General features: G+C 42.4%; 2 protein-coding genes and 2 long non-coding RNA genes across 4 annotated transcripts; 2 read left to right on the top strand and 2 right to left on the bottom strand.

Moving 5' to 3' along the window:
• Positions 1-11,655: 11,655 nt before the first annotated feature.
• On the bottom strand, positions 11,656-14,407 carry LOC133733397 (uncharacterized). The gene is made up of 5 exons (XM_062161027.1): positions 14,257-14,407; positions 13,337-13,860; positions 13,190-13,268; positions 12,563-12,874; positions 11,656-12,050 (listed from the first exon to the last, which is right to left on the bottom strand). Exons 2-4 carry the CDS (start codon positions 13,796-13,798, stop codon positions 12,708-12,710), a joined length of 708 nt encoding a protein of 235 aa, XP_062017011.1. The 5' UTR covers positions 13,799-13,860; positions 14,257-14,407; the 3' UTR covers positions 11,656-12,050; positions 12,563-12,707.
• Positions 14,408-20,624: 6,217 nt separating this feature from the next.
• LOC133730138 (uncharacterized) lies at positions 20,625-22,744 on the top strand. Its single transcript, XR_009856631.1, has 4 exons — positions 20,625-20,823; positions 20,911-20,963; positions 21,445-21,503; positions 22,542-22,744. It is a non-coding gene; the product is annotated as an uncharacterized LOC133730138 (long non-coding RNA).
• Positions 22,745-47,438: 24,694 nt separating this feature from the next.
• LOC133732920 (cytochrome P450 CYP736A12-like) lies at positions 47,439-49,514 on the bottom strand. Its single transcript, XM_062160533.1, has 2 exons — positions 48,711-49,514; positions 47,439-48,381 (listed from the first exon to the last, which is right to left on the bottom strand). The coding sequence occupies exons 1-2, from the start codon at positions 49,389-49,391 to the stop codon at positions 47,554-47,556; spliced, it is 1,509 nt and encodes a 502-aa protein (XP_062016517.1). The 5' UTR covers positions 49,392-49,514; the 3' UTR covers positions 47,439-47,553.
• Positions 49,515-54,325: 4,811 nt separating this feature from the next.
• On the top strand, positions 54,326-56,565 carry LOC133732112 (uncharacterized). Its single transcript, XR_009856944.1, has 3 exons — positions 54,326-54,733; positions 54,809-55,632; positions 56,124-56,565. It is a non-coding gene; the product is annotated as an uncharacterized LOC133732112 (long non-coding RNA).
• The last annotated feature ends 15,524 nt before the right edge of the window (positions 56,566-72,089 follow it).

The following is a 72,089-nucleotide window of genomic DNA, read 5'->3' as shown; positions in this document are numbered from 1 at the left end:
TATAAAGAAATAGTTTGGTCAAAAGTTGTCACATGTATATTATAAAAAGTCCAACTTCAAGACTGGCATGAAAAAGTGTATATGGGCAACATACAGAATAGAGGAATTTGAAGAGCAATGGAAGAAGTTGATTGAGGAGCATGAATTAGAACAAAATGAATGGCTACAACAACTTTATGAAATTTGTGAATCTCGGATTTCTGTGTATGATCGCAGCACATTTTTTGCTGGAATGAATACAACCAAGCGCAGTGAAGGCACTAATTCATTTTTTGATGACTATGTTACATCAACGACCAATCTGAGAAAATTTGTTGTCAAGTATGAATAAGCCTTGCAGAAGATTATTACAAGGGAAAGTAGCGAAGATTTATATCAAAGCATAAATATCGTATTGTGAATGATGATGACTTTCTTTTGAAACATGCAGCACATGTGTACACTAGAAATATATCTAAAAATTCAAGGGTGAATGGTCTATAGTCCAACGGCTCAAAGTTGAAGAAAGGGGTTCCGACGATCAGTTTCATAGATTCTCAGTGATGAAGAAAACTGACAACTCACAAGAGTTTTTGGTGGAGCTGAATTTACAAACACATGAGGGTAAATGTGAATGTCAAAATTTTAAATTTGTGGGGATAATTTGTCGGCATATTATGAAAGTATTTGTTCCTTAAGACATTGATACAATACCCTCCCACTTTATTCTTCCAAGGTGGAGATAAGGGGCAAATAAGTTTAGAGTTATGGATTCTAAAGTCTTGGTAAAGAATGATGGTAAAGAACAATCAGATGCATTGAGATTTAGTCTTGTGTGTCAGAGAGCTACTCAACTAGCTTGTTATGCAGCACCTTCAGATGAGGCCTACAAAATGTTCATGGATGGTTTAGATTAATCGTAAAAAAAAAATTTCAGAAGTTAATAAGGTATCAAAAGAAGAATGTACATACCTCCAACAATATGGAGGATTTGCTACATCACCAAGCATAAGTAACACCCTCTTAGGGGGGCCCACAAGCCGTGGTGGGACCCGACCACAATATACATCTCATACCTCGACACTCAAGCTACCCCGTGGTAGTCGGAAGTCGCCAAGAGCTTGTCGGGAAGCCACCTTCCCGACCTATTGCCAAGATGCCTCCATGATAAGCTTTCTACACTAGAATAGAGACTTCTTGTCCCACTGTTTGGCTCCAATTTTGCTGCAGCTGGTCAACAGTCTCTTTTCTGCGCGGGCGTGCCTGCACCGTTCCGGTGCGGTCGTTGGGGGTGTCCCTTGACCTGACTTCTTTTGAGCGACTGTAGACGAGGAGAGCACCAACCTCGTCGCAGGATTCTTTGTGCCTCGTGCTGGAGGACTTTGTCTTGTGTCACTAAGTCGATACTCAACGTTGTAGGTTAAGCAGAGCGAAATCACCGGGAAGTAGAGAGAACTTGCTAAAGCGTGACTTTAGCTTGGCTGGTTTGCGAGGGCGTTACCCTTGCTTGGCTGGTTCCGTAACCGTTGTGGTCGCGGTACTACAATCAGCTCCCGAGGAGACTAGGACCGAAGTACGTTGACAGAGGGTTTGGTGGCACTGAAAGTCGGCTTCTGAGAAGACTAGGACTAGGAGTGTGATCACCGGTAAGAGAAAGAGAAGGAGAGGAGCTGCTCTTAGAGAGGTTTGCTCTAGAGAGACTATGATAATCTTAGAGATTGTTGTTGTGAATTGTGTTGTGTTTTGTGTTTCATTGTAACCTCTATTTATAGGCTACCATGCCAAAGTGGTCTGCCGCCCCTCCTTCCTTGTTTAGCTCGGTTTCTCCTAGCCGAAGTAGGAAAACGTGCTAAAGTTGACTTTTCATGTTTCCATACTTCTATGCTTCCATGCTTCCATAGTAGGCTTTATTTAGCCTCTAAATATATATTTCGAACTTGTCGACAATATATAGCTTGAGCCACTGACATTGGCTCAATTTCTCGAAGATGTGCCTTGTCATGCCAAAATGCTTATTTTGGGTCCAAACACCCACATTTGAAAACATGTAAAGGAAGGAGCCCCCTTTCCCTATAAAAGGAGACTCCTTCCCACTTACTCAATATCCCATTACATCTCTTGTAATCCCTTTGGGCCGCAAGGTCCAAACACACTAGTTAAGCTTTCAAGTGGACGTAGTCTCCCACTAAGGCGGGAGACCAACCACTATACTTCTTGTGTCTCTCTCTCTCTCTCCCTCTCTCTTTCTTTAACGTTAATTAGACCCCTCGGTCACTTACATTAACATTGGCGCCGTCTGTGGGAAGCCAACACAAAGGCTTCGTCACGTACCATAAACAGACTAATCAACGCCGATCAAGGCTCGTGAACGGCCGGTCAACGCAGATCAAGGCTGGTTAACGCCGACCAACTCTGGTCAATGCAACTCAAAATTGATCAACGCTACACCACTCAAAAAAAAAAAAAAACTATTGGCTTCCTATTTACTCTGGACACTCAGAAGTATACCGCTGGGCACCCATGAATCTCTTGTCGACATCAAGGGAGGCATCAAGTGATCAAACTTCTCTGAGTCGTCATGCTCTACTAAGCCAAGTAACCAACTATGATCATTGATCAAACTCCGTCATCGACCACTGCTCCGCTAAGCGTGAAGTAATCACAACAAGAGCAACGCCAATCGATCAGCCTGCTGCTCACGCGCCAGCCATCAACCGCTGGACATCCTCCGCTAGCCATCCACAACTGGACATCCACCGCTATGCCAAGTAACCAAGTATGATCATCGATCAAACTCCGTCATCGACCACTGCTCCGCTAAGCGTGAAGTAATCACAACAAGAGCAACGCCAATCGATCAGCCTGCTGCTCACACGCCAGCCATCAACCGCTGGACATCATCCGCTAGCCATCCACAGCTGGACATCCTCCGCTAGCCATCCACAGCTAGACATGCACGGCTAGACAACCTTCGCTAGCCATCCACCTCTGGACATCCTTCGCTAGCCATCCACCGCTGGACATCCTCCACCAGCATCCACGGCTAGACAACCTTCGCTAGCCATCCACCGCTGAACGTCCTCCGCTAGCCATCCACAGCTGGCCATCCACCGCTGGACATCCTCCGCCGGGCACCCTCCGCTAGGCAGCACGGCTAGCTGTCAACAGGCTCCTCTAGGCATCTTCCGCTGGAAGGCCTCCGCTAGCAAGCCCAACGCACCAGCGTCCTCTGCTAGATAGCTCTGCTAAGGCACCACTCCGCTGGACATCCTCCGCTGGCCAACCACCGCTAGCAGACACTAACGATGGCATGCCAGCCGGCCAGTGCAACATTCGCCAAGCTCCAGCGTCAACTGCTAAGCACCAACCTTCAACCTTGGCTTCTGGCTTACCGCAAAGCAATGGAGCGTCATGTTTGGACAACTCCAACATGATTTGGAACCTATGCCAATTTCAACTCCAACCTACTCCAAATCGGCATAAGATAAGTAAAATGCTATATCTCAATACACACCCATGCTTTTACTACTTATAAGCATTCCTACAATATATCTCACTTGATATGCATTTACATGCTTCTATGAATTTAAGCATGTGTACACCATGTATCGATGTTACTAGTACGTCTACCATGCTAGATATGCCATGCTTTATGTCTCCATGACCTCTAAGCATGTTTACAACAATATCAAAAATGTTATTAGCAACTTTACTACAAGTACATGATATACACATGCCATGCTTAAATCAATCTAATGTGACACTCCCTTAAACAAACTATGTCATGTCTAGAAGCTTGTGACACCTATGACTTAAGTAAACATGCTCGGATAAATGACTTGCTTGGGTTATGACTCGCTTGGATATCGAGCATGGCCACAACTTGCTTGGGCCACGCCCTGCATGCTCGCAGAGCGCCTACCCGCTCAACTACACCTGACTTGCTCGAACACAACCTAACTCGCTCAAACACATCCAGCATGCTTTAATTAAGTTCCAAGTTCATAATGCTTCATACTATTCACTGAGAGCTACTCCCATAAATTTTATATGGACACCCATCACACTTGCAACTATCTAATATGCATGTCACATGGCCATAAGATCCATATATTATTTCTTGCTATACTTATTCGCCATTGTTCATACAATTACAAACTTTACATGTACTCTATGTAAACATATGGTCTAGCCTCCGGGCACCATACTTTGTCAAAATCGCCCCACGGGGAAAATGACCTAAACGGGTCTAGACTCCACGAGTCTGTGATCCATGACCAACCACCAAGCGGTAAGGCAAACGCCTCATAATGACGATGACCGCTACGCGGCATTGTAGCAAAGCTTTTCTCCTCCGGGAAAGAGTAAAGGGACCGGTTAACGCAGCCCACGGCAGCCATGGATCCAGCAGCTAACCCCCGACGCTTGGGTATCAAAGATTAGGTTCGCTACTTAACGCCCACTGCTTATATGTAGCTCCCCTCATCAAACAATTTTCCGACCATACGGAGGTCTATAGCCAGGAGTGGGGACTCCTCGGAGGGCCTAGCAGGGGGGCCACTCGAAAGGGCATAAGCGTTCGCTCCAACCAATTCTAGATGGACGACGCACTTGCACTAATTATGCTCACAATAAGGCACAAAGCCACGCTTTGGTATCAACCCCGCAAGAAAACCTTCTTGACTGGAGACTTCGGGGACTTGTACATACAGCCTAGCATAATTAGCAACGGTTACGCTCATGCTGTTTGAACCCAAAATGAGCATTTTGGCCTGACAAGGCGTGTCTTGGAGAAATTGAGCCAATATCAGTGGCTCAAGCTATATATTGTCGACAAATTCGAGATATATTATTTAGAGGCTAAATAAAGCCTACCTGCAGAATTATGGAAGATTATGCGAGCTGCAACAAAAGGAAATGATGGAAGCATGGAAATGAAAAGTCAACTTTAGCACATTTTCCTACTTCGACTAGGAGAAACCGAGCCAAACAAGGAAGGAGGGGCGGCAGACTAACCAAATTAAATCCAAATGAGTTAAAACTTTCCAGATTCATTCTAGACATCCCAAGGATCATTTGTTATGCAGAGTGCCAGAGTTAAATTTGAGTGGAAATCCTTCAAACAGTCAGTCCAATTTTCTACAGAAACAAAACTGGAAAACTGGACCTGTAAGGAGTCCAGCAGTGTTTCCGGCCCAACCACATGGAATTAAGCTCTGAAATTTGACCATGATGATCTACACTCATAGAGGAACATTTGATATGCAGAAATCGGAGGCCCATTCTAAAGTCTTGGTGGAGAAATAATTGAAGGAATAAAGGGGCAGAAACTGACCTAAAACCAGCTTAACATTCATCATGTTCATGTTTCCTACCCACATGAAGAAAGCTAGATGCTTTTCTCTTTTTCCTTGGATATATTTTTCTACTCCAATCTCTTTAATAGATCATCATCACTTCCATATTTCTGCACCTTCATGCTTTGCTTTCATTTCATCTTTACTCCATCTTTTCCATATTTTGCAAACCACTTCCATACTCCACTTTCATTATTTTTCTTCCATTCATCATTTCACTCTTCTTTTTCTTCCCTATATAAACACCTTCTCCTCTCACTCTCAAACACACAATTTATCAACAACAATCTCTAAGATTATCCAAGCCTCTCTAGAGTAACCCCTCTCCTTCTCTTACCGGTAGTCACACTCCAGTCCTAATCTTCTCAGGAGCCGACTGTCAGTGCCACCAAACCCTCCAGCCAAGCTAAAGTCACGCTTTAGCAAGTTCTCCTCACTTCCCAGTGGTTCTCGCTCTGCTCGATCTACAACATCGAGTATCGATTGTGATTTTGAAGAAGCTCAGCAAAAGTCCTCGCCGGGAGGCACAAAGAATCCCACGACGAGGTTGGTGCTCTCCTCGTCCACAATTGCTTGAAAGAAGTCAGGTCAAGGGACACCCCCGGCAACCTCACCCGAACAGTGCTGGCACGCCCACGCAAGAAAAGAGACTGTTGACCAGCTCAAGAAAAACTGGAGCCAAACATTTTGGCACGCCTAGTGGGACTTTAGCTTGGTAAGGGATTGTGAATCATAACGGAATAGGTGAAGTCTCTTTTGTTAATATTGGCCTAAACTCCTTATTGGTGCCTAGCTCAGGTCCCTTAAGGTTAAGGGTGGCTTTTATTAACACTTGTTGAACTGTCTTCACACTTATGACCTTTCTCATCTTAGTAAGTATAGCCTATGTGAAATAGTGTCTAGAAAGGGGACAATGTTCATGACAGGTTCTTAAATCCAGAAGTGCGTGCAAATGGGCCTAAACCACTAAGTGGGAGTAGCTCATGCCAAAATGGATTCTGCCTCTCTTGTTCGCCCTCCCCCACCTGGTCATTTCAGTAAGGTTGCCCAAAGGATTTGAAAGAAAATTTGTGTCTAGGCGACTATACTTGGGCCGCATTTCTAAACCTTGATTCACAACGTCTTATTGAATTCAACTACTTACTTCAGACATCCAGAAGCCATTGGGAAGTCAAGCGCAAACCCTTATCAAAAGGTTTACGTTAACTGCCCGAAACACAAGACCTCCAGTTACAGCCCGCACTTTCGTGCAGACTGTCGTGGTCTTTCTAACGAACAGGTAATCCGAAGATTTTCTCTCCACTCACCATCATCTGACATGTCAACCAAACAGGGAGAAAGTCAACAGCCCACCACTGAGGGCAACAATGATCCTATTATCCAGTCCTGGAACTGGTAATGCATCCAACACCACTCAGGTGGTGGGAGGCGAAATCTTCTTGGATGGCTTCGTGCCCATTCCTATCCCACTGAATGCAAGCATAGAGGAGAAGCTTGCCATCTTCCAGCTGAACAATGCATCGTACTATGAAAAGACAAGCAAAGGGCTCGCGGAAGAGTGATAAAAGATTGACGACCTTGTTAATCAGGTACAAACCCTAGGCCAAGGATTGCAGCAGACGTAGGGGCGTTTGGATAGCATGTCTCAGCGAAGCCAAGCGAACCACGATCAGCTCGTGACCTTGATTAATGATCAGGCCGCCCAGAATAAACACATCGCAACAGACATCGCGGCTATGTGCAAAGATGGGTCCAATCTCGCGACCCAACTTGTCGTGCAAAGAGCCGAATTGGAACAGGCCAAGGAGGTTTTGAAGAAAGCATTGGGAGATCCCAATGCCATCCTAGGTTCTCTTGGTCAACCTGCTGGAACAGGTAAGTATGTACCATCGAATGCTCGTGAGAAGGTCAGCAACAGTGCTACTACACCATCTGCTACTGCCACAGCCGCGTCTACCAAAGCCAAAGAAAAAGCATTAGTGATTGGAGACAAAGACAAGGCCATACCACCGGCTAGACAAAAGAGCAAAAGTCTGAAATTCGGCGGTGGTAGCTTGGCTGATCCCGTTGTGTTTGCTCAATATGATAGTGATGGGGCAGAGAATGTTTACTATGGGATTGATCAGACGGGCGTTCCGATCAAGATCACTGCTTTGGCCAAGGATGTGTCCGCACCAAAAATTACTCTTCAACAGCCCAATATTCCTTGGGTCGTTCACCCGGGAGATGGAACAGTGACTACTAGCCACGCGGTGCCTCCTTTGCAAATGGCCCATCAGACGGTGGCTGTACCTCCTCCTCCTGGCCCAGGTTATGTGCGACGTGAAGAGGTGAAGGAGATGATTAGGTTGGCTAACCCTAGGGCCCACCTCTATGGGGTTTATGAAGGGCCTTTCCCACCATACATCATGCTCTCACCTTTCCCCAGAGGCTATAAGAATATCATATTTTCTACCTTTTCAGGGGAAGACACCAAGAACGCGGCAACTCATCTGGCCAAGTTCAAGGTCCAATGCGGCCAATACCAGAATGATGACAGCCTCAAGTGCAAAATCTTTGGCACTTCTCTGTCTGGAGCTGCTTTTACATGGTTCTCTAAACTCCGCCCGAGGTCGGTGGCAAATTGGCCAGCAATGGAGAAACTCTTTAGAGAAACTTTCAGTGCTATAGAGCCTGAAGTTTATTTGGCTTCCCTTACCCAGATGTCCCAACAGCCTACTGAATCTGCGGTTGCTTATCTCAAAAGGTTCCAGATTCAGAAGACTAAACTGAACATGGTTCTGCCAGAAAGAGAATTGGTTAAGTTGGCAATCAAGGGGTTGGAGCCGCGCCAGCGAAAGAAGCTCATTACTGAGGTAAGTAGCTTCGAGCATCTCCTCAGAGAAACGGATGCTAGGAAGAATGCGTCCAAAGGAACTTATTATCAAGGGGAAGAGGTTTTCCAGGATGATGATGAGGAAGAGGAAAATGATGTTTCCGCTTTAGAGCTGACAGGAAGAAAGAACCCCGCCTTGAAACAGTTGAAAATAACCAAGGAACCAGTCAAGCTCAAGTCCGTAGCCTCCACCAAACCTGAGTTCGTTACGTATACCTATGATGCCAATAAAGCGCATGAGATATTAGATGAAATGATAGCCGCGAAGATGGTAAAGACTGACTTTGGACCTTTTCCTCGCCCCGATCAGCTAAAAGGAAAAAAGTATTGCAAATTCCATAATCTGTGGAACCACAACACGGCTGACTGTGTTAAACTGAAGGACCAGATTCAAGTATGGCTCAATAATGGTAGTCTGCAGATGGAGACTCCGGCGACCGCAACAGCACTGGTTGATTTGAATCCCTTCCCTGACACCGGGGTCAATATGGTTGATGTAGCTTGGACCAAGAAGGGCCAGAGGAGGCCAACCCTGGACCTGACGACAAGAGGACAAGAAGAAAAGAATGAAGAGGAGCAGGTCCCAGCAAAGAAAAGTTGCAGGCCTGTCAGCAAAGCATCATCAGTGGTCTTATGTTCACGATGCAAGGAGGAATGTGGCATCCAGGTGTCACATGAAGAGGACGAGCAGACATTTCGTTTTGGCTCTTTTCCGCCAATTAAGTGGGCTTCACCGGTGCAAAACTATCAGCCTTCCAGCCCAAGAGCGAGAGACAAGATAGAGCCGCCATCATCCCCAAAGGATTCCAACTTGTTTAATAAGTTAAGGGCAGCTGCAGTTGAACAGAAACAGGTGGGGAAGCCTAAAAGCGATGTTTGGACCAAACCATACATACCGCCGTCTTCAATGTCTTCTCTCAAAGAAGGTAAGTGGTACACCCGATAAAAGGGGAAGGCGGTAGAAATCAGCCCTTCTAAGAAAAGGAAGTTGCAACGCAGGTTTGGAGAAGCCAAGTGAACATTAGAGGCTCTAGATCAGGGTTTAATCAAGCCTTCGCAATTGGTTAAGTCTCCTCAGCAATATCAGAAGGAGATGGAGGTACTAGCTGCTAAGCCTTTAGTGGCTCCCCGCAGCTTTCAGAAGCAAGTAAGCTCAGCATCAGGGGCGTCTAAGCCCAGTGTCTTCTGTAGGATCACCAAAGAAAAGACACCTCCACCGGTTAAGAAGGAAAGTTCTCCAAATAGGCGTCCAAGCATCCGACGCAGGTTGTTTCGCGACAAGCCTGAAACCAAGTCCTCAGTTTTTTAGAGGCTGGGGGGCAAGGACAACGCCTCAGACACCTTACAGTGGAGACCTAAGAAAGTTCAAAGCTTGGTGGTCGCTCTCCCAAACGAAGTGCCAACGGCGAAACAGATTTCAGAGTCGTTGAACCAGGTTCCCATGGTACAGGAGCACGAACAAGCCAAGGCGGTGATCCCCGCAGAAGAATCATTGGTTGCTTTCATGGCTAAACAGTTCAACGCTGAAATCCCAGCAGATGAACCCAAGCTCAATCTTGATGATGACATGGATGAGATAGAAATGGTGGATACCTCTTGCAATATGGTTTATGTGCTTCCTGCTAAGTATGCCTTACCAGTCGCTGCGCATGAATGCGTAGAAGCTGACGTGATTGGAGAACAGTAGTTGCAGATCACTTCAGCCGCAACAACGTCGGTGAAAGAAGCAGTGTTCCTTGAAACTGAAGATGCTAACAGCAAGGGTTTCTTCATGAGCTTCACAAGACCCACGCCTGCCATAGTGCAACACATGCGACCTTTGTATATCACCGCCAATGTGAACGGCTTCAAGGTTAGCAAGATCATGGCAGACACAGGCGCTGCAGTCAACGTCTTGACCACCAAAACCATGCATCTGCTAGGGATCAAGAAAGAGAAGATCCAATCCACGTCCCTTACGCTAAAGAACTTCGCGGGGACTGTGACCAAAACATTGGGTTTGATTTTCCTACGAGTCAAGGTGGGTCCAGCAGAAGGGGTTTACGCTTTCTTTGTTACAGATTGCTATGCGGCATATAGAGCAACTCTGAGCCGCGACTGGATCCACAGGAGTTATTGTGTCCCATCCACCCTTCATCAAGAGCTGATCATATGGGACAGAGTCGCGGACAAGGCGGAAATTCTCAAAGCAGACCCGCGACCTTTTTCGGTGTCCACCAGCTACGTGGACGCAAGGTATTACCTAGAACCAATCTCTCCTTTACAAGTTGTTGGTATTGATGATAAGGGCCGCCCCACAGGGGTGACGACCTCTGAATTGGGACAATGGGGGCTCGCGGTCGCAAAAAACGACCTCGAAAGGCCTGGATATGCGGTGCCATCTCCAAGTGTTAATTAATGGATCACGACCTCATAGAGGAAGAGGTAGCGGCCTTTCATTCTTTGTATGATAGATTGTCTTCATATTTGATCGAAAAAGAGGCCTATGCACAAGTAGCGACATTGGAATACATCGACGAAGAATTCTCCGATCAGGAGGAGGAAGAAGAGCCTATTCGATTGGCTCCAGCAGCATTGGATGATACACCACCAAAGGTTAGAGATCCTATAGAAAAGGTAAATTTGGGCAGTAAGGAGAAGCCAATAGAAGTGGCAATAAGCTCAAAATTAGAGCCTGGTGAAAAACAGGGGCTCATCAATTTATTGCGGGAATATAAGGATTGTTTCGAGGAGAAATATGAAGATATGCCCGGATTATCTCCTGACTTGGTCTGCCATAAACTGCCGACTATCCCCGATCAAAATCTGGTGAAGCAGGAGTCCAGGCGAATGAACTCAGAAACCCAGGTGTCACTACTACACAAAAAGCTTCACACGACGGTTTAAAACTGTCGTCTCACGTTTTGCATTTCCGTGGTCTATCGAGGCGTCGTCTGATGAAACGCTATCAGACGACGGTTTTCAACCGTCGTATACCGATCATTGGGTCGACGGTGTGCAGCTAAATCCGTCGTCTGATGGGTCGGCAGATCTGCCGACATGCTGTCGACAAGCTGTCGACAAAAGTTTGCCATGGTGTGACTTCCGTTCCTACCACGGTTTTTAGAAAGTTTCCTTGGTGTGACCTCTATTCATACCACAGATTTTAGAAATTTGCCGTAGTGTGACTTCTATTCATACCACGGTTTTTAAGAATAAATATGGTGTGATGACTTAAAAATTCAATGAATGTGTGCTTTCACACGACGTATATAACTCTAACCATTGTATTATGACATCTGAGACAATAGTTTTTGCTAATACTTGTTGTCTTTGTGTGCATCCAACAATGATATCAATAAGAACCGTCGTGTGAATTGTAGAAATTTTGTTTGATTCCAACCTATTATCCTCATCAGGCGACATATTTTTTCATATATTGTTGTTGTAATGGCAAGATTTAGATTCTGGAATGAAAAATGACCAAAAGAACAGTAAATTAATCATAATAGATAGTTGTTATAATCCCATAGCAATCTAAATGGGTCTGATAATGCTAATTGTATCTACAAAATAGGAGAACAGAAAAAAAATCCAAGTCAAGTTCTAATTCACTGATCTCCTGCTCTTCTTAGCTTTTGTCTTCAAAATTAGGCTTCACTTCATAACATTGGCACTCTCCATGGCCTAAAGAACAGTAATGGGGCTTCCTCATTGAAAGAGTTCTAGGATGTTGCAGTGCTCCAAATACAAGAAGTTGTTGTGTTAATTATACAGCAGCCAAATATTCTCATTTGGTGCTCCAAGTACTTACATTTACGGCAGCTACAGCATTCTCAGAATCCATCACTGCCTCACTGCTGCTAACCAAACAAGAAACTTATTACATACATATCAACAAGAAAGTAAACACCTTGTTACATATCAACAAACTCCACCTAAACTCAATTCCCATAAATAAGTCATAATTAACCAGTCTGATAAAGCAGTTTGGGCCAGAATAAAGGAGATAATTGAGACCCCCCACCCCAATCGGATCTAGCAGACTTTCCAAAATTGTGAAGAACTAATCCTTATCTAAACTCCAACTGGCCTCTGATTGAAAGTTTAGTGTCATTTTCTGTGACTTAAAGCCTGAATGAACACACAAGATAGCTTGTGGTACATGTCCAGAAGATGGGACAGAATAACAAACAAGACATCCTTGTACCTTTTATTCAAGTATATTCCTCTTCACCAAAAGAAAATTCAAGGGTATATCCCCATTATTCAAAAGATCAAATTATCATTATAACCATGTATGTCTGCTTCTTTGTTAAACAAATATATCAAGTAACAAAAGCATTCAAGTACAAGGGAGGTAATGACTTACAGAAGGCTTCCATCAGCTAGACATTTCCTGCAAGATACAGGGTATAAAGTATAAACAGTCATTACACGAGCCAGAATACAAACAGTCAGTACAAGCAAGAAATTGCTTCAGAAAAATTAATATCTAAACTCGTAAATGTTAAAGTTCATCTCCATATCATATATACAAAAGGACTCCTAAAATGGTATGTAAAGCTAGCTATCTTTAACACCAATTGAAACAAAGAATCATAATCAGCTACCAAATTCAGAGAAGCAGCTTGAGAACCACCGAGGAGGAAAATAAGGAAGGGGAACAAGTTCTTGTGAAGACCTGCAATAAATAAAGACATAAATGTGACTGGAGTAAGTGTTGCTACCAAACTATCATAAAAGTATAAACTAAAGAGTGCGTATTTTCCCCAACATTCTGCATCAGCCTTCCTCTCCACACACTCAAAATATTATTCTGCCATAAAGGTTTATAAGCATTCCTATTGTTGAAAAAAAAAATGTTTATGAAAAGATGTGCATATATTTTGCTCTTGGGACTTCGTGAACATGTTATGCACTCAGAATCTCATAATTCATGAACCACTGATTAATCTAAACCAGAGTAGAATTAGAAAAGCTAGGTAGATCTAATTACCAGATTCAATGTGTACGAAATTCCTGTACGATTTCAAAAAGGCCAGCAATTTAGGATCAGCTGCAGTTGCATCCCACACCTGGAAACATATTAACAGTTAAACAATCTTGATATCAAAGCTGTACGTACAGATGGAAAAAAAAAAACCACATCAGAACCATTGAGTTTGGCCTCCTGGATTGCTTCCTTTGCAACAACAGCAGGATCTTTCTCATATCCCTTCTCAGAAATAGGGATCTGGAGTCTACGTGCATGAGTACGCAACTGCTCAACAGCCCCTGATCGGAATGTATCACATGCTGCCATCATAACACTGACCTGATGTTGCTGGAGCCAATAGGCAACCTTGGACAAATTAGTAGATTTCCCGACTCCATTGACACCAACAAAAACAACAACATAAGGCTTGCCCTGCTCCTTGTCAGCATGCACATCCCTCAGTATATCAATAGAGCGCCTAGGAGTTAAAATACAAACAAGAGCTTCTTCCATTGCTCCCTGAACTGTAGAAGAAATTCTTGTAAATGAACCCAACTTTTTTCCCTCAAGACTAGCTGCCACTGATTCACAGAGCTTCTCAGCTATCTCCTCAGCCACATTCTTGGTCATGAGCCTATCCTTGAGAGCTTTCAAAGCTGGTTCCAGATCCAACCTCTCAAAGTTTGCCTTGCCTGCAATACTCTAAAACATAGATGAATCAGGCTTGCTTTGCTTTCCAACTTCCTCTTCCTCTTCAGCTTCACTTTCACTACTGTAATCCTCATCCCTATCCATCATACTTTCACCATGATCTGCTGCCACAACCTCAATATTGTATTAAAACCATTTGAATTAGTTACACTACTACATACTACCATTTCATACCAAAAGCCAAACCAAAAATATCAAACACAAGTAAAAAACTTAAACTTCCTTTCTTGAGCAAATGAAACATACGCAAATGATGGTAAAAACAAACTAATAAAATCAAAATTGAATTCAAACTAATAAAATCAAAACTTCTAATTAGTGAATGAAAAAACTGAACTCCTTAAACGGCAACGTATGGAGGAGGAGGGATGACGTACTCAGTGGAGAGCATGGAGGAGGTCGAGGCCGGAGACGATGAAGTAGGCAAGAGTGAGGCGATTGATCTCTTGGATCTGGTATTGGTTTAGAGGAGAAGGAAACATGGCAAGTCTTGCTAAAAGCTGCAGCTAATTCCCCTCTTAATGCTGTAAGCCTCTAAGTCCATAGCCCGCAAAAGTTCGTTCCTGACAGTACAAATTCTTATAGCTTCATGCTGATGCAACTAAAATGGAATCTTAAATGAAAAATGAAAGTTTAAATTAATAATCAACATGAGATTTCAAATAAACATTTGAAAGGACCTACTTTGAAGCATCTGGTGATGCAATCTCGACTTCAGGCTGTTGACAAGCAATTATGCATATTAGTATCCAGAAAATAGTATGATTAATAAACCACATACTCAAACATCAATTTTTAAAGGTGGAAGAGACCTGGCCATATAAAGAAACATGAAACTTCTTGGCTTATTCCAATTGAGATATTTCATCTTTGAGAGCAGAAGCAGTATGTATAACATCTGGTGAACCAGCAATTTGTAAGAATCTGGGAAGAAATAAGATAGTTTTTGTATCAGGAAATATAAGTGCTCGAATGAAAGAAACAAAAGAGGTAAGTACACAAGTGACAATGAAAGAGTATATTAGTACTCAAAGTCTCTCTAAAACCTGCTTAAAGTTGCTTTTGTGAACCATGCTGCACCATGCAGGCTTTCTGGAAGTTGGAGTTTGAAGGTAGCATTTGATCCCCTTGAGTATAATTCATGTACTTCCAGAAAATGTGGCAAAAGTGGTTCTAGGGGTCCAGCTGCTAACTTTTAAATACACCATCACAGGAAACATGCGCCTCATACCAAAATCACCATAAAGCTTATTAGTAAGAAAAGAATCACAAAGGGAAAGAACAGATAATGTACTGAGAAATATGTCATATAAACTAGCAGAAACTTTTGAAATTGTGATATGGGATAAAGTTAAAAGAGTAGTGCTGAGTACTATGCAGAACTAAACCTATCATTTAACAGACTTTAACAGACTTTAGGAATTATGCATATTAGTATCCAGAAAATGGTATGATTAATAAACCACATAGTCAAACATCAATTTTTAAAGGTGGAAGAGACCTGGCCATATAAAGAAACATGAAACTTCTTGGCTTATTCCAATTGAGATATTTCATCTTTGAGAGCAGAAGCAGTATGTATAACATCTGGTGAACCAGCAATTTGTAAGAATCTGGGAAGAAATAAGATAGTTTTTGTATCAGGAAATATAAGTGCTCGAATGAAAGAAACAAAAGAGGTAAGTACACAAGTGACAATGAAAGAGTATATTAGTACTCAAAGTCTCTCTAAAACCTGCTTAAAGTTGCTTTTGTGAACCATGCTGCACCATGCAGGCTTTCTGGAAGTTGGAGTTTGAAGGTAGCATTTGATCCCCTTGAGTATAATTCATGTACTTCCAGAAAATGTGGCAAAAGTGGTTCTAGGGGTCCAGCTGCTAACTTTTAAATACACCATCACAGGAAACATGCGCCTCATACCAAAATCACCATAAAGCTTATTAGTAAGAAAAGAATCACAAAGGGAAAGAACAGATAATGTACTGAGAAATATGTCATATAAACTAGCAGAAACTTTTGAAATTGTGATATGGGATAAAGTTAAAAGAGTAGTGCTGAGTACTATGCAGAACTAAACCTATCATTTAACAGACTTTAACAAACACAACCAAAATATTTTTGCATAGGGACAGGGAGAGTGGAAATGCAACTCCCTGAATCCTTTTGTTCTACACACAAAAACTTGGGTCTATACAAATCACCCTTAAATTCTGTTTAATACATACTCAGTTCAAGTTAAACTATATCTGCATGTTGTAGAAGAGTTCCTCCAGTATGTAACCAGAATGACATCATGGTTTCAATCATAATATCACTTGTCGAGGTAGTAGAATTACTTAAGAAAGAGATATGACCTTGTGGTTTACGTACTTTGAAATAGAAAAAGAAAACAACATGGGAGGGTTTCTCTCTGTAAGTATTCAGATGCTGTCAAACAGAGGTAGAGTTAAAAGCTGTGCCCACAGTTGTCTCAATTTTTTTTTTTTTTTTTTTACCTTTACTACAAAAATTCAGCATTTTGAATTCAGATCTAAGAAGACGAAATCCCTATCTCAGCATCAGAACAACACTCAATTGAAATCAACCACAGCCAAATTAAGTCAATGCTAATTTTAGCATTATGAACAAACCAAAACAAATCTAACTAACTAGTTCTCAATCCAAACCACGAACACATGCAAAATCCAAAATGATTTTCTCAAACTCATTCATCCTCATTTCAATGATCCGAAATCACCAGAAAAGTTCTTTTCTCTCTCGAAAGGCTCGGAATCCATAGTCAGAGATGGAGATCCGAGTCTCTGTTAAACTCCGGTGACTAGAGTGCACAATTTTAAGATCTGCTTACGAATATCAGAACCCTAAATTTTGCATCTCAGTGAATTGAAACAGTAAAAAAGAGCGAAAGCTGACAAATCCAAATCAAAATTGAATCAAAACAGTAAAGGAGATGACGAGAACTTACCAAGTTCGAGACAAATCGAATCAAAGGCGTGAATCGAAGTTCGAGATGACGAAATTGTTTAGGGCTCCGGTGTGAATCCAAGTCTAAGGCTGCTTCGATGTGAATCCACGTCAAAATAAGATCCCAATCTACATAACCACAGATTAAAAGAACTGAATCCATATTACAAGCAACTTCACCTTGACAAACAGAAAGTATAAACCTCTACGCTTCAAAGTTACACAGTCAAGCGATGGCTCAAAGTTTCAATCTTCAAGGAATCAAAAGCCGGAAAAAAAAAAAAAAAAAAAAAAAAAAACCGAAATCAAAAGTGTAATTTCTGAAGAACCCGAAATCCTCCAGTTAATCAAAATCTAACATCAAAATTAAAGAACCCGAAATCAAGAGCGTTATATGTGAAATCAAAATTACGAGAGGATGAGAAACAAGAAACCCCAAATTTTAGGGCTTACCGGATTCTAAGAGAAATCTCCCATTTAGGGCTTCGAAGGCTTCGCTTTGGAGGCGGTGGATTTAAGGTTTAGTATTGTGGAGTGAGTCGGGGTAGCTGTGGAGAGTGAGAGAGTCAGAGAGAGAGTCGGGGTCAGCTGTGGAGTTTTGTGGAGTGAATGCCGTGTCCGGGTATAGCTGAAGTGTTCTGTTTCTGGTGGCTTTCTCCGGGTACCTCACACAGAATGCTATACCGTCTGGGGTACCGATGCACCTCCTAAATCCTGTACCAAGAACACACGCTTAGAGGGGTAAACCGTACCGGACGGTTTACACCTCTCCGATGCCTGAGTGAGAAGCTAATATAGGTGTACAGTAAGTAAATAGTAGACAAAGGAGTTATTACCCGTAAAAGGTGGTTGTGCTAATGTCTTTATACTCGAGCATGTGAAGGAAGTCTCCCCCATCTTCGATGTGGGACACTAGTTGTTCTTCTGATGCCATATCAGTCCTGTGTGTAAATAATTAGGCTGTGCTGACCTTGCCCAGGGTCCTCCTGGGTGCCCGGGGTGGCATCCCCAATGAGCCCCGCCATGGTGGGTCGTGAACCCGGCCCATGGCATAGTACATGGGAGTACCGATGGGCCCAGCAGATAGTGCCAAACTTAGTTGAGACTTCCCTAGTATGTACAAGTCCCCCAAGTTCCCGTTCAAGATGTTTCTTGGGTGGGGACTTATTATTGTCTCGGAAGTTTGGCACTAGTGTGCCTATAGGGAGTCCCCCAAGTTCCCGTTCAAGGGATATCTTGAGCGGGTTACGTAGTAGGTAGCTAATCTACACGCTGCGATAGGGTGAGGGTTGGGCCTCCGGTACCTAATGGGGTAGAGAGGATTTGGCTCTGATACCCGATGGGGTAGAGGAAGTGAGACTCCGATACCCAATGGGGTAGAGGATGTGAGTCTCCGATACCCGATGGGGTACAGAGAGGACTTGGCTCTGATACCCGATGGGATAGAGGAAGTGAGACTCCGGTACCCAATGGGGTAGAGGATGTGAGTCTTCGATACCCGATGGGGTACAGAGAGGACTTGGTTCTGATACCCGATGGGGTAGAGGAAGTGAGACTCCGGTACCCAATAGGGTAGAGGATGTGAGTCTTCGATACCCGATGGGGTACAGAGAGGACTTGGCTCTGATACCCGATGGGGTAGAGGAAGTGAGACTCCGGTACCCAATGGGGTAGAGGATGTGAGTCTTCGATACCCGATGGGGTACAGAGAGGACTTGGCTCTGATACCCGATGGGGTAGAGGAAGTGAGACTCCGGTACCCAATGGGGTAGAGGATGTGAGTCTTCGATACCCGATGGGGTACAGAGAGGACTTGGCTCTGATACCCGATGGGGTAGAGGAAGTGAGACTCCGGTACCCAATGGGGTAGAGGATGTGAGTCTTCGATACCCGATGGGGTACAGAGAGGACTTGGCTCTGATACCCGATGGGGTAGAGGAAGTGAGACTCCAGTACCCAATGGGGTAGAGGATGTGAGTCTTCGATACCCGATGGGGTACAGAGAGGACTTGGCTCTGATACCCGATGGGGTAGAGGAAGTGAGACTCCGATACCCAATGGGGTAGAGGAGGGGCTTGGCTCTGATACCCGATGGGGTGAGGATGTGAGTCTTCGATACCCGATGGGGTACAGAGAGGACTTGGCTCTGATACCCGATGGGGTACAGAGAGGACTTAGCTCTGATACCCGATGGGGTAGAGGAAGTGCTTCGTTGTACCCGATGGGGTAGGCGGTGCATGTCAGCCACGTGGGGCAGACTGAGTGCAATAAATGCCCGTCCCCTCCACTGACGGTTTTCGAGACGTGGGACACGTGTAGTGATCTTGCGGTTGAGGTCCTTTTGTCTTCAACGGCCCTGATGCTTTGGAGATTGAATTTAAGAGGGAAACAGACTGTTTCCCTTCTCACTTTTTCCAAAATTCTGAGAATTTGCGAGTTTGCTTTTTCACCTTCCCTCTGTGTGCTTCTGTTGTTGTGAGGAGTGAAGACGAAAGCTTTGAGGTGCTATCACAGAGAAGGCCTTGGCCGGATTAGCAACTGCAGGAAAAGAGGTAAGAGAATGTGTTTTTCGTTTGGCATGATTTTTTTTGTTTTTCTTGGGTTGTTTTTTTTTTGGTGCTGCGCTTCTGGGTTTTTTCTGGGTTTTAGTTTGTTTGCGTTTCTGGGTTTTTCAGAAAAGCAATATGTGTAAGTGGGTAGGGATTGCTACAGCCGATTGGGTGTTTATGGACTTTGCTTGAATTTCTGGGTTTTTCTGGGTTTTTCGTTTGAAGTGGGGAATTATCCGCGCTTCACCATGGTCTTAGATCTGGCTAGGCTAACCCTTGTGTTTCTGATTCCAGATACATCGAGTTTGAAGTCCCCGGTATCGTAGTTAGGATGGAATCAGAAACCAAGGGTGGGGATGCGGGATCGTCGTACCAGTCCTCCGCCAGGCAAGCTGAAGTGGACATCGATCGGTACTTAGCACAAGTAAGTCAATTAGCAGAGAATACCGGATCCTCGACTGGGGTGTTCTCGGAGAGCAGTGAGGAGTCCGACGAGGGTGAGAGCGAGGGAGGGTCGGCTGAGGCCCCGGTAGTCACAGTGGCAATTCCCGAGGGCATACCGAAGCCTAGGTATACACTTGCGGACGGGACCGTATGCGACGAACCCCGGAGAAGCATGACGATGAAGGAGATCATCGCCATGCGACTGAAGTGGGGAATACCGGATACAGTGGAGCTTAGGCCTCTCAAGGATGGAGAGATGGCCGCAAATCCTGCCCCGGGGTGGGTGGCGCTGCACGAGAACCAGTTCCACCAAGGATTATCGCTACCTCTGCCCCGGTGCCTACAGTATCTGCTGCGGATGCTGAACCTGTCACCGGGGCAGTTGACCCCGAATGCTATTCGTCAAATATTGTTACACCCCATATCTGATATACCCTTGTTATTCAGTTGCATGGAATTCCTTATGGTTACCGTTTGCGGTTATAATTTTAACGTTTAGGGGGTGGTTAAAAATTGACTTTTTATGAGTTAAAAATTTGAGAAAATTTCCTTCATGAAAGTTGTAGAGGACGTTAAACCGAGTGCGTGCATATGTGGTACGTAAAAATCGGAGCTCGTATGCAAAAGTTATGAGTGAAATTCAAAAATTACTGTTCATGGTAATTTTGGATAAAAATAGAAACTTACCAGGGTAGGTTTCCAAAACCGGAAACCCACCCCCCCCTTTTTCTCTCTCTCTCCCCGACTCTTCCTCCCCTCTCGGCCGATTTCCTTCCCCTTCGATTTCTTCCTCTTCCGGCCGACTCCGGACGTAATCCGGCCACCCCCAAGCTCGGTTTCTTCCCCCGGTCACGTCCCTGGAGGTATCTTTGGACGATTTGGCCGGAAAAGCTCGGATCGAAGGAAATTCCTCCCCGGTTGCAGTTTTGGGATTTTGCCGATTTCCGGCCATTCCGGCCACCTCCGGCCGCCATATTCCCATCGAAGGTACGGTTTTTGATGGTTATTATTTTCCCTAAGGTGGTTCGTTCCAATTTGCATTGTAGAATCCGAATTGATAATTTTCCATTCTAGGGTTCTTGGAGCTTCGGGGCTTTCCTTCACCGGCTCGATTCGGCCACTTAGAGGTAAAATTGATCAATGTTGTAGTTGAGAAGTTGTTTGGGTCTGTTGAGATGATGTTGTTGCCGGAATTTGGTGGTCATCGGAGAAGGTCGCCGCCGGCGCGTGGTCCCCACGCGCCGCCACTGTAGGTAGCGCGTGGAGGCGCGTATAGCAGGGTTTTAGATGTCGTTTTAATCCCCTATACCAGTTAATGATTGTAGAATGTAATGTGTGAAGTTTGGTTGACATCGGAGGAATTTCGGATTGAGTTTAAATTGTATAATTAACGGTTTGCGTGAATTCGAATGCCGGAACTATTTCGAATTCACTCGAGAATTAATTTATCGATGATTGAATATTGACGGAGTATTAAGGATGGATGTTGTAGAGTGTTGAGAAGTCGGTTTTAGGAAGGGGGATTATTTTGAATTTCCAATTATAAGTATCGTAAAGTTAAAGTTCAGTCCTGTGAATTATACATATTTATGATTGTTATTCGTACAGGACGAGAGGAGTCTCCATACGAGGAGAACCACGAGCGACGTCAGGATTGACCGCATATTGTGAGTGGACTTTTGTTTTTAAGTAATTGATGCATGCATTATTTCTTAAAGTATGCTCTATTTATTCATCAATTTACATTTTGAGTATGAGATTATAAATTGATTTCGTATTATCTCATATAAATACTTTCATTATTGATTCGTTTCCGAAATTGCTTTTGATTTATAATCTTAATGGTGAATTATCTTATTTCCGAGGTTATTTCCGGAATTATTCTCTAATTATATTTTATTTCGATTTGAGACTTTTAAAGGAGTTTCGAAATGGGATTTCGATGGAATTATTTCTTGTTTATTTATTCGATCTTTGGTTTTGGCATTGGGAATGCCTTAGTAATGATTTCGGTTTGAGAATTGTGATTTTGTTTGATCTCGCCTTTCTGCTATTGATTTGGTGATACTTTTGGCGTGTGGGACACGTCGTTGGAAATTCTTTTACGAGAGATGGGGGAAGCCTTATGTATTTTGGATTTACTGGATTTTCGGTTATGTTTCCCTGTGCCATACTGAGGGGTGATTTTATCATGCTAGCATTGATTTTCCGCCTTTGTGGCGCGGTGATGGGATCACCGTAGCCCTTCCGCCTTTGTGGCACAGGTTACTGTCTCTGTGATAGTAATTCTGTAGCCCAGTATCCTATCGCTACACTTAGTGGCGTAAGGGTATATTACGGGAGTTATGGGAGTTCTTTAGCCTGGGAGGCTATCACCCAACCAAGCCTGTGTGGCTTATTCGTATGGCTATCATCTTCCCCTACTTATACTATTTTTGACTAGCGGGGACTAGTCTGAGTTTTCTTAACCAGCGGGGCTGGACTTATATTTTCGAGTATTGAAATTTCAATCTTTTACTCTGTTGTTGTGACTAGCGGGGCTAGTCGGTTTTTCTTAATTATTGCATGCATCGGGAGTTTTATTGAGATAAATGTGGAAAAGTATAAAACCCTTTTTTTTTCTTTTCTTTCACTTATTTATTTTTGTCCACTCACGCTAACGTTTTATATACTTTTCCCTGGGCCCTTCGGTTTCAAATGCCCAGATTGCAGTACTGTTGCTCGGTGTACGAGGGTGAGCCATAGTGACCGTACCTGCTTCCGCCATCACATTCTGTAGGTTACCTGGTTAACCTACTGTATTCCTTGTCTATTTATATTCCTAGAATGCTCTGATTACTAAGGGATATGTGACCCAACTTATATGTATTATATTTGAGGTCTATGGCCTAACTTTGGTGATTGTAGTAACTTGTACCTTTCGAAGATTATGTATGATGTTTTTAACTTTGAGACGGATTTGGAGGAATTTGGGAGCAGGGTGGCTCCAGGAGTTATGGTTGGATGATTAGAAGTGAATTTTGGTTTTTCGCAGGATTTTGGGTTATCCATTTTTAAGGGAGGTTATGCCGAAATTTTTGGTAAATCTCCTTTAAAGGTGGGTCCCGCAGGGCCACTTCGGATTCCAGGGTGGAATTCGGGGCGGGTCTTGTCAAATATACAGTATGTTGGCCATGTGGGACTTGTGCCAACAAGGGTGGCCTTCCGTAAACGAATTCCGCGCGGTGCACAGGGTCCTGTACTCGAGGAAGCTGTCCTGTGCGGGTACGGTGACATTTGCTGCTAGGGACTACGAACCGCTAGTTACCGATATGCCTTCCTCGATGAGCAAAAGGTGGAGGAACAAAGTGTTTCTAGCCGGGGGCCGGTGGCAAATCAAAAATAAGAAGTGGCAGCTGACCGGTACCTTCCAAGCCATCGGGGACCAGGCCTACAGTTTGTCTGAGGTAGAAAGGAAGAGGATAGCCCGGGTATATGCCGTTTGGAGTGAGAAGGAGAGGAGCTCTTATAGATTCATCCGGCACTCTATACTTTATAGGCTAGGACTAGGATGGCTTCCCGGTGAGGCTGAAAGGTTTTTTTTTGTGTTTTTTTTTTTTTTTTTGACACCCTATCCTTTTCCCTTGACTAACTTCGAACTGATTGCAGTGAGAGCACCGAAGAGGAAACCCCGGAAAGGCAAAGAGGAGGACAAGATGGATGATAATCAGCTGATGGATATGCTGATGGGGCAGGGAGAAGACGCCCTTCACATTGAAGTCGACCTAGGGTCGAAAACTACAGGTCGGTCCGTTGAAGAGACCCTGCTGGAGCTTACTGACGCGGGATACGGGGAACCTGATCCTGAAGCTCCCGCGACCCAAGTCGTACAGCCGTCAGTTGCTGACGTCATTACAATTGCTGATACCAGAAAGGAGAAAGCGCCGGCCTCCGTATCTATTTCCTCCCGCTCCACTGGGAGTGATGAGGCCTTGCTTCCGGGTGAGAAGAAGAGATCTCACAAGCATCGGCACCGAGGTGAGAAGCACGAGGTGACGTACACCGGCCGGGACGTTAAGGGAGCCGGTGCCAAGAGACAGAAGAAGGATTACTCGGTACCCGAGTCGTCACCTTCGCTTGCCCTGTTCGCCCCTGCTCTTCCGGTAATCCCCAAAAAGCCCATCAAGCAGCTGCTCAGTGAGTACGGGGTTGCTGATGAGAAGTTCGTGCGGGCCATGCTTAGTGACCTGAATGATATTGATCTCGACCGGGTGCTGGCCAAAGACAATACTCCCAAAGAGAATCGCCGCATTGCCCGGGAATCCATGATGCGGGTACGAGTTTGCTTTACCCTTGTAGCCTTTTATTACCATATATATATTTTAATCGGTGCACTTGCAGGCACTCTTCAATGTGTACGCGGTGGATGCCAGCGAGGAAGATACTCAACTGAAGGAGGAGGTTAGCAATCTCTCCGGGCAGGTGAAGTTTCTTCATGGCGAGAAGGCCAAGCTGGAGAAGGAGCGGGACTCCTTGAAGAAGAAGGTTGAGTCTTTGACTCCCCTGGTTGCCGAGATGGACGCGGCCAAGCAGCGGATCGCGGAGCTTGAATCTGAAATCTCTGAGGCCCGGGAAGAGGTGAAAAGTGCCCGAGATTCCGAAAAAGAGGCTGCGGAGTCTGCCATATCCTGGAAGGAGAAAGCAGACTACCTGGAGGAGCGTCTTCCCGGTGAGAAGCACGAGGCTGTAGAGGAGTACAAGGCCTCCGAAGAGCTCATTGCCATGCTGGCTGCTGCCCAAGACAAAGCTGTTATCATGAAGTTCAAGGAATGGGTGGCGGCCGGGTACCTGGACGAGGCCAAATTCAGGCGGGGCCTTCTTGAGAAGAAGAAGAAAGACAAGGATGCCGCGGCCAGGTCTGGTGCCGGTGGATCCCAGAGTACCGGTGGGGGGCAGTAATACCTGGATACCCTTTTCTTTGTATATGTTTCCTTTTTTTTTTTTTTTTAGAAGTTACCCTTGCCTTGAACAATGGCATAATTCCTGTGCTTGGTAGTCCAGGCTTTTGTGGATTAAAATTTTTTGAATTTGAATGGGAATTGGAAAGGAATTAAAATTTCTAGGATTTTGTACCTTAAGCACTTACTTGCATCACTTATTACCGGAATAGAGTAACTGACAATAGCTATGTCCGGGCATGGCCGGAGTAGGTAAAAAAAATGCTAGAAATGGTCTGAATAATTCATTTTTCCATTCAAATACCACATGGTGGTTAAATACAGAATGAGTACCCGATGGGTAGCTTGCCATAGCTGTATGGCCAAAAAGCAAAAGCTAGGACAAGATGCTCCCGGAGCTACTTGTAATAGTACCGCAGGCGTTGGGTATTCCATGGATGCCGAGATACGACTCCGTCCATGTCCCGGATGAAAAAGGTTGCGGGGCCTACCTCTTCAATGATCTCGTAAGGGCCTGTCCAGGATGGATCCAGTCCCCGGGGCTCTGGGTAGACCTGCTTCATGACCCAGTCCCCCAACTTCAGTGTGCGGGATTGTACCTTGGCATCGTAGTAGCGAGCTATCCTACGCTTGTTAGCCAAGTTATGCATGTGTGCCACATCCCTTCGTTCCTCTAGTAAATCGGCATCGAGTTGTAGACCTTCCGAGTTGGTACCCGCGTCGAAGTATTCAATCCGGGGGCTCTGGACCTGTGTTTCAATAGGGAGTACCGCTTCTATCCCGAAAGCAATGCAGAATGGGGTCTCTCCGGTGGCCTCTGTTGCCGTGGTCCTGATAGCCCACAACACCTCCGGGAGTTTAGCAGCCCAAAGTCCCTTGGCATCGTCGAGCTTCTTTTTCAGTATCTTTTTGATAATCTTGTTGACAGCCTCGACCTGACCATTGGTCTGGGGGTGGGCCGGAGATGCATATAGAATCCTGGTGCCCAGGTTCTCTGTGTAAGCCCTCAACTCATCATTGTCAAACTGGGTACCATTGTCCGTGATTATGGTGTCCGGGACTCCAAACCTGCAGTAGATGTTCTTCCACAGGAAATTTTTTACCTTTTCCGTGGTGATGGCGACAAGAGGTTCTACTTCAACCCACTTTGTTTGATAGTCCACAGCGACTATGGCGTATTTGAATTGTCCCACCGCAGTGGGAAGTTTACCAATCAAGTCCAAACCCCACTGACAGAACGGCCACGGTGCCAGGAGGATGGAGAGAGCAATGGGCGGTGCCCTTGGGATATTTGCATACATTTGGCACTTGTGGCAAGAACTGGATATTGTTTGGGCTAGGGCCGACATGGTTGGCCAGAAATATCCTGCCCTTAGGGTCTTGTGTGCAAGAGACCGGGCTCCGGCATGGTTACCGCATACACCAGCATGTATGTCCTTCATTATTTTGTGACCTTCCTCCGGTGTTACACACCTCAGACTGGGGAAGCAGTGGCCTCTCCGGTATAACTTGCCATTCATGATCGTGTATCGAGTTGACCTTAACTGCAGTCTTCTGGCCTCGACCTTATCATCCGGTGCCAGGCCGTCGATCATGTATTTCAAAATTGGGTCCATCCACGAAGCTGTGTGATCCACAGCGAATATTTCTGACACCGTTTTAGAGGTGCTAGGTCTCTCGAGTATTTCGACCTTAGTGGCTCCATAGGTAGGACTTGGGGAAGTTGATGCAAGCTTAGCAAGGGCGTCTGCCTTGTCGTTTTCTGCCCTCGGTATCTGGGTAAAGATGTAGGAGGTGAACCTCTGCACTAATGCCCGAGCCAGAGCCTGGTAAGAGGACATGTGGGGCTCTTTTGCCTCGAAGTTACCGCTGACCTGGTTTACGACTAACTGGGAATCACTGAAAATACTAAGGTGCTGCACGCCTAGTTCCCAGGCGATCTGCAGACCTGCTATGAGTGCCTCGTACTCTGCAGTGTTGTTGGATGCCTTGAAGGCAAATTTGAGGGCGTATTCGTACACTTGATCGTCCGGGCTAATGAGCAAGATACCGGCTCCACTTGTTTTCTTGTTGGATGCGCCATCAACATATAATCGCCAAGTGCCCGGTGGAGGCGGATCCGGGGCTGGAGGTTCAGATGATTCCCGGGAAGGGTTATGGGAGGGAATCGCCTCAGAAATAAAATCTGCCGCTGCCTGGCCCTTGATAGCTGTCCGGGGTTGGTACTTGATATCGAACTCTCCCAGCTCGATGGCCCACTTAATTAACCTGCCCGATGTCTCCGGTTTCTGCAAAACCTGCCTCAGCGGGTGATTAGTGAAAACGGTGATTGAATGTGCTTGGAAGTAATGTCTCAACTTCCGGGCCGATACCAGGAGGGCCAGTGCTATTTTTTCAATGTCTGGGTACCCGGATTCTGCACCAGTGTACCCCTTCCCCGCATAGTACACCGGGTACTCGCAATCGGAGTCCTTCCGAATCAAAGCTGAGCTTACAGCCGTCGAAGATGCCGCCAGATATATGTAGAGCATTTCTCCTGGAACAGGTTTGTAAAGTAGAGGTACCGCTGATAAGTACGCCTTCAAGCCAATAAAAGCAGTCTCGTGCTCAGCTGTCCAGGCTATTACCTCGACGTGTTGGGTTTTTAGCAGATTGAAGAAAGGAGTACACTTGTCCGTCAGCCTGGAGATGAACCTTGACAGGGCGGCCACCTTGCCTGTAAGAGATTGGACCTCGTTCCGGTAAGTTGGGGATACCATGTCTAATATAGCCTGCACCTTCTCCGGGTTGGCCTCGATTCCCCTGTGGCTAATGATGTACCCGAGAAACTTTCCTACCTCGACCCCGAAGATGCACTTCTGCAGGTTAAGCCGCATACCATTGCGTAATATGATGGTGAAAACGATTGACAAGTTGGTTACGTGGTCCTCCGGAGTTAAACTTTTTACCAGCATATCGTCCACGTAAACTTCCATGATAGTACCGATAACCTCTTCAAACATAGAGTTGACGAGTCGCTGATAAGTGGCACCTGCGTTCTTTAATCCGAAAGGCATGACCTGGTAACAATAGAGACCCTTGTCTGTGGTGAAGGCAGTGTGCTCCTCGTCTGCCGGGTTCATTCGAATTTGATTGTACCCACTGAACGCGTCCATGAAACTGAGTAACCGGTACCCAGCAGTGGAGTCGATTAATTGGTCAATCCGCGGGAGCGGGAAGCTATCCTTGGGGCATGCCCGGTTGAGGTTTGTGTAGTCCACACACATGCGCCATGATCCCTGAGATTTCTTTGGCACCATGACCACGTTGGCTAACCACCGGGGATACGTGACTTCCCTGACAAAGTTGATGGCCATCAACTTCTTTACTTCAGCCTGGATAGCCCGGTACTTATCGTGTGTGAAGGCCCTCCTCTTTTGTCTTACCGGTGCTGAATAAGGGATAATACTAAGATTGTGCGTGGCTAATTCCATTGGTATACCGGGCATGTCCTCATATGACCAGGCGAATGCAGAAGAGTTTGAGCGGAGGAACGAGATCAACCTTTCCCTGATAACCGGAGACAGCTTAGTACCTATCTTAACAGTCCTGTCCGGGAACTGCTCTGATAGCACCACCTCCTCAATGTCTTCTACGGCACCGGGCCGTTCTTCGTCTGAATCGGTATCGTCCCTGGGATCCTCGTACCGTTCCGACAGAGGGTTAGTAGCCACAGGCAACATCTCAGACTTTCCCTTACCGCGAGATACGGTTAATGAATAGCATTTCCTCGCTGCGGCCTGGTCACCCCGGATCGTAGCAATGCCGACCGGGGTTGGCACTTTCATCATCAGCATGTGACCTGCTATGAAGGTTTTCAGACGCCAAAGTGCCGGACGGCCTAGGATAGCATTATAGGATGATACGCAGTCCACCACGATGAACTCTGTTTGGATGGTTGAACAATTTGGGCTTTCGCCTACCGTGATCGATAGGTAATCTGATCCGAGTGGTTGAACGATATCCCCCGAAAAGCTAATAAGGGGCTCATTATCCTGTGACAGCTTGGCTCTCCCTCTGTTCAAAGCTTTGTACGCATCGCGGAATAATACGCTAACTGAGGCCCCGGTGTCCACGAGAACCCGGGACATTATATAATGGTCCATTTGGAGCGTGATTAAGAAGGGATCATCATGGGGCATTTTCAGATCGGCCTCCTCCTCTTGCAGGAATGTCACCGATGTCCATCTGGTACCCCCGTCCTGCCGCGGGGCCTTGTGGAAGTTGAAAACTTCCGGATGACCGAAACTAGAATTTCGCCTCTTCCTCTGGGGATGTAATTCCTTCGGGCCCCCACCGTGGATCGTGAAGATTTGGCCGTACACGTCCACCGCTCCTATCTCCTTAGCAGGCAGGTACCGCTGAAGCTTGCCCCTTTGGATAAGGGACTCGATAGTATTTTTTAAAGCAACACAGAGATTGGTATTGTGTCCAGCATCCTCGTGATAAGTGCAAAACTTTCCGGTATCTTGCTGGGTAAGTTTACTCTTCGGGAACTTCCTTGGGGGTGGGCCCGGTATCTCATCCTTACTTTCGTTCTAAATAGTCTCGTATGAAGCGTTAAGGATTGTGAACACCTCATACCGGGGGGGTGGTGGTGTTCGCGGGGCCTACTGTACCCCTAGCTCCCGCTGATGGTGAGTGGTCCCATAACTGTTAGTCCTTGACGAGGACTCTTTGCTTCTTTTGCCCGAGGTATGGGGTGACCTGTCATGACTATGGGCCCACTCCCTCTTTCGTGGCTCATCCCTGACAGTTGAAGCCGGGGCTGGCACCCTTAGCTCTGGTCTCGGGGTGTCTCCGTAGGTTTCGAATTCGGCCTGGGCGTGTCTGATGGCAGTGGCCATCAGCTCGTCGTAGTTGGCTGGAGGATTATGGTTAATCCCATAGAGAAATTCTCCGCGCCTTAAGCCTCTCCTGAAAGCCAGCTCGGCCAGTTCCTTATTAAGGTCCCGGCACTTGGCGGTAGCCGCCTGCCACCGGTTTACAAAAGACTTCAAAGTCTCATTCTCTCCCTGCTGGACCTTTAACAGGCCCTTTGGTGTGTGTATCCCATCGGTGCGTAAGATGAATCGAACCACAAACTTGTCAGCTAACTCCTTGAAGTTCCCTACAGAACCGACCGGCAGTTCGTAGAACCAACTCAAAGCCTCCCCTGACAAAGTTTCTTGGAACATATTACAACACACCTCATCCGTATATCCCTTGGCGGTTGTTTGCGAACGGAAGGCCTGTAGGTGCTGATAGGGGTCTCCAACCCCCGTGTAGTCAATCTTCAGTGGCTTCGACATATCCGCTCGAATGGCTCCTCTGACTTGTTGGGTGAAAGGACCCGGGCGGTCCTCGTAGGTGGCCAGGGCCCTCCATGTGTCCCTGTTTTCTGTGGCCTGCACCCTTGCCTGCAGAGCATGCAAAGAGTTGCTCATTTGCACAAGTAATGCCGTGTTTGCGTCGGTTACCGGGGGAATATTCGGTACTGGCTGTGGCAACGGTGGTGGTGGTAGATGCCTCAAGCTTTCCGGAAATAACTCTACCGGTACTTGGATTACCCGCTGGGCAGCGTTCCCGCCCGTTGCTGGTTGGGATGCCCTAGCGAGAGCCTGGGTGAGCGCCTCGTTGTGCTGATGCCTACGGTCCAGTGCTCGGGCCAGCGCTGTGTTTTCATCTTCCAGCTCCTGGATTTTCTGTTGCGTAAGGCGGTTTGTTTCCCTATCGGTACTCTGTTGTTCCCGATCGATCCTGGATTGTTCCCTGAAGGCTGCTATCTCCGCCCGCATGGACTCCAATTCCGATACCGGAGACACTTGGTCCGGGACATGCGGGTCCGAGGATCCGAGACCATGAATTTCTTCAACACCTGGTGCTTCTGCTGATGAAGTACCCGGAGAGAATATCAGTGCCCGGGCGACACTTCTATCCCCTCCTGCCGTTCCTTCCGGCTCAGTCATGATTTCTACCCCTATCTGGCGCGCCAATGTTTCTGGTGGCTTTCTCCGGGTACCTCACACAGAATGCTATACCGTCTGGGGTACCGATGCACCTCCTAAATCCTGTACCAAGAACACACGCTTAGAGGGGTAAACCGTACCGGACGGTTTACACCTCTCCGATGCCTGAGTGAGAAGCTAATATAGGTGTACAGTAAGTAAATAGTAGACAAATGAGTTATTACCCGTAAAAGGTGGTTGTGCTAATGCCTTTATACTCGAGCATGTGAAGGAAGTCTCCCCCATCTTCGATGTGGGACACTAGTTGTTCTTCTGATGCCATATCAGTCCTGTGTGTAAATAATTGGGCTGTGCTGACCTTGCCCAGGGTCCTCCTGGGTGCCCGGGGTGGCATCCCCAATGAGCCCCGCCATGGTGGGTCGTGAACCCGGCCCATGGCATAGTACATGGGAGTACCGATGGGCCCAGCAGATAGTGCCAAACTTAGTTGAGACTTCCCTAGTATGTACATGTTCTAATAGTTTGGTATGAATAGATGCTATTGTGTAGTTGTCTAGCGCTAGGACACATGGCCACATGCATAAGCCATTAATTTTATCATGCAGGCATCAGACCATGGTTTTTCACATATCTGTTGTCTGAATGTCGCTTAAAAATTTTCAGTTTTGCCGCCTCTTGTTGCCTACTGAGAGGGAATCGAATTTTGAGGGAGAGAATGCGGGAAATGTTGGAGGGAATGTCGGTGGACATGTTTGCACTTGCAAATCTATGGATTCATACCACGGTTTTAAACTAACTGTCGTATCGCCACTACATGCTAAGGAAATTTAAGTGGTGCATGCTAAATGGTGGGAAACTTGCTACCCCTAAAACCATTTTAAACTCACACCACGCTTTCATTTATAAACGTCTTCTGAAGTAATACACAATTCCAGCATTAAAAACACCCGTTGGTTGAATTCATATTAGAAGACGGAAATTTTACAACCGTCGTCTCAATAATTAGAAATTATTCACACCACGGAAAACAGTCTACCGTCGTATGAGAGGTGTCGTGTGATTCATTTTCTGTAGTAGTGTGTTGGTTAAGGAGGAAGTCGAAAAGATGCATAAGTTAGGAATCATCAGGGTAGCCAAGTATAATCAGTGGCTATCCAATGTTGTTCCAGTTCGAAAGAAGAATGGCAAAATGAGGGTGTGCGTCGACTACCGAGATCTCAATAAGGCCACTCCCAAAGACGTTTACCCCATGCCGGTAGCAGACATGTTGGTGGACGCAGTAGTTGGTCATGAACTTCTCTCCTTTATGGATGGAACTGCCGGTTACCATCAGATTCCAGTGGCGGAAGAAGATAGACACAAAACTGCTTTTAGATGCCCAGGTTTCGCAGGAGTTTTTGAATACGTGGTCATGCCTTTTGGTCTGAAGAATGCGGGAGCCACGTATCAGCGAGCAATGAACCTAATCTTCCATGACATCTTAGGGAAGATTCTAGAGGTTAAATCCAAGCAGCGGTGTAATCACATTGCGGATTTGCGAAAAGTTTTCGAACGTATGCGGTGTCACAAGCTAAAGATGAACCCTGCGAAATGTGTGTTTGGGGTTCAAGCAGGTGATTTTTTGGGATTCATTGTACATCAGAGAGGCATTGAAGGATCAGAAGATAAAGCTAAAGCAGTTATCAATGGCTCACCACCGCGAACAAAGAAGGAGTTGCAAAGGTTGTTGGGAAAAATCAATTTCCTACGACGGTTTATTTCCAATTCCGCCGGCAAGATTCAGCCTTTTTCTACTCTACTAAAGCTGCAAGGACAAACAGAATTTGTGTGGGAAGTAAAGCATCAAGAGGCCTTTGATATCATAAAGGCCTACCTAACCAATCCACCAGTTCTCGTTCCTCCGAAACCAAACCAACCGCTCAAACTCTACATCTCAGCGGCAGAAGCTTCAATAGGCAGCTTGCTGGCACAAAACGACGAAGCGGGAGTGGAGCATGCCATCTTCTACCTTAGCAGAACGTTAACAGATTGCGAAACTAGGTACACCCAATGGAAAAGCTATGTTTAACGTTATACTTCTCTGCATGTAAGCTGCGCCACTACATGTTGTCATTTACTACATGCATAATCGCTCAGACAGATGGTCAAATATATGTTGTCGCGGCCCATTCTTAGGGGCTGAATTGGCAAATGGATCTTGGCTCTTTCAGAATTTTCTTTACAATATGTGCCTCAAAAGGCCGTGAAGGGTCAAGCCATCGCGGATTTGCTAGCACATCAACCTATGTTGGATGCTCCAGAGCTTCACGAGCTGGAGGTCGCGGCAAATTTATGGGGAATGGCATATCATATACATTGCTGCGAACCTTGCACCATTAGCCAGGCAGCGATCATGTTACAGCCGTGGGTATTGTACTTTGATGGTTCCCGAACAGATACTATGGCCGGCGCCGAAATCGCACTGGAGAACCTTACTGGAGATCACTTCTCATACTCATTCCAGTTGGAGTTTCAATGTACCAACAACCAGGCAGAATATGAGGCCTTATTCATAGGCCTAGAAGTACTGCTGGAAATGGGAATCAGAGATGTACAAATACTTGGCGATTCTCTCTTGGTTATCAATCAGTTGTGCAATGAGTTCAGATGCAATAGCTTCACGTTGGTCCCTTATTGGAACAGGACATTAGAACTGTTGGACTAGTTTGATAACGTACATCTTGAGCACATTCCTCGCGAGCGAAATTTTGCCGCAAACGAGTTGGCCCAGCTGGCAACAGGGGTAACATTGAGATATGACGTGCGGGAGAGAATCCTTAAAGTCGAGCGTCGCACGCTTCCTTCATGGATGGCGAGAAGAGATCCTCCAGACGATACCTTAGTCGCGACCCTAGAATCCATTGACGTGGATTGGCTCATCCTTTTGATCAATTATCTCAAGCATCCTGATCAGACCACGAATAGAAGGATTCGCTATCTTGCCCTCAACTACTTCCTCAGAGGTGATGAACTTCACAGACGATGAGAAGATAGCGTGGATTTCAGATGTGTTTATGGCTACGAAGCGAAACAACTCATGCGCGAAGTTCATTTTAGCATTTGTGGTGCTCACCAAGCAGGTTCAAAGATGCGATGGTTGCTCAGACGACATGGATATTTTTGGCCCAGTATCTTGAAGGATTGTATCGCGTTCGCTAAAGGTTGTTTGGACTGCCAAGCTCATGGGCCGGTCCAGCATGTCCCTAATATTCCAATGCAGCCCATTATAAAGCCTTGGCCCGCAAGAGGATGGGCGCTGAATTTAATTGGGATGATTCACCCACATTCATCACTTCAACACAAGTTCATCATCGTCGCGACTGATTTCTTTACAAAGTGGGTTGAAGCAGAACCTTTGAAGGAAACATCTGGTGGCACGTTGAGACAATTCCTATTCAGAAACATCATCTGCAGATTTGGGATCCCAGAAGTTTTTGTTTCGGACCGGGGGGCAGCTTTCATGGGTGGTGAAGTTGATAAACTGGCAAGAGAATGGGGAATACAGTTCGTCCATTCTAGTCCTTATTATGCTCAGTCTAACGGTCAAGCTGAGGCCAGCAACAAGATCATTATCAATTTGCTGAAGAAAATGTTGGAAGCTAATCCACGACAGTGGCATGAGACACTTTATGAAACTCTTTGGGCCTACCGCACATCTAAGCGGAATCCCACCGTGACAACACCTTATGCTTTGATGTTTGGCCATGATGCAGTCCTGCCACTGGAAGTAAACATCCAATCATTACGAGTTCGAGAGCAACATCATCTCATTGGAGAAGACTACGTTCAGGCTATGTGGCAGGAACATGAAGATCTTAGCGAAAAGCGCTTGGAGGCTTTAGATAGTTTGGTCACGGAAAAGCAACGAGGCGCTTGCGCCTATGACAAGCGGACGCGTGGAAGGAGTTACAGCCAAGGAGAGTTGGTTTGGAAAGCAGTTCTCCCGCTTGGCGAAAAATTACATGGTCGCGGCAAATGGACTCCAAGATGGGAAGGCTCGTACATCATCTATAAAATCTTAGCGAAATGAGCTTTTCATCTCAAGGACCTGGATGGAGATGTCCATCATAACCCTATCAATGGCAGATACTTGAAGAAATATTTTCCTAATGTCTGGGACTCGGATGAGTTGTAGACAGTTTCTTCGCATAAGACAAGCGGGGCAATTCTAGTGTTCCTACACTTGCGAAGCCCATTCTTGCAGGCCTGTTTTTGAGGCCCATAATCGTTTCTTCGCTACACCTAACAACATTAAGGGGGCAACACTACACAATACTAAGCCGAGTCAGCGGCTCTGGAAATTTTTTACAGCTCTGTCTCTTCTCTAGCCGAGAAAACACCTTCGCGGGAAAATAGGGTCGAGCTGTAGGAGTTGAGGCTGAGCTCAAGGGAAATGCGAGAGCCACCGTTGTAGCCGCCACCTCCCTCGGAAGTAGTCTTCATGTCCTCACCGTGCATGGGGAACAGAGGAAAGGTTTCAATCTCCCTGTTCATAGATCCATAACCACCATAGTTCCCCATCTGCCCGTTAAAAGCAATCATCACACCAGCAGAAGAAGCAGAAGCAGATGCAGAAGATCCGAAGTTAATATATTGATCCTCAGGTTCCCAATTGGTACCATTACCATTACCAACAAGCCCTGATCTCTGCATGGGCACATAAACATCCGAAGTGATCTTTTTCTTCTGCTTCTCCCGGGCCCTGTGGTTCCCAAACCAATAATAGACGTTCTTGCTCTCGATCTTTCCGTACCGTTTCAGCTGGAGACAGATACTCTGAATTTGCTCTGCAGTTGGGGACCTAACTCCCTTGTTGTAGAAAAGCTCCTTGAGGATTATTATTTGATCTGTAGTGGGATCCCACCTGGTACTGCTCCGCCTGCAAAGCATGTTAGCACTACTCCCGGTTGCTTTGTTGCTTCCTCCATCCTCGGTTGGTTGCTTGGTTTGTGGTTCCATTGGTGATGGGTTGAGAGAATGTGAGAATTGAAGAATGGTGATGATGAGGATCTGAAATTCAGAGGAAGGTTTTTGGCGTGAACGTTCCCATTCCCAGAATGCACCTATTTATAGGAACAGGGCATGCAAATCTCTACCCTTGGATGGACAATCTCGGAAAAGCATTTCCACCCTAGGATGGACAGTCGAAGATTCAAACTAAGTGTCAGTAAATCTTGATTAAAGTTGCCCTAAATCTCGGAAAAGAAGGGATTATTGGCGCGTTGGGGAACCAAACGGTTTTCGAGGAGGTAACTATTCTATTCACGAGATTATTTTTTCACGACCGTTGTTTTTCAACGCGTGATTAATGCCTTAAATCTCAAAAAAGAAGGGATTATTGGCGCCAAGAGTTTTGAGTTGGGGCCAGCAAGTGGATCCAAAAGATACATATTTTCTCAAAACCCTCGCCGCGAGGCTCTTTTTGACGCGGAGCATATTTTAAAAGTTCATATTATTTTCAATATACAACTATGGAAGCCTATATTTGGGGCATAGCGAGACACAATTATTGGCTTCTCACGGATATTTAAATATCAGGATAAGAAAATATTATTGTATTCATAAAGTGGCTTTGCGACCAAAAGCAGTACATTCATTACAAAGCCAAAAGTGGCTAAAATACAAAACAGGAATCTTCAGATATCTTCTGAATCTTTTCTCAAGTGGAAGCAGCTATGGAATCCAACGTCGGGTTGAGCCGAGCCATTATCCCAAGGAGGGGCAGACTTCAGGGAAGGAAAAAGAGGAGTAACGGAGCCCCCGTGCCCCTTTTACATGGAAGCGGCAGAGGAATCCAACATAGGCTTGGCCAACGCCATTATCCATGAGAAGGGGAGACTCCAGTGAAAGAAAATGAAGCCTCCAAGCCTCCTCAATTGGAAGCAGCTATGGAATCCAACGTCGGGTTGAGCCGCGCCATTATCTCCGGGAGGGGCAGAGAGTGAAGGAACTGAATATCAGCTTGAGTCTCTGCACCCCCTCTAGCCTTGGTAACCACTATTAGTTGGAACAACCATTTTGCAGCTTGAACCCATTCCTTCAAAGAGTCCATCCCTTCTCATCCCTCCAAGATTCTATCAAGAAGAGAGAGGGGGAGAAGGAGGTGAGAACCAAAGTCCCTTCCATCTGGAGGGCACAACACGGGCCGGGTCCAGAAGGAAGGAAACAGAGGAGGAAAGACGAACCACAGAGTGGCCTTCCTCCCTTTCCTCATTTCGTTTTGCGTGTGGGATTCTAACAAAGATGATCTCGCATGATCGTGGATCCCACACTCGGAGCCCCCTCGCGTTTCTAAACCAATCTGAAGCCTGGCATTGTCATTGCAGAATTCCAGAAGGACGAAACAAGGGGTTGCCTGAGATTACGCCATAAGGCCTAACCCAGGCTTGAGATTACGCCATAAAGCCTAAAGTTTAGAGGCTAGAGGCCATTTCATGAGCGGAAGATTTGTGAAGAAGGAGAAAAAGAAGCAAGGACTGAAAGGCCATTTCTTGAATATTTCAGAAGAGTTGTTGTGAGTATTCCCTGCCCGAAATTCAACTATTTATAGGGACTTCAGGCAAATCCCCACCCTTAGATGGATGGTTAAAGAGTCAAACCGATGTCAGTAAATCGAGAATAGTAATTCCGAATCTCGGGAAAAAAGGGACTAGTAGCATGTGAGGCTCCAATACCGAGCGGTTTTCGAGGAATTAGCTATTATTAGAGGATTAATAGCACGTGAGGAACAGTTTTCAAGGAGGCCTACAGAGATTGGCCCGCGAAGCTCAATTTCAAGCAAAGTTTCTCCACACGGAGTTTCGCCGCAATGGCACAAGCTTCAGCCTGAGTGGCCTGTTCTCTGACACGGGCCAGGTTGCGGCCCATTTCTTCAGAAGCAGCCAAAAGTTCATCGAGTTGGGCCTCTTCTGCAGCAATCGTATTCTCAACAAAGGCTAAACCGGCATGGAGGTCCTCGATCCGAAATTTGAAGTCGGACCTTTGGATTTGTAGTTCCCGCAGGCGGATGGTTCGCTCATTTAAAATACCGCGAGAGATGTCCATTTCTCGAGAGAGGCTATTCAAAGCCTCTCGAGCGGCGTAAGCCTAGGCGTTCGTGGCCGATTGACGTCGGCGGGCCCTACCAAGTTTATTCAGCAGAATGTCAATGGCACTAAATTGCTGCAGGGTCAATGCCTTCTCCTAGCAAAGATACCTTAGGGCTTCCAAGACTCGCGGGAGGATATCAGTCTCCAATACCCGAGGACCCAGATGTTCGTGAAGCACCATCTTAGCCTCATCCACAGCAAAAGGAGGAGTTACCTCTAACACCCTCATCAATCTCTCGAATCTGGTGGGAGGAGGAGGAGGCGGCGGAGGCGCCACAGGATCACGAACTACCAATGCAAAAGGGTGGATAGCTTCCTCTGTTTCTTCATCTTAAACAGGTTGGTCTGTCCCTTCAGCCACGGGAGAATCTGGAAACTCAACTCGCGGCTCACCATGGGCAAGTGGAGCAGATTCAAGCACAGAGCCCTCAGCTTCGACGGTTGTCTCATTTGTTCGCGAGACTTGGGAGGCACCACCACCGTCAGTATCATTTTCCATCTCTGGGACGACTGTCTCGCCGATAGGACCCTCATCTTTTGCAGCCACCTCCTCGGTACAAACAAAATTCTGGTCAGGTCCAGAAATGTCAGAGAGCGGGGTTGGATCTAAAGGGAAATATAAAGCATTGGCCAACAATGGCTTACCTCTCGAGCTGTCGAGTCAATATCTGGTACGTGGTCACCAAGAGGAAGAGGCCTCGCCTCATCCACCCCTTGGACCTCTAGTGCCGCGAGAATCTCTGTCATCATCAGTTCCTCATAAGCGGCAGAAGCCTCAGAGTGGCTTTCCACTCTTTCATGCTCCGAGGAGTCGTCATCGGAGATCGTTATTAGAATGGTAGGACCTTGTAGATGCTCTGTAGATGTGGTAGATGAAAGAGGTGCCACGGGGTTAGTTGATGCTTGAACTAGCAAGAGAATTGGCTCTTATGCAGCGGCTGAGGGTCCAGCCTCGCTCAGGTGAGAGGGATCAGTGGTTCTCTGACGGACCTGTTAAAAGATACATAGTGAAGATCCTGCCCAGATTCTAAAATTTAAATAGGATAAGACGGGGCCGGAGTTTACCATCGCATTCCCAGAGGTTCGTCATCTTCAAAACTCTCTTCGACGAATTGAGCTCGATCGTGTTTGCAAGCAAAGACAACACTGGCCTGTACGAGAAAAGAATCACAACTCAAAAAGGGGGTAAGCACCAAATATACAAGTTTGGGATCATTCTTAACCAAATTACCTCAGCGGGATCTTCATCATGAGAAGACTCTCCCTCAGGAGTCTCCTCTGCTATTGCCTTTTGTTTCGCGACCTGAACAGAGGCTGGCCTACTCTGGGTAGTTTGTTGCGAAACACACTCAGGAATAAGAGCGAGAAAATCAAGACAAGGAACCGGAATGGTGAAGAAAGACAAAAACTTACTGTTGCCCTAGGCTCGTGGATTTGTATCCCTAGACGCGATGAGCGAGAAGGTAGAATAAATCGCGGGGGTTGTGCTGCAGGGTTGGAGAAGCGCTCAAGAATCTCGCGGTCCTCCGGACCAGGACCATGCCACGAAAGATCAGGATGAAGAGTTTGTCATGTGGCAGGTCCCAACAGTTCACGGACACTTCTTTCCACCAATCAGCATAATCACCGTCGACATCGTTGAAGGGGTACAGCGCTCTGACCCAAGGGGGAATCACTATCAAAGTAAACTGATTATGAAAGGGGGCAGATCCAGGCGGGGCTAATCTCCGCCAAGAGGTGTAGTAATTGGCAGAATCAACCAGAGGCCAGGGTATCAACTGGGCCAACCCAAATTGGCGAGCAAAGTGGTTAGGGGCATAGAGCTCGTAACTTAGTGGGGAAGAGGCTGACCTCTTCCTTGTTTTCGATGTGGGACTGATATGCTTCAGTTCCCAGTTTGTGGAGCTTTTGATGCTGTTTTGCAGCGGCGCGTCAGCGGTGATCTGGGGGTGAGCCACGGCGGTAACCTGCTTGGCTGTGTTTCCATGGGTTACACCGTTGGTGGTAGTTGGTACCGCTGGCGATAGCATGAGCGTGGCTCATTATAGCTAATTATGCTTGGCAAATGCCCATGTAAGTAAAAGTCTCCCTAGTCCCCAGTCAAGGAGGGTAATCTTGGTTGGGGAGTTGCCTAGCAGTTCAAAGTGTTACTTCTGCTAGACTTGCGACAGCATAATTAGTGTCAGTGCATTGTTAACCATGGATTTACTGAGCGAACGCTTTATACCCTTTTGGGTGGGCCCCTGCTAGGCCCCCCAGGGATTCCCCCACTCCCCAGCTAGGATGGGCCTCCGTTTGGTCGACATATTGTTTGATAAGGGGGATCTGTACTGAACAGAGAGTGTTGGGTAGCGAGCCCAATCTTTGATACCCAAGTGTCGGGGGTCAACGTGCCTGATCAGGGCCGTCGAAGACTGTTGATATGTCCCCTTACTTGACGTAGCTTGACTGCAATGCCACGTGGCGGTCGTTGTCAAAATGAGGCGTTGCCTCTGGAATCGCCATTGGAGGAAGTCCCTCCGCTGATAGATAGCAGTAAGAAATGTTGCGGGGACCTTCTGGCTTGAAGCTCAGCGATCAGTGTTACGCTCAGCGGAGGCTGTTACAAGCTGAAGAGGGAGAAGTTCCGCTAGCGGTATTGCGCTTAGCGGAGACTCGCTTGCAAGATGAAAGGGAGAAGTCCCGCTAGTGGTGTTGCGCTTATCGGAGACTCCCTTGCAAGATGAAAGGGAGAAGTCCCGCTAGCGGTGTTGCGCTTAGCAGAGACTCGCTTGCAATATGAAAAGGAGAAGTTCTTGCACTTAGCAGAGACTCTCGCTTGCAAGATGAAAGGGAGAAGTTCCACTCGCAGTGTTGCGCTGAGCGGAGACTCACTTGCAAGATGAAAGGGAGAAGTCCTGCTAACGGTGTTGCGCTTAGCGGAGACTCGCTTACAAGACGAAAGGGAGAAGTTCCTCTAGCGCTGTTGCGCTTAGCGGAGACTCCCTTGCAAGATGAAAGGGAGAAGTCCTGCTAGCGGTGTTGCGCTTAGCTGAGACTCTCGCTTGCAAGATGAAAGGGAGAAGTTCTGCTAGCAGTGTTGCGCTGAGCGGAGACTCTCTTGCAAGATGAAAGGGAGAAGTCCCGCTAGCGGTGTTGCGCTTAGCGGAGACTCGCTTGCAAGATAAAAGGGAGAAGTCCCGCTAGCGGTGTTGCGCTTAGCAGAGACTCGCTTGCAAGATGAAAGGGAGAAGTTCCTCTAGCGCTGTTGCGCTTAGCGGAGACTCCCTTGCAAGATGAAAGGGAGAAGTCCCGCTAGCGGTGTTGCGCTTAGCTGAGACTCTCGCTTGCAAGATGAAAGGGAGAAGTTCTGCTAGCAGTGTTGCGCTGAGCGGAGACTCTCTTGCAAGATGAAAGGGAGAAGTCCCGCTAGCGGTGTTACGCTTAGCGGAGACTCGCTTGCAAGATGAAAAGGAGAAGTCCCGCTAGCGGTGTTGCGCTTAGCAGAGACTCGCTTGCAAGATGAAAGGGAGAAGTTCCGCTAGTGGTGTTGCGCTTAGCAGAGACTCTCGCTTGCAAGATGAAAGGGAGAAGTTCCGCTAGCGGTGTTGCCCTGAGCGGAGACTCTCTTACAAGATGAAAGGGAGAAGTTCCGCTAGCGGTGTTGCCCTGAGCGGAGACTCTCTTACAAGATGAAAGGGAGAAGTCCCTCTAGCGGTGTTGCGCTGAGCGGAGACTCTCTTGCAAGATGAAAGGGAGAAGTCCCGCTAGCGGTGTTGCGCTTAGCGAAGACTCATAATATTTTGTGGTGACAATTTAATTCGTAAGCTTATGTAATATATGACTCTGTGGAGCGGGTCAATATTGACATAGTGTGGTTTCAAGGCATCAGTATGTACTTGGTTTAAAGGGAAAAAGTTTACAGGTATTTTGTATTGATGGCTGAACCATCACGCATGTATAATTATGTGATTATATATCGATTTTTATCTGTGTTAAAAATCAGGGGCGTGACATTATTAGTAGTAGGTTTTATTCTGTTCATCTGCGTCTTAGAAAGCACTTTTTATATTGATCCAACTATCCAAGTGTCATAATTTGGATGGCCTCTAGAATTCTTCTGTGGTATATGGGCATGATGTTGAGTTTTAAGGCATCAACTCCCAAACCCAACTGTAATTAGCCAAGGGTAGATTCCTGTGTGTGTGTGTGGGGGGGGGGGGGGGGGGGGGTTGAGTCCAGGTAGCTGCCTAACCTCGAAACTTAAGATAAGGTATGGAAGTCTCTTTGGTCTTTGGGATATGCAAAATTATTTTCTAAAGGAGAGGGAAAGAGGGTTGAGGACAATACCTTGCACGTTCTTTCTGTTTCTTCTCTCTAATAAAGACGCCGTCTGGTAATTTGAAATCTTTAATTAGGGCCAAGAGTCATAACTAGATTTAAATACAATTAAATATAAATAACACTAGAAACTGTTCACACCCTATGGATGTGGAAAAGTGGGTGGTCACGGGTCTAGAAGTAGGAAGTTAGTTTATGAAAATAATAAATGTTCATATTAATTATTTATTTGTTCAAGTAAATCCAGAATATGTGTCTGGCCCAAACTCTAAGTTACTTGACCTAGTGGTAATAGGGTTAGAATTAGAGATCATATCAGAGAATCTTGGAGATATCCAATCAAGGTAATATTACGTTTCCTTGTACAACTCTGATTCTATGCCTTGTAATCCTCTATATAAATGAAAGGACAACTCAATTCTCTCCCAATTTCAGTTTTCCTAAAACACGTTATCTGCACGAAGCCCTAACCCTAAAACCCCAGGAAAAAACACCGAACTGGCCACAAGAAGAAACGGAAGTCATCTGCTCGGTTCGAACCCTTCCAGTCCACCTCCTACCGTCATACTTCACCACTGTCGGTGTCCTAAACCCAGAAACCAGAGAAAAAACGCCCAAAACCAGCCGGAATTTGCCGGACCGGCCTCAGAACCGTCTTGCATCCCTGAACCGCTAGATCCCCAATATCCCTGCACTTGCACCCTAGTTCTAGCCCAACGTCCGTCCAGCGCAGAAAATAGAAAGGAGAAGAGAGGGAGACGCGGCCCAGCCCAAGTTAGCTGAAGAAGAAAAAAAAAACAAGGAGGACACGCTGCCCAAAGAAGGAGGCGCGACCCAGAAACCGTGACTCAGCCCAAGTCAGAAGAGAAAAAAAAATAAAAAAAGGGGCCGATGCAGCCCAAGTCAGAAGAAAAGAAAGAAAGAAAAAAAAAGGGGGAAGCCCAGAGAGTAAGAAAAAGAAGCAGGCCCAGATTGCAAAAGAGAAAAAAAAGGAAGCAACCACCGTTGAACACCTTCGGCGACATTTTCCTGCCACTTCTGGCGACCAAATTCAGGCAACTTTCCTGGCGACTTTTCCGGTGGCTTTTTTCACTTTTCAAGGTATGTTTTAAAGGTTCTATTAGTTCCCGTTTTTGAAGTTTTTTATTGTTTTTCTCTTCTTTTTCTCGGGGACTTGCAACCTCCCTTCTTCTACCCCCCTTTCTTCTTCATAGGGGAGACCAAAAGCCAAACTGTGGGGGTTCGTGCTCACTCCAAGCAAGGAGCTTTTTGGGTTCTCCAAACTTAGAGTTTGTAGAGAATTTATGATTGACCACTTACATCATTGTTTCGATCTAATCCAATATCTCTTGGAATCGGATTTCTTGGAAGCGACTACACTCAGAAATCCCTAATTTCATGGAAACAATTACGCTCGGAAATTCATAATTTCTTGGGAGCGACCACGCTCAGAAATTTTATATGTTTTCATGGTAGCTTTTTGCGCGCTGAAACTAACCTTTTTTCTTGTTCTTTTTCAGGATGAGTAACCTGAACAAACTGGACTTCGCTCAATTGGGAACAACTGGCTCTAGATATCACGAGTGGATTCATGATGTCCGCTAGCATGTCAAGGTCGATGGAATCCTGGATACGAATCTCGAGCCTAGCCAGGACGTGCTAACTGTTGAGCAAGCTCAAACTTTGGAGGCAAACAGAGCAGCCTTAGAGGCAAATAAGGCGAAAGCCATCATTCTAATGACTCGTCATATGGATGATTCGCTCCAGTAAGAGTATATGAATGAAGAAGACCCCAGAAGGATGTCGGTTTCACTCGAAGAATGATTTGGCAACGTCCGTGACTCCCTGCTTCCAGTACTAGAAGTGAGATGGCATAGCCTCCGTTTCTGTGAGTTCAAGTCAGTTTTTGACTACAACTCGGAAGCACTTCGCATTAAATTCTTAATGGAATTCTGTGGAAAAGATATCACAGATGCGATGTTAATTGAGAGGACTCTCTCTAGCTTCCCTGTCTCTGCTTTGATGGTTGTTAAGAACTATCGAATCGATGTTACTGCAGGACGGATCACAAGGTTTCATGAGCTCGTTGGAGCAATGAATGTCACTGAAAAGCATGACAACATCCTTGTGAAGAACTATAATTTAAGACCCATGAGAACACCGAACCGGTCACAAGAAGAAACAGAAGTCATCTGCTCGGTTCGAACCCTTCCAGTCCACCTCCTACCGTCATACTTCACCATCATCGGTGTTCTCCCAGAAACCGGAAACCGGGTAAAAAAAACGCCCAAAACCGGCCGGAATTTGCCGGACCGGCCTCAGAACCGTCGTGCATCCCTGAACCGCTAGATCCCCAATATCCCTGCACATGCACCCTAGTTCCGGCCCAGCCTAGTCCAGCGTCTGTCCAGCGCAGAAAATAGAAAGGAGAAGAGAAAGAGACGCGGCCCGGCCCAAGTTAGCAGAAGAAGAAAAAAAAACAAGGAGGAGACGCTGCCCAGAAAACGTGACTCGGCCCAAGTCAGTAAAGAAAAAAAAAAGGGGCCGATGCAGCCCAAGTCAGAAGAAAAGAAAGAAAGAAAAAAAAAAGGGGGAAGCCCAGAGAGTAAGAAAAAGGAGCAGGCCCAGATTGCAAAAGAGAAAAAAAAGGAAGCAACCACCGTTGAACACCAGATTGTCCCTTTAGCAACAGGGCATCGTCGTCGCAACCCCAAGCCAGTTTGACGTTGTAATTCGCGACCGCCATCAACAGAAGTCGAGATCCCACCCCAGGCCACCACCCGGAACTCCAATCCTCAACCCTTCCACCACTGGCCACCAGATCGGCCTGCTTCGTCAGCACCAAGCAACGAGACCCCGGAACCATCACCGATCCAGGTTGCCCATGAACACATTCCAGTGTCGCTGCCTCGCGCGACCCAGGATCGCCATCGCTGCTACCAAGGCACCCGACCCCGAACAAAACAACAAGAAACAAAATTTTGAGACGCCGACAATGAAAAGCACCGTCGCCTTTAATCTCCCGCTGACCAGATGAGAGGGAAAACCCATCTCCTCCGGCCCAATTTGCAAAACCACCGCTAGGAGGCCACGGCCTCCACCTACCTCTCAGAGAGAGTAACCTAAGCATTTGTTTTTAGTGGATGTAACAGTAAATGGGGAGTATTACTTTAGTAAGTGATATATGTTTGTGCTTCAATTTTCATGTATGTAATTGCTACATATTTAAGAGTTTATAACTCTAATTAAAATATAAGAAAATTTTCTTTGAAAACAGTACTTACATGAGCATTTGCCAAGCATAATTAGCTATAATGAGCCACGCTCATACTACCTCCAGCGGTACCAATTCCATCCAACAGAGTGACCTACGGAAACACAACCAAGCAGGCTACCGCCTGAGCCCCGGTTCACCCTCAGATCACCGCTGACGCGCCGCGCCAAGATAGCATCAGAAGCTCCAGAAGCTGGGAACTGAAACATATCAGTCCCACATCGAAAACATGGAAGAGGCCATCCTCTTCCCACCTATTAGAGGTTCTCTCCTCTCTCCTCATTAATTACGCATTTACTACTTACCTGTTAATGCACAAAGTCCGGCGGTAGCCGAACCTTCGTTTAACGCTGGTCCGATGGGCGGACCGCTACTCTGTAGACTTGGTGATCCTCGCTAGCTGTCAAATGAAAGACAGGGCGTCAGAGGGAAACCGCGTTGGGCAGTCTTCACTTCTCCGATGCCTAAGTCAGTCAATGCATATAGGCAGCATAGCAATAAATGAGTAGTAAATGCGTAATTAATGAGGAGAGAGGAGAGAACCTTTTATAGGTGTGCAGAAGACTGATCTTCTCCTTGTTTGCGATGTGGGACTGATGTGCTTCAGTTCTCAGCTTCAGGAGCTTCTGATGCTATCTTGACACGGCGCGTGGCGCCGCGTCGGCGGTGATCTGGGGGTGATCCGAGGCTCAGGCGGTAGCTCGCCTGGCTGTGTGTCCGCAGGCTACTCCTGTGTCGGGAATCAGTACCTCTGGCGGTACCATGAGCGTAGCCCAATATAGCTAATTATGCATGTAAATGTACATGTATGTACATTACCTACTGTTATTCTGTCAACATAAATACATTGACTAACTTAGGCATCGGAGAAGTGAAGACCGCCCCGCGCGGTCTCCCTCTGACGCCCTTTGTATTTTACTTGACAGGTAGCGGAAGTATTTATTACACCACAAGTAGCGGTCCACCCATCGGACTAGCGTTAACTAAGGTTTAGCCACCGCTGAATCTTAGACATTAACAAAAACCAATTGAAAATAAGTATATTAATAATCTTGCCTTACCTGAGAAAGATTTCTGGATCCGCCACTAGATCCAACCTGAATTTGTATCATCATGCTCAGTTGCATACATCTCCATGAGCATTGCGTACGGACTCCAGCGTAATAGTGAAATCATCCTTCAATAAAATTTATAGATTTTATAGTTACGATCCGAAAGACTACTCTGCTTGACCTGCTGGTAGAACAATTATTACGACTACTAAATTAAGAATCATATCATTAACCATTCAAAGAGACTGAAATGAATTGAAACCCTCGACATGCACAAGCAGTGGCGGACCTAGGATCCGAAAATGGGGTGGGCTACGTATTCATGTGTCTCTTTGGGCGAAGGCCAAAATTTTTTTTTTTTTAGTACAATTATGCACAAGTGTGGGAATGCAAGAGCGGGGAGATAAGAACCTGAGAGTTCAAGTGTTCAACGATGAAATTTAGGTCTTTTTGGGAAGAAGAAAAAGACGAAGAATGAGAGTTTGTGATGGACGGAGAGAATAATAGAGCCAAAGAGGAGTTTGACTTCGATAATTCGGGAGTTCGGGTGAGCTTCGTCAAACAAACATACATACAAACAAAAAATATATATAATATATATGTAGGTTTTTTTTTTCAACCCAAAAGTCTGGGGAGGGCTTGAGTCCTCCCACCCCTATACCTAGATCCGCCCCTGTGCACAAGCATAAACTAAGCAATCATCTTCTCAATAGAGAGACTAGCTAGCAGAGAACCAGCTGATCTCATAGCTTCTTGTGTGCTCTACACTCGGAAACCATGTGCTATTTTTTCTGGACCACTCACGCACAGTGATCTAGTATTTTGAGATGGTCATGTAACATTAAGTAGAGTATGGGATCAATTATAGTTTGTTGTTTTCGTAATAATTCAATCATCTATGCATGTAATACTGAAGGAATCATTTTATTAATTTTCAACCTTGCACTGCGTACATTTCGATCTTATAGCTACCAAATACATCACAGATAGGTAAATGTTTATTGAAACACATGCATCAAACTACAGAAGAGTAAGACGGTATGTTGGCTTGGCAAGCAAGTGTTCGGCTTTTGGCATTGATAAGCCGAACTTCTCTGTCATGTCCAAGTCTTGAGGTAGCAAGCAATTTGGGAGATCCCAGTTAAAGCAGTGCACCAGTTGTGCAAGAACTAGCCGAACTGTGGTTAGCCCTAATTGCATACCCGGACACCCTCTTCGGCCAGCTCCAAATGGGAGGAGCTGAAAATCATGTCCCCGGAGGTCCATATTGTTGTTCATGAACCTTTCAGGATAAAATTCTTCAACCTTTTCTGACCAAACATTAGGATCCCTTCCAATGCTCCAGACGTTTACCATGATCCGCGATTTCTTGGGTATGTAGTATCCATCAATTGTAATATCCTCGATGGATTCATGTGGGACTAGAAGTGGTGCAACTGGGTGCAGTCTGAAGCTCTCCTTAACCACCATATTCAAGTAAACCAGATGTGGCAAATCAGTCTCATCCACCACTCGGTCCATACCAACTACAGTTTGGAGCTCTTCTTGGAGATTCTTCATGACCCTTGGATGCCTCAAGAGCTCGGCAAAGGTCCAAACAATTGCAACGGTTGAAGTATCAAAAGATGCAACCAACATGTCTAATAAGATGCCTTTCACGTTTGTTCGATCAAGAGGAATTAAACTCTTGTCATTCGGGTTTAACCGTTGGTTTGAAAGCAACACGTCTACAAAGTCCTCATGCTGGCCATGTTTCCCCCTTTCAGTGTTAACTTCATGGTCCTCAATTATCTTCTCCAAGAGTTGGTCGATTCTCTTGCTAACTTTCTTTAAGCTCTTGGTCAAACCCTGAGAGAGAGAGAGAGAGAGAGAGAGAGAGAGAGAGAGAGAGAGAGAGAGAGAGAGAGAGAGAGAGAGAGAGAGAGAGAGAGAGAGAGAGAGAGAGAGAGAGAGAGAGAGAGAGAGAGAGAGAGAGAGAGAGAGAGAGAGAGAAATTATTGCATATAATTTCATAGTACTATGTCATAGACTTATAGTACGTACAATGTTTAATACTCCAAAATCAGATCACCGGAAAAAGGCTATCCTGCTCACTGGTTTGTTCTAGTATCTGTTACTACAGCTAAGGAATGGAATATATATGATTTCTAATTTGGGAAATTAATCAGAACGTATACCTGAAAATCAAATGGACCGAGGAATGGCACATAATCAGCTATGTTGAATGCTCCGACCAACGATACAGCCTCCTCAATAATCTCCTTCAAACCCAACCAATCATTCTTTTTGCCACCCAGTACCATCCTATACATTATATCCTCAACAACCTCACCAATTTTGTCACTAATATCCACCAATTGACTTTCCTCTCCAGCTCTCTTCAGTGACTGCACCAATAGCCCTATCTCCTCCCTTCGCCGCGGTGCAAAAGCTTGAATTTTCGAGGGACACGTAAGTTCGGTTGTGCAAATCTTCTTCGCATGACGCCAAAATGGGCCGTATTCGGAAAAGGCCATGCCCTTTGCACCGTAAGTTATGCACTGAGAGACCTGGGTTTTGGGCCGATTGGCAAAATTATGGTCATGGGTTTTGAGGAACAGCTCTGCAGCTTTTGGAGATGAGACTATTATGGCGGGTATATTGCCAAGATGAATAGACATTATTGGTCCATATCTTTCGGCCAAATGTTGGAGGCTACGGTGTGGGAGGCTGCCTAGCATATGAAGGTTACCAATGATTGGTAGTGACCGAGGGCCAGGAGGTAGCTTTGATTTGTGCTTTGGTTTTGAGACTGTAGTGATGAGAAACCAGATGAACACGAGGAAGACTATAAGGATGGCCATTGTTGAAGGACTCATTGTGTCTATGAAAACTAACTAGATTCTAATAAAACGAGGTATATATAGAACCAGTAGCGCCTTGTGCACATACAGATTGTATGTGACTGATACCTAATTACTACTAGACATGTGAAAAAATGAAGGAAAAGATAATATAATGCAACAAGCTACATAGATATATGTCTATCAAGAGAGGGGAGGAAAAAAAAAGAAGAAGAAGCAACTCTATCTATATTATTATGAAGATCTAAGATTAAAACTAGCATAAAAGATTATGTCCTTTATGCTATAATTCATAGCCAAGAGTTTTAAAGTTCATAAAGAGCTTTAATAGGGTTAGTCAAGTTAGGTAGAGTTTTTCTCAGAGTGAAAAAAGAGTTTAGAAAATTTTAAAAAGAGAGTTAGTCTGAGAGTTGCATAGTAACCTGCATATTTCCTCTCATCAAAACATTATCCAATTACAACGAAAATTTGTTGAAGATTCAAATTATTATTATTATTATTATTAGGGAAAACATCACCAATGGTCACTGAGTTATGACTTATTCGACACTTAACTCACTGTATTTTTGGGTAAAGCTATGGTATGTTAACATTTCTCATACATCAACTATTTTTACCACTTTAATGACTCATGTTACCACTTTGAGGACTAATATTACTATTTTGAGGACTCATATGGTAAACTAAGAAAATTTACCACTTTAAGGACTCATGTTACCACTTTGAGGACTAATATTACTATTTTGAGGACTCATGTGGTAACTAAGAAAATTTACCACTTTAAGGACTCATGTTACCACTTTGAGGACTAATATTACTATTTTGAGGACTCAAATTACCACTTTTAAGGCAATTGTATGCATGTCATACGTTAACATTTTGTAGAATTTTCCTGTATTTTTAACAATATCACTTAACTCACTGTCGTTAATTCTGCCGTTAAAAGCTATTAAAATTGAGGGTATATTTGTCTAAACACTAAAAAATGCATTTCTAACTAAAAAAAAAAAAGACAAATTTTTTTTCAAATTATATTTAAGTTAAAAAAATCATTTTTTATTAGAAATCTCAGAAATTTAAAAAACTGAAAAAAGTCTAATAAATGTAAATTGAGGGTATATTTGTCTAAACACTAAAAAAATGTATTTCTAACTTTATTTTATAAAAGAAAAAGACAATTTTTTTTCCAAATTATATTTAAGTTAAAAAAATCATGTTTTATTAGAAATTTCAGAAGTTTAAAAAAATTGAAAAAAAGTATAATAAATGTAGTTTTTTTAAGTTAAAAATGATTTTTAAGTGTTTTGACAAATATACCCTCAATTTTAACGGTTTCTAACGGTAGAATTAACGGCTGTGAGTTAAGTGAAAGACAGATGTAAAACTGAGTGAGTTAAGTGTCGAATAAGTCATAACTCAGTGACCATTGGTGATATTATTATTATTATGGCATATGAAGGGTTATTAAATAGTTGATCCATAATAATCCATAATACGTCAATATCATATGAAGGGTTTTTGTAGTACAATCAGGGTTGTAGATCCATAATACGTCTCTGGATTAACCCTTCATAATAACCCTTCCTACAAATAATTGATTGATCCTGATTGACTAATATTCTAATATCCAATAAAATAATAATAATATTATTATGGATAATAATAATTATTAAGATGTTGTATTAATATTATTGAAGATCTAACGTTAAAACTAGTATAAAAGATTATGTCCTTTATGCTATAATTCATAGCCAAGAGTTTTAAAGTTCATAAAGAGCTTTAATAGGGTTAGTCAAGTTAGGCAGAGTTTTTCTCAGAGTGAAAAAAGAGTTTAGAAAATTTTAAAAAGAGAGTTAGTCTGAGAGTTGCATAGTAACCTGCATACTTCCTCTCATCAAAACATTATCCAATTACAACGAAAATTTGTTGAAGATGACAGTATCTGAAATATTGTCAGTACTGATTTTAATATCTATAAATCAGTACTATCCGAAATACCTATTAAATCAGTTCACAGTATATTAATATTAGAAATATTAATTTATAGCCTATAGTATATAATATAGAATTGTAGGAAACTTTCAACAGGCATATCATATAATTTATAACAGTCATGATCAAAAGATTCTGGATCTGTATGTAGAAGAACAATAGGATATTTTCCTTCAACAAATAGGGTTTCAAAAATAATATCCTTTATATTTGTCAATTATTATTTGAACTGAGGCTATTTCTTGACATATCAATATTCTTCTCATAGTATTATTATCCATAATAATATTATTAAAGTCTATTATTCTTTTGGCTTTTTATTTCTTGGGTAATTTCCAGTTTCCTACAATTTCAGTTAAGCTATGAGAAGACCACACCTCACAGTTTAGCATAGTATCTGAAATACTACCAATTTTGCTTAATAATATATTTAAAGCTTATAATATCTATAAAGGTTCTGAGTACTGATTATAACTGAGCTCTTAACATTTCATCAGGATATTAATATTTTAACTGAGCTCTTAAATTATAGACGTATATCTATAAGATTTTATAACAATTTATAACAATTTTATAACAATTATCATCTATACCCTCAGAGACGTATCATCTACAAATTGTAGATGGTATAAGAGATTTTATAACAAAGGCATAAAATCGTCCGAAGGGAACATTAAATGCTGTTTTGTATTTGTCTTTTTCTGCAATCTGGATTTGCCAAAAGCCAGATTTCATATCAAATTTTGAGAAAACATTTGCTTGGACTAATCTCTTTAGTAAATCTCTTTTATTTGGAATTGGGTATCTAATCCATTGAAGGACTTTGTTTAAGGGTTTGTAATTAATTACAAGTCTTGGAGCTCCTCTTTCTAGTTCAGAAGCCTTCTGAACATAAAAAGTATTATTATTATTATTATTATTATTATTATTATTATTATTATTATTATTATTATTATTGTTTGGACCCAAAATGAGCATTTTGGCCTGACAAGGCACGTCTTGGAGAAATTGAGCCAATGTTAGTGGCTCAAGCTATATATTGTCGACAAGTTCGAAATATATATTTAGAGGCTAAATAAAGCCTACTATGGAAGCATGGAAACATGAAAAGTCAACTTTAGCACATTTAGAGTACGTCGATCTCGAAATAATATCAGGAGTCTCTATCAAATACATGTTTCAAACAAGCACCAATTAGCAAAGAGTGCACGACTGGCTACTCCATTTGCTTTGACATAGTGGTAACATACTGAAAAGATAACTCGATTACAACGAAGCATAATTACAAAAATCACAGCTTTCCTACTATGTTGCAGTCGGAGATGAAACCCGACGGTACTAAATTTCATCCTGCCACTAGGAGGTTGCGACCGTTTAATCAGAATGGATCGTTGCCTCACTAGGCCAGACAAGGCAATTAGAGAGCACAAACAGGTAGTTAGCCCGACTAGCCCTGCATGATAGTTGCAGGGACTTATTACCACAGTGAAAAACGAGACTTGTATAGTACGCGAAATATACATACGTGTATTATTTCGACATTTTATCAAATGTTTGGCAAAATATTTTTAATTCATAACTTTTTAATTAAAAACATTAATTTATATTCATTTTTGTTCAATAATATGTGTAAAATACGGGAAAAAAACGTAAAAATCATGTATAGTAAGTGTATAATACTTTTGGCTTCAAAAGTACGGAAAATTTAACGAATCCCTTTATATAATACGAAGTACGGAAGTAGTTTTGAAAAAAACATAAGTACGTGTTTTATTCGCATATAATACGAAAAATTACTAACTATGCTTATTACACACCAAAGGCGAGACAATACTAACCAACTAGCATAAGCAAAACTAAAAGCAGAAACTAAAAATACAGCCCAAGCCCATGCCTCCACACAAAAAATAGGAAAAATCACAACTGCGATCAAAGTCGCGGCCACCGTTGCCCCGTCGCGCTTGATTCACCGGATCGCCCATATTCTGCCATCCTGATCACGCTAGCTCGCTCCACCACAATCCAACCACATCAAATCCATATTGCGACCGATGCATCCCCAGATCGGATCCCATCGAACCAACCCAGATCCTCCACCACGATCCCACCAAATCGGACACCACCCAGATCTGAATAAGCCCTACCGCCGGTTCGAACCCAACCACGTCGCGCCGACAACTTCTCCAAACCTGACAACCGCTGCGATCTCTACCATTCCTCACCTCACCTTTTACTTCAGGTGTGTGCAAAGTGCGTTCCAATCCTAGACCAAGCTACACTATTATTAAGAGAAGTCGTTTTGTCAGCCAAAGCAGAATAAATGTACTAAAATAATTCTAAAATATTAAATAGGTTTAGTACTCATAAAAAAGATAGGGATAACAAGATCAAATTAAAAAAATAAAAAGAAAAATAGAAAAATAAAAAATAATGGTGAAATTTTGAAACAGATTAATTAGATTTATCCAAAATAAACCAGATAAGTACGTGAGAAAAACTACACCAATTCCTATGAAAAACTGTCCACTTCTTTTTTTAATAATTTCAAAATCCCTTCCCTCACCTCCCACGTTCATAGCAACGGTTCCCTCCCACTTTCATCAACCTCCACTCTTTCTCTTGATATATTTCCCCACACTTTAGAGCATGCTCAAATATTTCTATTGAAAATTCAGACCCAAAAAAAAAAATCATTGGAGGCGGTAAGCCATACCTTCTTAATCGTTCTTATTATCGTGTAGGTTCATGACTGCATATATTACCTTTTTATTTTTGCAGTAATCTAATTGACAAATTTCTTTTTTAAGAGTTTGTGGGATAAGCTGATAAGGCTTTTCCATCGGCCAATGATAAAAGAGGTCATTTTGAAGTGTGTTATTATAATTTAGTATACACAAATATCTCTATGATAATTAAGGTCACCTGTTAATAACCTGCCACTAAAATTAAGCGTAATTACAAAATATACCACTGGCACCTCTCCCTCCCTCCCGTTATCCAATCTCGTCTGAACCCTTTTCGACCCTTCTCTCTCCCTCAATTTCGCTCCCAATTTGATAATGCGATTGCAATCGCCGCGATTTGAGTCACCATTTCTGAATTCGTCGGGGTTTGATCGGACTAGGAATTTATGACATCGCGGTGGCGACGGAGGAGGAGGCTAGGTTAGGATTTTGAGTTTTTGGGAGCTATCTGCTCGAAATTGGTGACAATGGCGCCGAGGCTCGGCTCCGGCGACGTTTTTGATAGCTACAGCTCCGACCTTGGATCGATGACTGATCGCTTAGGGTTCCGGTCCTCCCATTCGCTCTCAAAACGCCTTCAATGTTGTGATTCGCTCACTTGAAGAGTACCGGTTTGCTAAGGTTATGATTCAGTAGTAGGATAGGATTAGGTTTTTTGGCTCAATCAGAGCTCTGACTGTGTCTCTGTGCTTGCAGCAAGAGGATGAAGAGATACGGATTTGGTCGAAGGTCTCCTCAGCCCATGGATGGTTTGTATTTTCAACACTAACAGCATCTTTTACTGTTTTGATTTCTTAATTTTTGTGTTGCGTAGTTGATCTGGATAATTGAGGTTTCTGCGAAATTGGTGCAGTTGTGTGATTAGAGTGTAAGTGAATGGATTTTTTGTAGGCTTTTGTTTGATACATGTTGATTACAGATGAAGCATAGACGTAATGTTTAGAATTTCATGTCCTGCTGCTTGCTGGGATCTCATTGAGTCTATGAAATCTGTAACATGTGCATCTTTACATGGTCTTGTTTTTGTTTTGATTTTTATGGCATTTGATGTTTATAGTAGCTCAAGTAGAGCCGGCTAGTATAGTTGATAATCAGCCAATGGAGGAGCTAGCCTCTAACCGTGAAATTCACTTGGACAATTGAGAACTTGTCTAGGTTGAACGCCAAAAAGCACTACTGTGACATTTTCATTGTTGGTGGTTATAAATGGTATTCTTCCCTTGACAATCATCGTATGGTCTAATTTAGCTCTTGAGCTAGAGATGGGATTTTACTAGCACAGGGATGTGTTATTTGTATAAATTTGTATTCTTATGCTTCTTTGGGATTTAGGTAGTTTTCATAGTATTTTATATTCTAGAAAATGTATTCAATCAAAGATGATGGTTGCCATGATTCTTTTGTGTTGATGGTGCCAATTTCGAGTTGGTTGGCTTTAAAAATGCAGATTGGCTATTGCCTTGTCCATGGGGTCAGCATGGCGTAGACAACAACTATTCATTCTCATCCACTGAAGAGAGGTATCAGGCTTATAACTCACAATTACTGGATGTTTATAGTTGATAAGATTACTTTGAGACCTCAAAAAGTTGAAAATCATAATTCAGTAAGACTATATTGCATTAGCCTTAGTGCTCATAAGCATCTCCCTTGAACTATGCATTAGATGTCTGTGCAAATCTCTTTTTATTACTGGTGATTGTTTTGATCTTTGCTTTTGTTTTCAAAGTATATGGGAGACCTGGTATGCATGATTTAGTGTACAACGTCATTCTAAAGTTAAAATAGATGCTATACCTCACTCCCAATACATGTGTTGGCCATTTGAGCCGAGTTGATATGATGCTGAAACATGAAGAATGATGGAATTTGTTCTGTTAATTTGTTGGCGTTTTGATTAGTTTAGTTTGTAAATTTGTATTTGGGTGTGTATTGAGAAGTGAGTTTATATTGTTGTTTGTGAAGTTTGCTAAGTGTGTTCTGTTTTTTTTTTTTTCTCCCTGTTGATTAGATGGAAAGGCTTATAAGAAGCCAAAACGTCCTCATGAGAAGGAACATTTGGATGTTGAGCTGAACCTTGTTGGAGAATATGGGCTTCGGTGCAAGAGGGAGTTGTGGAGGGTCCAATATGCTTTGAGCCTCATCTGTAATGCTGTCAGGAAATTTCTTACCCTGGACGAGAAAAATCCTTGCCATATCTTTGAGGGTGAGGCTCTTCTACGTACGCAGGATGAACATGTATGGGCTCCTAGAAGAGAGCCAGAACAAGCTCGATTATGTCCTTGCACTCACTGTCCAGAACTTCCTTGAGAGGCGTCTTTAGACCCAGTTGTGGTTATTTTTTGTTTTGTTTAATGTGCTTATCAGAGGTTGTCTAATTGGAAAAGGTGTTGTGGTTGTACTTTGACTAAAATCACTTGAAATCTTCTTACTAATGATTGAGCTTACAATTTTGTCTTACACTTGAATTCATTGCCAAAAAAATACTTGTGAAGTTTAAGTGCCTCAAGTCACTGGCCATGTTACAGTCATAACCATGTCAGTGACATGTAATGTGTGACATGGTCAGTTACTTAGTTAGTGACATGTGATTAACAGTGACTTGGCTATTAACTTGTGACTTGGCTACTGACAGTTACTTGGTTAGTGACATGGTCAGTTACTTAGTTAGTGACATGTGATTAACAGTGACTTAGCTATTAACTTGTGACTTGGCTACTAACAGTTACTTGGTTAGTGACATTGTCAGTGACATGTAATGTGACATGGTCAGTTACTTAGTTAGTAACATGTGATTAACAGTGACTTGGCTATCAACTTGTGACTTGGCTACTGACAGTTACTTGGTTAGTGACATGGTCAGTTACTTAGTTAGTGACATGTGATCCGGGAAGGAGCAAGGACGAGTATCTCATCAAGAGAAGAAATATCTAGCTAAGGAAGAAATATCCCGCCGAGAGAGATTTGGTTATGGCGAAAACCTCTCAAGGAGGAATTCGGTTATGGCGGAATCCCTCAAGAAGGAATTAGCTCGAGGAGGGATTCGGTTAGGGCGGATTCCCTCAAGGAAGGATTAGCTCAAGGAGAGATTAGGTTAGGGCGGATTCCCTCAAGGAAGAATTAGCTCAAGGAGAGATTAGGTTGCGGCAGATTCCCTCAAGGAAGGATTAGTTCAAGGAGAGATTCGGTTACGGTGGGATCTTTCAATGAGAAATGAGTTCAAGGAGGGATTCAATCAAGGGGAAGCTTGTTCAAGGCATGGTCAGTGACATGCATGTAATGTGACATGGTCAGTTACTTAGTTAGTGACATGTGATTAACAGTGACTTGGCTACTGACAGTTACTTGGTTAGTGACATGGTCAGTTACTTAGTTAGTGACGTGATTAACAGTGACTTGGCTATCAACTTGTGACTTGGCTACTAACAGTTACTTGGTTAGTGACATGGTTAGTTACTTAGTTAGTGACATGGTTAGTTACTTAGTTAGTGACATGTAATTAACAGTGACTTGGCTATGGTTAGTGACATGTAATGTGACAAGTAACTGACCATGTCCCTAGCCAATGGCCCAAGTAGTTAGTGAGGTCACTAGCTAAGTCACTGTTAATCTCAAGTCACTTTTGTTTTTTTCAACCACATAAAATGAACACAAAGACATGATATTGGCATGGTTTATGCTTAAGAAAGACTATAACATAATAATTAGCAACTCTGTTTATAGCTTTAGTATAGCTAAAGTAGCAAATACAGAACACAAAATCAGAAGACAAAGTCTTGCCAAAACATTCTCCTATAACAACATTCACTGGAAACAAAGAAAACTATCCTCCCCCGGAATCTCCAAGGCAAACCGAACTCCTTGGCCTTCATTATCTTAAGCCTGTAAAGAAACCATGGAGGTTCTCAGAAACACAATATTAAAAGAATCATGCAAAAACGGCAAATACCGATTGTATCAAGGAGAAATAACTTATTTTTTATGTCTACCATAGAATAGTTGCAAATGTTGCAGACATTTCGAAAAATGTTGCAGACATTTCGAAGAAAAAGAAAGGAAATTGTTTTAGCATAAACTAACACTCATGGTTAAAATTACTGTAAAAGATTGATTTTATTGAACTTGGCTTGCTAGCAATGTTGTTGGAAAGCCAATCCAATCCCTCGTACAGTCCCTCGCCCAAGGTTGCGCATGTGCTCTGAATGTACCTGAGAGATAACATCACAATAACAACAATAGTTCAGGCCATACTTCTCCTATCTGCAATACTATTTGGTCCTACAATTCATCCAAGATCTTTACATGGTTTTAAAATAAACATTACATCAGGTTCTTAATTGTTTAGTTCGATTTTGACACCATCCACTAGTTTTATAGCTCCTATCCAATAGAACTAAACAAGTAAACTCACTTCTGAATAAAAGATAAAGAAATCATTTCAACCTTATTTAGTTTGTTCAATCATTTAGAGTCATAAATTATGTAGACATATGATTTACCAGCTTACAGCAACTATTTACAGATGGACTAAAAATTGCAGAGTGAAAATTAACAATATCACTTACCAGTGACGTTGGCGGAGAGAATGAAGCCCAAGCTTATCAGTTAATTCTACAGCATTCATTGCAGTAGGAAGATCTTGTTTGTTGGCAAATACAAGCAAAACAGCATCCCTCAGTTCATCCTGAAACCAGATCAAATTTTTACCTTTTAGCCCTAGTACCAAAAAGACCGGAAAGAATATGTGCAACTGTTTATCCTAGATGAGATTCTGAATCTTCCAATCAGTTACAGGGCATGCACCGTAATTGCTCATGAAGCAACTAAAACATAAAGCAATATAACTATAGCAAGTGAGTGGATGCAACGTACTACAGGAGATTATGTATCCAAACTCTATAGAAACTTACGAAAGCCAACAATTTAGAACAACAAAGAACAAGAACCCTAAACAAGGTTCTGAATCTTCTAATCACTTGAAGGGCATGCAACCAGAATAACTCATCAAGCAACTAAGACATAAAGCTATATAACTACAGCAAGTAAGCGGATGCAAGTCCAGAAAAGTATGCACCAAACCAAATAGAAACTTAGTGAAGCAACGTAGATTCTATTTATTTTATTTTTTTGGGTAAAATTAAGGATCCTGTGATCTTTTGCAATTGGAACTAATGAATCCCCAGCATAAACAAGCACAAATTATAATACGTGAGAATCAGTAACTACCTAATTCAACATCCTGTGCAACTCATCCCTTGCCTCAACAACTCGATCCCTGTCATTGCGATCAACCACAAAAATAAGACCTTGCATGAGTGTTCTGGAAGTAGTGCCTCAACAACTCGATCCCTGTCATTGCCCTTATATCTGTGTTCCAAAAAAAATGCTAATCTTACAAGAAAATCAATTCGTCAATTCAATTAAGCCAATTGTTCTTGCTTGACAACAATTGTGACCATACCACAGATCATACCCGTTTCTTTTCTATTTAATTATCAAACGCACATACTGTAAAATCAAAATGAAAAATTACTTAAAATGAATCGACCAACCTGATTCTTCAGCCTTTCTTCAGCCTTCCAAACATCACATGAACTCAACAAATCAAAACTGCGGATCCACAAGAACCGAAAACACTAACAATCTCAGTGAACCTGTCAATCTTTCCAAGGATCTGACTGATCGAAGGCTCCACCTCTCCAGATCCTGCGACGCTCATCTCGAACTCTTCCCTCTGAGACATCTCAAAATCAAAACGCAAACCAATAACAACATCCAACAATTTCTTAATCCATATACCGACATAATCTTTAGAGGTAGCAGCCCTAATTCAAAATTGGCTGGAATAACAAAATTTCAAATGCATACCAGAACCACAGAGAGAAAGATCTAGCAAAGAATGGAATAAAATTAAAGAGAAGAAAAACAAGAAAGAAATCGAATGCGATGCGGAGAGATAAGGATAGAGGAGGAGCTGAAGAACACAAACCTTTGGTGGCGGAGAAGATCGGTGAGGGGAGGAGTTCTTGAGCGAGACTGACTTTTCCGTGGGCCATCATCAACGAATCAATTGCAGAAATTTGATTGAATTGAAATCGAAATTAGCTTTCTGCAAGCGAACACTTGCAGATTACGAGAATGGTGAAAGGGAGAGCCAGACGGAGAGAGAGAGAGATTTCTAGGGTTTCGGGAAATGCAGGGTTTGCAAAATGAGAGACAAGGAGGGAGAGAGGGGTGAGGGTTTGGGTTGGTGAATCTATGTCATCAGTTTTTAGGCTTCAAGGGCAGAATCGGAATTAAAAAAAAACTAAAAATTAACCTTTTTTAACATTACCTCATTATTCATAAGGACTAAATTAATATTGTTAACAATTCATTATGGATTTTTTTATCAAGTGGGAAAGTAGGTGACTTTTTTATCATTTCACTCTCTAAAGTGACCTTTTCCATCATTTCCTTAATTTTTTTACCTTCCATTTGTATTTTTCTTTTCTTTTGGGGCAATTCATTATAAGAAATATTAGGTAAAACCCATCCATTACTTCTATAAGATAAATAACAAATGGGAGTTTCTATTCATATCTCTAAAATTGGCATTTTGACCTCTTTCTTTTTTCAAGTGATAGTTGACTTTGTCAACTCATGTCAAATTACCAATAAAGACACAAAAGAGAAAGAAAAAAAAATTAAAAAAAGTCTTTTCCCTTTTAGAGGTATGAAATCAACAAATGGTCATCCTCATAATATTTTTTCCCTTTTGTTTTTGTTATGGTCTTCATCCTTACCAAGCAGCAGAGAAATCAACAGACCAGTTCCTTATTTTGCAGTTCCTCGAGTCAATTTCGGATATGCAATATTCTCTAACCAAAACACCAACAAATCACTTTCTCTTAAAATCATACTCATCCATTGGAGTTTTCAAGAAGTTGAAGAAATGAACTGCTCTTAGGAAGAAGGGGGGGGGGGGGAAGCTATCAATTGAAAGTTTTTTTTTTTTTTTTTTTTCAGCATAGTTGTATGAAGAGTAAAATAATATTGTGAAATGTTTAAAAATTGATGGAGGTCTAACTACTGATTTTGGAGGTATATGAATAGAACACTCTAAAAAAAAAAGTTTTTATTGATATTATTGGATGATGGGTATTATGGAAAAATTAGGGAGGTGTAGATAGCATATTGGTTATTGGATTAAAATCAGTTTACCCCCCTAAGGTTTGGGGGTAATTTCATGTTAGTCTCTGTCCTTTCAATTTAATAAGTTTACCCCCCAAGTTTTCCAATTTCAATCAACCGTGTCCAATTTCTACTATTCCGTCCAATTTGGACATTTAAGTCTGACTTTTGAGGGCTAAAATGGTCATTTCAAGACAAAAAAAAAGGAATTTTTTTTATTTTTTTTGTTTTTTTTTTATATATATTTTTCTGTTTTTTTTTATTTTTTTTATTTTTATATAAATTTATCTTCAACCTATACACCACAAGTTATAATAGGTTTATAAAAACAAAAAGATACTCTAGGTGGTTGAAAGTCTCTCGCTGATCTACAATATTTATGATATATCTCCGATAAAGAAAAGAATTTTAGGATATATCCCCAATAAAGTGAAGAAATGTCTGTGTAAAATTATTTTTTACAGATATTTACAGATAAAGTGTAAAATCGTGAAGAAATATCTGTGTAAAATCATTTTTTACAGATATTTATAAATAAAGTGTAAAATCATTTTTTACAGATATTTCTTCACTTTATTGGGGATATCTCTTAAAATTCTTCACTTTATCGGAGATATATCACAAATATCGTAGATCAGCTAGCGGCTTTCAACCACCTAAAGTATCTTTTTGTTCTTATAAACTTATTATAACTTGTGGTGTACAGGTTGAAGACAAAATAAAAAATAAAAAAATAAATAAAAAATGAAAAAAAAGAAGAAAAAAATATAAAAAACGAAAAAACAGAAAAAAAAATTAAAAAAAAAACAGAAGAAAAAAATATAAAAAAAAAGAAAAAATAAAAAAATTTCTTTTTTTTTTTAGTTTTTTTTTTGTCTTGAAATGACCATTTTAGCCCTAAAAATCAGACTTAACGTCCAAATTGGATGGAATGGACACGGTTGAGGAGAATTGACAAGCTTGGGGAGTAAACTGATTAAATTGAAAGGACAAGGACTAACATGAAATTACCCCCAAACCTCAAGAGAGTAAACTGAATTTAATCCTTGGTTATTTGTACAAGTAAGTTGGAAGTCTATTAAGTGAGGAGGTCTAAATATCAATTTTGGAGGTATGAATAGAAGCTCCCCAAATACACCCAAAAACAATCATGTAAGATAAATAATACAACCCTTTTCCCTTCAAAATTACAGAAATTGCCACTAAAGTAAAATTTATTAACCTATGCTACTCTATCTGTTGCAAAAAAAATAACGTAATGTATTCCATGATTAAATTAGCTCTTTGCATTATTATTTTAATTGTAGGTTTTGTAATCCCTTACATTAATATTGTCATAAATATTGCTAGAATCATGAAATTTGGTCTATTCTTTCAAATTCAAATGGGTTGATTGTTACTTTAAATGAATCAGATGTGAAGCAACTTTTGCATATCATTTTTTTTTTAATTCACAAACCTTCTATCACATAGTTAAGTTATTTAATTCTTACTATCGATAATAATGTTAAGGGTGAGGCTATTGCCACCCTATAATTTTCTTTGTTCACCCTACTTGCTCATTACACCCTATATTTTAATTTCAATTATTAGATTTACTTATCCAACCCATTTCTCTTTCCAGGAATATCCTCCATCATATAACATATTAAATTAAAAAAGAAATTTTGTTTAACGAAAATTTCTCATTTAATTTATATCAATTAAAAAGATGTCCTAAAATATATTATAGTTTCCTAATAAAATCATAATTTGATTTACTTCCATTTTTTTATTTTTTCCATTCAGTTTCAATGTTCGTTTATTTCAATCCATATTAAAAAAATTAGTAAGTGCTACTATGAGCAATGAAAAAAAGACTGATTTTTTTTTTTCGTGTTTTAAATTTTTTACTTTCGGTGTTTATAAAGGTATAGGAAAATTACTGGTCCCCCCTTTAACTTTTGGTGCGTCGACAGTTCAGTCCCTGTTATTCCAATTTTAACAGATAACTCCCCAAACATTCAAATTTCACACAATTTGATCCAAAATTACCATTTTACCCCTCACTTATTTTTTTTTTGTTTTTTTTTTAATTCTTCTCTCTCTCTCTCTCTCTTTTATACATATGTATATATATGTGTGTGTGTGTATGTATATATATTTTTTATTCTTCTCTTTCTCTTTATATATATATGTATGTGTGTGTGTGTGAGTATATATGTATGTATGTATGTATGTATGTATGTATGTATATATGTATGTATATGTGTGTGTATATTTTTATTCTTCTCTCTCTCTTTTTATATATATTTATATGTATATATGTGTGTGTGTATATATATATATATATGTATATGTATATGTATGTATACATATATATCTAATGTGTTTATGTATTTGGTAAGTCTATATACTATGTTTATGTTTCATATTATAAAAAAAATTCACAACTTTTATATATCTAATGTGTGTGTGTATATCTATATATATATATGTATGTATATGTATATGTATATGTATATGTGATTACACGCATTTATATACGTGTAATTATATCTAAAACATTATAATTAAGCTAATCTTCATGTCAATTATTATGTAATTAATCTACTTTTATTTATTTTGTAGGAAATAAGCGGAGTTACGGAAATTGTGAGAAAATGAGGCGAAATTGGAGCTAATTGAAATTATCGACAAAAAGACGAAAAGTCGACGATGGTCAATGGGTCAATGCAAGCAACTATGTGAAAATCATTGAGTTGAGCTTGGGAAAAGCAAAAGAAGAAGAGAAGAAAACGGAAGAAAAGAAGAACAAGAAGGAAGAGAAAAAAAATGGTGGAGATTTGTTAATTAAACAAATGTTTAATTAACAACACAAATCTAGAGCTGCACGTGCTCTTTCATTTCTCTTCTCCCTTATGTCTTTCTCTTTCTTCTCTCCTTGTCCACTCTCATGCTGCCACGTGGCAGCCCATCCTTACCTTTTCCTCCTCCACACGAAATAGCCACCAATTCTATCTCTTTCTCTCACAAATTACTCATATATATATATTCCTCTGTTCTCCTTTTACCTTACCCTAGAATTCGGCCGCAGCACACCAAAAACAGAGGCAGCCCCTTTGGGCTGCTCTCTTTCTCTTTCCCATATTCTCCTCCTCCATTTTTCATAATAGTTTTAGTTTTCTTTTGGGTATTCATAGAATTTCTCACACAAGCTTCAAGATTTCATCAAGAGCTACAAGATTCAAGCTTTAGGTATTTGTGGGAGTTGTAATTCAAGGGAAGTCATATTAGTTTCCTAACTAATTGTGGCTACCTTTGTTTTCTCCTACACTTCTATAATCTTTTCTCTTTGAATTTTGTATCTTTGATGTTCATAATTATGGGTTGTGAGTAATTTCTTTGTTGGGGGTTAGGGTTGTGTGCCCTAGCCCAAATTTGATGTAATTGATGCTTAATTTAATTTATATATGAAATTTGTTAATTATTGGATGCTTGTGTTTTGTGATAATTGATTAGAATGCATGCTTAGGAATTGTCAACTCTTGGGTATGTGTTTTAATAAGTCTAGATTAAAATTTAGGGGATGACATCCTTAGATTTTAGAGCTAGAACCCCGATTTAATATTCGTGGGAAATACAAGCATGGTTCACTACATGATTAGCTTGATCGCAATTATGGTGAGCTTGGTTGCCTAATTCCTCGAACTCTAGGCCTCTTGATGTGAATTAGTGACCCTTGAACTGGCTCTAATTCATGTCAAGTGAGTTCCTACGGCCCTTGAACCGGAGTAGTAATACCATGAAAGGGAATTTCGGCCCTTGAGCCTTGAAAAGCCTTGGGTACGGCTTCTATCATCTTTAATAAATTGCACGTAAATCAAATTAGCATCTAGAACATTGAATTAGGGTTAGGAATCATCCCTAACTACCAATCCCACATTCATATTAATTTCTTACTTTTCTTTTCCTTAATTTAATTTAGTTGTTAGTTAAAATTTTCATTTAAATTCTTGCACTTTAGTTGTTAGAAATGCAAATTACATTTTTGGTGACAATTTCGACTCATTGTAAATAGTCATCACTAGGTCTTAGTTTTGATTAGGCTTCGGTGCAAACCAAAGCCGAGCATTGCTAAGGCTTGGTGCCTTAGGTTAGCATTTTTATTTATTTTCTTTTTCTTTTGCTTTTGTTTGCTTAGTGACTTTAGTTCCGACCACCCAAGGATTGTGGGTTAGCCACTAATCCCCGTGGTACGATAACTTTGGGCATAATATTTCCCTATCTTGACAATGATACGTACGCTTGCGTAAATGTGTATCAAGTCAATATGTAGATATATAAATATATGTATAATTTTATACATATGTGTGTGTATATATATAATGTATATGTGTGTGTGTGTGTGTGTGTATATATATGTATATGTAGATATATATATATATATATACAGATCCTATCCAGAGCGGAGCTCCGCTTTGAAATTAACGTGTGAAGTTCGAGTTTTGGGTCACTTTTCGGTTGCATATCCACATCTCGACCGTTCAGTTTTTAGGTACTAGTGTATAGATTCTCTCTGCAAATTTTCAGCCAAATTGATGATCGTTAAGGTATCTAACTCGCTTAAACCAATGGACGGACTGAATCTGTCAACCTGAACCGTACTAGCTTTAAGGCAATTATCAATGCCTTAACGATCATCATTTTGGCTGAAAATTTGTAGAGACGATCTATACACTAGTACCTAAAAACTGAATGGTCGAGATGTGGATATGCGACCGAAAAGTGACCCAAAACTCGAACTTCACACGTAAATTTTCAAAACGGAGCTCCGCTCTGGATAGGATCTGTATATATATATATATATATATATATATGTATGTATGTATGTATATGTAGATATATGTATATATGTGTGTGTGTGTGAAAAAAGTAAGTGAGGGATAAAATGGTAATTTTGGATCAAATTGTGTGAAATTTGAATGTTTGGGGAGTTATCTGTTAAAATTGGAATAACAAGGACTGAACTGTCGACGCACCAAAAATTAAAGGGAGGACCAGTAATTTCCCCTAAAGGTATTATAAAGATTTTGATGAAGTTAACACTAATGGTTTTTATGAATTGAATAGCGAATTAACGATGAGGACGCAACAAAAAGATAAAAAAGAAAATTGTAATAAATTGAAATTTGGATGGAGAAGATGAAGATTAATGTTATCAGAACAGAAATTAAGTAGTTTTCTATTTAATTAGTTCTCTATTTAGTTTTCCTTAAATATTTAAATTTTAGAAAATTAGTGTACTTATTAGTCATTTTGCATTTGGGTAATATAGTCTTTCAATAATTCAAATATTGGGTTAAATATTGTTTACTCCCTGAACTTTTATCCAAAAAACACTTCAGTCCCTGTCCTTCTAATTTTACATGTTTACTCCCTGTACTCTCAATTTTGGACCGATAGGTCCTGTTTGGCTCCAATTTTGCTGCAGCTGGTCAACAGTCTCTTTTCTGCGCGGGCGTGCCACCACCGTTCGAGTGCGGTCGTTGGGGCTGTCCCTTGACCTGACTTCTTTTGAGCGACTGTAGACGAGGAGAGCACCAACCTCGTCGCAGGATTCTTTGTGCCTCGTGCTGGAGGACTTTGTCTTGTGTCACCAAGTCGATACTCAACGTTGTAGGTTAAGCGGAGCGAAATCACCAGGAAGTAGAGAGAACTTGCTAAAGCGTGACTTTAGCTTGGCTAGTTTGCGAGGGCGTTACCCTTGCTTGGCTGGTTCCGTAACCGTTGTGGTCGCGGTACTACAATCGGCTCCCGAGGAAACTAGGACCGAAGTACGTTGACAGAGGGTTTGGTGGCACTGAAAGTCGACTTCTGAGAAGACTAGGACCGAAGTACGTTGACAGAGGGTTTGGTGGCACTGAAAGTCGGCTTCTGAGAAGACTAGGACTAGGAGTGTGATCACCGATAAGAGAAAGAGAAGGAGAGGAGCTGCTCTTAGAGAGGTTTGCTCTAGAGAGACTTTGATAATCTTAGAGATTGTTGTTGTGAATTGTGTTGTCAATTGTGTTTCATTGTAACCTCTATTTATAGGCTACCATGCCAAAGTGTTTAGCATTAAACAAATGATAGTGGAGCATTAATTGGAGATAGAAATGATGAATTTTGGAGATAAGGAAGCATAATTGAAGATAAAGAATGATGAATTTCGGAGATAAGGAGATAAGGAGACATAATTGGAGATAAGGAATGATGAATTTTGAAGATAAGGAAGCACTTTCGGCTCCTTTATTCCTTGGATTTTATCTCCATCAAGCATTCCGATTTTGATCGTGACCTCTTCATAACAAATGTTCCACTATGAGTGTAGATCACCCTGGTAAAATTTTAGAGCTTTTCATGTAGTGGTTGGGCCGGAAACGCTGCTGGACCTCTTACAAGTCCAGTTTTCCAGTTTTGCTTCTGCAAAATATTGGACTGATTTTTGAAGGCCTTCCACTCAACAAAATCTCTGGCACTCTTCATAAAAAATGTTCCACTATGAGTGTAGATCATACTGCTCAAATTTCAGAGCTTTTCATATAGTGTTTAGGCCGAAAACGCTGCTGGACCTCTTACAAGTCCAGTTTTCCAGTTTTGCTTCTGCAAAAGATTGGACTGATTGTTTGAAGGCCTTCCACTCAAACAAATCTCTGGCACTCTTCATAAGAAATGATCCTTGGGATGTCTAGATTTGATCTGGACAGTTTTAGCTCATTTCAATTTCATTTGGTTAGTCTGCCGCCCCTCCTTCCTTGTTTAGCTCGGTTTCTCCTAGCCGAAGTAGGAAAATGTGCTAAAGTTGACTTTTCATGTTTACATGCTTCCATGCTTCCATAATAGGCTTTATTTAGCCTCTAAATATATATTTCGAACTTGTCGACAATATATAGCTTGAGCCATTGACATTGGCTCAATTTATCCAAGACGTGCCTTGTCAGGCCAAAATGCTTATTTTGGGTCCAAACAGGTCCATTCCGTTACTCTCCGTCCAAAAACTCTATCAAATTGCTGACGTGGCAATCTCTTCCACTCTCAAATGCCCATTATACCCTCACTTCTTTTTTTTATTTCCTTTCTTTTCTGTTTTCTCTTCTTCTTCCATCTCTCTCTTTTTCTTTTGTTTATCCCCCCTAACCTAAGCCAAACCCATCTAACCCCAAAGCACCAAGTCCCAAGCAGAGTCGCTGTAGCAGATCAGACCCCTAGAGCTTCTCCGATTCATTTAATTTCAGAGCTCTTTGATCAAGAAGATCGATATGGGTCTTGATCGATGTCGGACATGGAGGAACCAGATTCAGGGTCGAATCCCCGCGTCGTCTTTGCTTAGCTGCCACCGGAAAATAGCCCCAAATCCACCGGCCGATCAAACACTAGAAAACACTTGTTGACCACCGAGCAGAAGCAGCTCCACCATTACTGTCTCCATCCCCACCTTCGACCACTCTGCCTCACCCTTTCTGACTCCGACCTTGCCTATAGAGACCCACCCGATCAAGTTCGAAGCTAAAGAAGAAGAAGAATCGAATCCCCTGAGGCTCTATGTCGCTGAAGCTTTTGATGAGCGTACAAACTATTTCACGGGCCTCTGAATTCTCGGTCTTCCTAGTGTCGAGTTTTCGTCTGAAGCAGGTTGATATCAAGGTAGAAGAAGATTACTGTGGAGGTTTTGGTAAATGAATTTAAGAAGATTTTGGCATGGAGCTGTTTGGCCTGAGATTGGGATTTGATGGTACTGGGGTTTTTGAAGAAGGTTTTTAGCAAGGTTTGATGGCTCATGGATTGTTGATGGGATCGTTTTGGTTTTCTTTGCATTTTGTCTAATCGATCTGGGTTTGGGAGAAGAACTATTTTAGTTTTTCTTATTCTTTTTTATTTGGATTTGGTTCAAGAACATGAAAATTTTCTAGGTTTTGATTTTCTGATTTTGTGTATGAGTTGTGTGAGTTGAGATCGGAAAATGTGGGTGGGAGGTGGTGGTTGGGAGACAGAAGAGGTTGGGGGTTTTGGAGAGATGGTAAGCAGTAAATAAAAAAACGTCGGCTGTATTTCCAGACCCGATTTGAGCACAAGCCATCAAGTCCCAGCCGGCTGGGTTTCAATCTGGGTTTTTGATCAAGAAGATCGATATGGGTCTCGATCTTCGAGTGCTTCTGCAAACCAAGTCTACAAATTCCTAAAATCTGGCATCTATGTTCTTCGTCTCACCAATTCGAAGCTGTCGGCGTCGAGGAGCTGGAGGTTGAGCTTAAAGAAGGTGGGATCGATAGGAATTCAGATTCGGATGGTGTGAAGGAGAAGTTGGGAGGGGAGGTGGAGGATGGAGTTGTGGTTTTGGATCCACCCAATCCCATCGGTGGTGGAAGAGGAAGAAGAGAGAGAAAAGCAGAAGGGAAAAGAGAGAGAGAGAGAGAGAGAGGAAAAAAAATAAATTAATTAAAAAAAAGAATTGAGGAGTATATGAGACATTTTAATGTGGAAGGGATAACCACAACAGTGACTTAACCGAGAAATTAGACGGAATGGACTTATTGGTCCAAAATTGAGAGATGAGGGAGTAAATGTGTGAAATTAAAAAGGGAGAGACTGAACTATTTTTTCCCTGAAAGTTCAGGGAGTAAACAGTATTTAACCCTCAAATATTTGTAGGGTGAACAAAGAAAATTATGGAGAACAGTTTCATGGTTTTTTTTTTTTTTTTTTAATTATGATTTTTTCTTCTTTTTTTTATAAATTTTTTTTTTTTGCGGTGCACTCAATGTAGTCGGTGAAATGTTACTAAGAATTTAGGTCGTATAATAGTTTTTATTAGTTGCATACCTACCAAATGGGTTTGTTCGACTATGCGTCTATACCATACCTATTATACTTATGTTAACTTGAGGAGTTGGGTAAAACAACTAACTTTCAGGTGACGATTAAAAAATTGTATGTAGTAGTATGACTTTCAAGTTCTAAAACTTTAATGTTTACCATTTAGAAGAGGTTTTTGATTCCAAATCCAATTTGTTAGGTGATAATTTGATGCACCTCATCCACTTTTTTTTATAAAGGAAACAGCTTAAAATCCCCTAAATTTTGCATATGTTATTTCAAATTTGAACTTTTGAATTTGAATTCAATCTACCAAAAATATCAAAACAACATGTAAAATATTTTTAGGCAAAAGAAAGAATATCATAACAATATAACATATCTACATAAAAGGAAACAACCTGATCATATTATATCACTACAAATGAACCTACTAGTAAGTCAGTAACCCACAATATTTGTAGCAATGAAAAATCACTCTAAATTGAACTTTAACATTAATCTTGTTTGTACCTAACCTAAAGGTAAACTTAAACTCACTGACAATTGCATTTTGTGTATCTACAATTAAGATACAAGTGATGCACTCCCTTCAAAAAATCTCATAAATATCTTACCTTTGTCTTAGGCATATAATGTGCAAAAGAATCTATACAGAAGGTAGATATCACCAATTAAAACCTAAACCCTAAACCCAAAACCTAAACTAAACCTAAACACTAAACCCTAAACCCTAAACCCTATTAGAACCGTGCTAACTTGAGGAGTTGGGTAAAACACTTGATTTTCTGGTGATGATTAAAAAAAAATTGTAGTAGGTATGACTTTTAAGTTCTAAAACTTTAATGCCTATAGATTTTTTTTTTGTGTGCTATGATTTTCATTAGTTACTCATCCAATGTATTCAGTGATGTTCATGGCTATGAGGTAGGTTGCTTTATGCGATGAGTTTTTTGCAATACATTGTCAAAAGGCATAAAGTCTTAGATGCCTCATACCTATGTCATTTATTCGTTACTTAGTCTAAATGTATCTTAGTAAATATCATAGTTATGAGGCAAGTCGCTTTATGCTATGAGTTTTCATAGTTATGAGGTAAGTCGCTTTATGCTATGAGTTTTTTTCAATACCTTGTCAAAATGTATATAGTTTTAGAGACCACATACCTATGTCATTTATTGATTACATGTTCTAGATGTATGTTATTTGAAGTCATGGCTATGAAGTAAGTTGTTTTATGCTATGAATTCTTGCCAACCAAATGGGGCCCAAGGGTAAATCAAGAATGTAGGACAATAAGAAAAAATATTAATTATACATCAACACTCTTCAAGAAATATTTGCCTACGTGGATTGGAGATGTAGCTTACTAAGAAAATATGTATGGGTTTTTCCCAATACCTCTTTAGAATATTGGGTTTTTCCCAATACCTCTTTAGAATATTGGGTTTATATCTATTTTTCTCTTTTCCTTTTCTTACTTGTTGGCCGGTTACCTTTCTCTTTTGTTCTTTCACACAAAAAAGTATCAATTGAATTTGATCACCTTATGTCCAGTTTGAGATGATTTAATTTAAATCATATGTAATGACCTGGATTTTCGTATTAATTTCTCATATTTTTCATGAAATTAATAAATGTCCCAGTTAGTACAAATTATGGTTTCGATGTCTCGTTCTTTTGGTTAATCGAGAAATTGAATTATTTCGAACAATTAGTCGCTCGGAATGTTTCGATTCAGTGGTTGACTTTTTATACGTTAGGATTTTGGGAAAACTTCCTTCACGAAAGTTGTAGAGCCCATCGATACGAGTTCATACATAAGCGGAACGCAAAAATTAAAGTTCGTATGAATAAGTTATGAATTTCGAAAAAACTCTCCATTTTAGTATAAAGTCCAAAAATCCGAAAATTGCAACCAAGACACAATTTCCAAAATTGGAAATTGGCCCCTGTTCTCTCTCTCTCT

This window comes from Rosa rugosa, chromosome 2, assembly GCF_958449725.1.
Source record: "Rosa rugosa chromosome 2, drRosRugo1.1, whole genome shotgun sequence".
NCBI lineage: Eukaryota > Viridiplantae > Streptophyta > Magnoliopsida > Rosales > Rosaceae > Rosa > Rosa rugosa.
This window is presented reverse-complemented; position numbering and strand designations above follow the sequence as displayed.

Coding starts and splice junctions, on each gene's coding strand:
- LOC133732920 (XM_062160533.1), bottom strand. CDS start 49,391: ATGAGTCCTTCAACAATGGCCATCCTTATAGTCTTCCTCGTGTTCATC. Junction 48,382..48,710: donor TCGGTCCATTTGATTTTCAG/GTATACGTTCTG, acceptor TCTCTCTCTCAG/GGTTTGACCAAGAGCTTAAA.
- LOC133733397 (XM_062161027.1), bottom strand. CDS start 13,798: ATGACCAAGAATGTGGCTGAGGAGATAGCTGAGAAGCTCTGTGAATCA. Junction 13,269..13,336: donor AACTCAATGGTTCTGATGTG/GTTTTTTTTTTT, acceptor ATATGTTTCCAG/GTGTGGGATGCAACTGCAGC. Junction 12,875..13,189: donor TTTCGTACACATTGAATCTG/GTAATTAGATCT, acceptor TATTTATTGCAG/GTCTTCACAAGAACTTGTTC.